Source organism: Carassius carassius, chromosome 44, assembly GCF_963082965.1.
Source record: "Carassius carassius chromosome 44, fCarCar2.1, whole genome shotgun sequence".
NCBI lineage: Eukaryota > Metazoa > Chordata > Actinopteri > Cypriniformes > Cyprinidae > Carassius > Carassius carassius.
Window position 1 is genome coordinate 9,247,815 of NC_081798.1, and position 62,167 is coordinate 9,309,981.

The 62,167-nt window shown below is 37.3% G+C and overlaps 8 protein-coding genes across 11 annotated transcripts in view; all 8 read left to right on the top strand.

Annotated features, from left to right (window-relative positions):
* The first annotated feature begins 351 nt into the window (after positions 1–351).
* Positions 352–4,695, top strand: LOC132126382 (NADH-cytochrome b5 reductase 3-like). Its single transcript, XM_059537599.1, has 9 exons — positions 352–485; positions 856–1,002; positions 1,099–1,171; positions 2,078–2,184; positions 2,266–2,395; positions 2,495–2,578; positions 2,658–2,743; positions 2,886–2,985; positions 3,948–4,695. Exons 1-9 carry the CDS (start codon positions 471–473, stop codon positions 4,118–4,120), a joined length of 915 nt encoding a protein of 304 aa, XP_059393582.1. The 5' UTR covers positions 352–470; the 3' UTR covers positions 4,121–4,695.
* Positions 4,696–5,145: 450 nt separating this feature from the next.
* On the top strand, positions 5,146–11,258 carry LOC132126069 (adiponectin receptor protein 1-like). Of its 2 annotated transcripts, XM_059537080.1 has the most exons (9): positions 5,146–5,284; positions 7,323–7,399; positions 7,502–7,708; positions 7,799–7,909; positions 7,987–8,158; positions 8,712–8,898; positions 9,007–9,194; positions 9,836–10,029; positions 10,142–11,258. In XM_059537080.1, exons 3-9 carry the CDS (start codon positions 7,556–7,558, stop codon positions 10,268–10,270), a joined length of 1,134 nt encoding a protein of 377 aa, XP_059393063.1. In that variant the 5' UTR covers positions 5,146–5,284; positions 7,323–7,399; positions 7,502–7,555; the 3' UTR covers positions 10,271–11,258. The 2 variants fall into 2 exon arrangements, with proteins under 2 accessions (XP_059393063.1, XP_059393064.1); XM_059537081.1 differs by lacking the exon at positions 7,323–7,399 and having other exon boundaries at positions 5,161–5,284.
* Positions 5,161–12,471, top strand: LOC132126071 (guanine nucleotide exchange factor MSS4-like). The gene is made up of 3 exons (XM_059537082.1): positions 5,161–5,284; positions 11,868–12,040; positions 12,214–12,471. The coding sequence occupies exons 2-3, from the start codon at positions 11,891–11,893 to the stop codon at positions 12,460–12,462; spliced, it is 399 nt and encodes a 132-aa protein (XP_059393065.1). The 5' UTR covers positions 5,161–5,284; positions 11,868–11,890; the 3' UTR covers positions 12,463–12,471.
* Positions 12,472–13,857: 1,386 nt separating this feature from the next.
* LOC132126088 (lysine-specific demethylase 5B-like) lies at positions 13,858–33,609 on the top strand. Of its 2 annotated transcripts, XM_059537123.1 has the most exons (29): positions 13,858–14,051; positions 15,077–15,275; positions 16,821–16,898; positions 17,577–17,699; positions 17,882–18,052; positions 18,852–18,980; positions 20,464–20,554; positions 21,431–21,502; positions 21,821–21,888; positions 21,983–22,141; positions 22,419–22,538; positions 22,623–22,781; positions 22,877–23,058; positions 24,004–24,166; positions 24,271–24,390; positions 26,009–26,203; positions 26,446–26,627; positions 26,739–26,863; positions 27,228–27,378; positions 27,474–27,588; positions 27,676–28,031; positions 28,944–29,082; positions 29,187–29,366; positions 29,457–29,609; positions 30,566–30,976; positions 31,056–31,146; positions 31,233–31,438; positions 32,304–32,573; positions 32,706–33,609. In XM_059537123.1, exons 2-29 carry the CDS (start codon positions 15,123–15,125, stop codon positions 32,835–32,837), a joined length of 4,494 nt encoding a protein of 1,497 aa, XP_059393106.1. In that variant the 5' UTR covers positions 13,858–14,051; positions 15,077–15,122; the 3' UTR covers positions 32,838–33,609. The 2 variants fall into 2 exon arrangements, with proteins under 2 accessions (XP_059393106.1, XP_059393107.1); XM_059537124.1 differs by lacking the exon at positions 21,431–21,502.
* Positions 33,610–33,814: 205 nt separating this feature from the next.
* Positions 33,815–45,710, top strand: ipo9 (importin 9). 2 transcript variants are annotated; one of them, XM_059537125.1, is made up of 24 exons: positions 33,815–34,082; positions 36,047–36,108; positions 36,189–36,275; positions 36,345–36,546; positions 36,650–36,738; positions 36,845–36,931; positions 37,501–37,620; positions 37,691–37,791; positions 38,237–38,295; positions 38,397–38,548; positions 38,626–38,724; positions 38,806–38,912; positions 39,564–39,703; positions 39,794–39,956; positions 40,524–40,750; positions 40,839–40,987; positions 41,061–41,189; positions 41,292–41,567; positions 42,660–42,826; positions 42,915–43,048; positions 43,132–43,251; positions 43,350–43,460; positions 44,915–44,991; positions 45,078–45,710. In XM_059537125.1, exons 1-24 carry the CDS (start codon positions 33,917–33,919, stop codon positions 45,186–45,188), a joined length of 3,135 nt encoding a protein of 1,044 aa, XP_059393108.1. In that variant the 5' UTR covers positions 33,815–33,916; the 3' UTR covers positions 45,189–45,710. The 2 variants fall into 2 exon arrangements, with proteins under 2 accessions (XP_059393108.1, XP_059393109.1); XM_059537126.1 differs by having other exon boundaries at positions 39,797–39,956.
* A 979-nt stretch (positions 45,711–46,689) lies between these two features.
* On the top strand, positions 46,690–50,802 carry LOC132126597 (protein shisa-4-like). The gene is made up of 5 exons (XM_059537958.1): positions 46,690–47,102; positions 47,808–47,985; positions 48,308–48,438; positions 49,181–49,369; positions 50,308–50,802. The coding sequence occupies exons 1-5, from the start codon at positions 47,045–47,047 to the stop codon at positions 50,346–50,348; spliced, it is 597 nt and encodes a 198-aa protein (XP_059393941.1). The 5' UTR covers positions 46,690–47,044; the 3' UTR covers positions 50,349–50,802.
* A 3,449-nt stretch (positions 50,803–54,251) lies between these two features.
* Positions 54,252–58,473, top strand: LOC132126560 (leiomodin-1-like). The gene is made up of 3 exons (XM_059537872.1): positions 54,252–54,777; positions 55,500–57,251; positions 57,420–58,473. Exons 1-3 carry the CDS (start codon positions 54,508–54,510, stop codon positions 57,444–57,446), a joined length of 2,049 nt encoding a protein of 682 aa, XP_059393855.1. The 5' UTR covers positions 54,252–54,507; the 3' UTR covers positions 57,447–58,473.
* A 3,214-nt stretch (positions 58,474–61,687) lies between these two features.
* Positions 61,688–62,167, top strand: part of LOC132126442 (mitochondrial import inner membrane translocase subunit Tim17-A-like) — a 2,267-nt gene continuing 1,787 nt past the window's right edge. The window contains exon 1 of the mRNA XM_059537689.1: positions 61,688–61,823. Coding sequence (XP_059393672.1) covers positions 61,798–61,823 — 26 coding nt within the window. The 5' untranslated portion in view covers positions 61,688–61,797. The remainder of the gene's footprint in view (positions 61,824–62,167) is intronic.

Consider the following 62,167-nt stretch of genomic DNA (forward strand, 5'->3'; position numbering starts at 1 on the left):
TAAAATGTATTGCATTTTTTTATATGAATAAATATTACAAATATATCATTTTTGTTTACATTACATTTGCAAACAAAAATAAAGCAGAGGACTTTTATTATTTGCACTTAAATATTAAACATTTATTTTTTAATTATTTAAATGTTAGGCATCAAGAATTCATTGAATTTTGTTTGCTTGCTTTTAATTTAGATATTAAATTATTTAATTTCTGGACAAATGCAAATTCAAGGACTTTTATTTTAGACGCTGACCACAGACATTAGATACTCTTGCAATGTGGATGGGATTACGCAAAACGGAATGCGTTGTTTGAATCGTTCTGTTATGCGCAGTAACTGCGCAGTGTTATTCGCCTCCAACACAGAGTCCTCAGCCTGCATGTTCATGGGTGTGTCTAATGAGTCTGACGAATATTACTCTGAAGAATCTTCCTGACGGAATCTCCTTGTAGACGCACATCAGCCGTCATGAGTAACGCGAATGTAAGTCATAAAGCTTTAAAGAAGTACGCTAAACTTTAATTAAAGCAGTTAACTATTATTTAGAGGAAATACTGCTTTGGAATGCCACCAAGTTTGTTTAACATAGAAACGACTGAACAGCTTGCGTTTAAGTTAATGGCATGACTAGTCAATAGTGTGTGCTGATAAACTGATAAGCAATGCTATTAAAATTACAGCTTTGTCTTGTAGAAAACTAGATCAGCAGACAGTTCTTGAAATGGGATACTAAAGCAGAAACGTCAGAGTTTATTTTGGGAAATACAGATGATTCATTCAAGCATTTGGGCGGAGAATGTTTTGTCACCTTTTTCTTTTCAACCGTGTTTATGTGCACTTATCTGGATTTCAGTTCACTACCGTTGCAGTCGGTGTTGGAGTGGTGCTGGTCTCAACAGCAGGTCTGCTGGGTTATTATTACTTTAACAGGAAAAGGAAACCACAGATTACTCTGATTGATCCCTCTGAAAAATACAAACTGAGACTAGTAGACAAAGAGGTATTTGCCCTGTCTATCTATTTCCACGTGCTAGATCTTATATTTGTGATACTGACAAGATGCTGACAAATGAAGACATTTTTCTCTTCCCTGCAGATCATAAGCCATGATACCCGCAGGTTTCGCTTCGCCCTGCCCAGCCTGCAGCATATTTTGGGTTTACCTGTTGGTAAGTAGTCTTTGAGGACTGGGTGGTGGGTAACGGTTTGACTGGTGCTAATACAAAGATTGCAGGGTTTGGTCTGAAGCGTGCTGAAATCCCACACCTGTCCTATCGTGTTGACTGCTTTGGATAAGTGTGCTAAATGATAAATGAGCTTAGGCTTTGAAAAGCAGCTTGTTTAAACACGCACATTTGTTTGAGACTAATTGCAGACATTTGGACACTCATCAGATTTGTAGAGAAAATGCGGATCTGTCCTGATGTGTATCAGACAACCATGAAGGTTTGCCTGTTTGTCAATAAAACAAGGGTTTAAAGGCATAGTTCACCCAAAAATGAAAATTCTGTCATTAATTGCTCACCCTTATGATGTTCCAAATCCGTTCCAAACACAAATTAAGATATTTTTGATGAAATCCGAGAGCTTTCTGACCCTGCATAGACAGCAATGCAAGGACATCATTAAAACAGTGACATCGGAGGTTCAACCTTAATTTAAGGAAGCTACGAGAATACTTTTTGTGCACAAAGAAAATTTTTGTTCTCTTTGCACACACAAAGTATTCTTGCATGCTTTTCCTCATATTTCCTGATAGCAATGCAAAATAAGTATAATAAAAATATTTGTTAATATATACAAATCTGTATTGGCACTATTTAAGAGTTATGGGTCAGTAAGTTTTTGTTGTTGTTGTTGTTTGTTTTTTTAATAAATAAAATGTTTACATTTATAATATTACAAAATATTTCTGTTTCAAATAAATGTTAAAAACATTATGTTGGTTTCCACAAAAATATTAAGCAGGTGAACTGTTAATAATATGAAATGCTTCTTGAGCAGCAAATCAGCATATTAGAATCATTTCTAAAAAATCATGTGACGCTGAACATTCCCTGTCTTTCTTTCTCAAGGCAAGCATGTTTATCTGTCTGCCAGGATTGATGGTAATTTGGTTGTGCGTCCTTACACACCGGTGTCCAGCGACGATGACAAGGGATTCGTTGACCTCGTTGTGAAGGTTCATATTCTCTATATTTCTTTTGAAATGCTCCTGGGGTTTTAAATGGTAGTATTAGAGCTGACATGTTTCTTTCTGCAGATTTATTTCAAGAATGTGCACCCAAAGTTCCCAGAAGGGGGAAAGATGTCCCAGTACTTGGAGAGTTTGAGGATCGGAGACTTGATTGACTTCAGAGGACCAGGAGGTTTGCTGGAGTACAAGGGGCAAGGTCTGACTCACTATATATACTGTGTCAGTATTTGAGCTGATTTAAGGTGGAACTATTTACACTGTGGACACACCTTACACCTACATCTCCTCCCAACAGGTCGCTTCGCTATACAGGCCGATAAGAAGGCCCCTGCTGAGACTAAGACTGCAAGAGCATTGGGTCTTATAGCTGGAGGAACAGGTAGAGCTTCTTTCTCCTTGTTCATAGTCATAATGAAGCCATATAATCACCAAAATAATTTGTCCTCCTCCCTTTGTAGGCATTACGCCAATGTTGCAGCTGATTCGTGACATCGTCAAAAACTCAAGTGACACGACGACATGCAGCCTGCTGTTTGCCAACCAGGTCTATTAGAAAAGGGCTTGTTTCAAATGTATTCATGAAATAAACATTGTTTTAGTTTGCTCATAAACAAAATGATGTTCAGACAGATTCAGGTACTTTGCAAGTATAAAATGAATCTGTTTACCTTTCGTCTGCCTTCCAGACTGAGAAGGACATTCTGTTGAAGGATGAACTGGAGGAGATTCAGGCGAGGCATCCAGATCGCTTCAAACTCTGGTACACCGTGGACAGAGCTCCTGCAGGTATATGACTTCCTACTAGATAGTAAAGCTTGGTATACATTGATATATTTGCTCATAAATACAGTAAAAACTGTAATATTGAGAAACATTATTACAATCTAAAATAAATGTTTTCTATTTTAATGTACTTTAAAATATAATTTATTCCTGAGATTTTTTTTCTCCTGTCAGGAATCCTGAGACAGCCATTTTTCAGTCTTCAGTAACCCACAATCCTTCAGAAATCATTCTAATATAATGATTCACTGCTAAAGAACCATTACCAGTGTTGAAAACAGTTGTGCTACTTAATGTTTTTGTCTTTTTTTCTGGATTTTTTTTTTTTATTAATAGAAAGCAGAGAATAGGAAAAACTAAACCAATTTAATGAGTTATATAATATATAATTAATGCAGAAGTCTTTACTATCATTTTTGATCAATTTAATGCATCTTTTCTGAATAAAACTATTCAAAAAATGTCTTAATGACCCCCAAAATTAGAATTTAATTTTTTTTTAAATACAATTAAAAAAATTTAATTTATACATATTACTTGACCTCCTATGATGAGCATGTTTTAAATTTTCGTGCATGAAGTCCAAATTTGTAACAACTGTCCTGATAAAATAAAACGTCAGCTAATTTGACCTTTTATATTACAGGACAAATTTAGTTTAGCTTTTACAATGTCATCAATGTGGACAAAAAAATAATGGTATTTATGAATTAATAGATTAGTATATTTGTGGAAAAAAAGTATTTTTTACATTAATATATTAAAGAAAATGAAAACTAATTTACACATGCATTCAGTGTTTAAGGCAAATTTGGCTTTATGGACAAACTACCTTTTTGAATCTAAACTTGGACCAACATAAAGCGAAAAGTACATTTCTAAGAACTTGGGATGTGTTTAAGATTAGATTTTTTTTTTTATCATATGGTTTTCTTTGACATTTGCACACATTGACTTCTTTGCAGATTGGGAGTACAGTCAGGGCTTCATCAGTGCTGAGATGATTCAGGAGCACCTGCCTTCACCCAGTGATGACTCTATGATCCTCATGTGCGGTCCACCTCCCATGATCCAGTTTGCTTGCAATCCCAACCTAGATAAACTGAGCTACCAGCAGAGCCAACGCTTTATCTATTAGACCGTTCCTGTTGTTCAGGCCCCAGACACAAATAACTCCAAAGATACTAAGTTGTACACAATCGTATTTAAGCAAATATGGCATTACAAATCTGATCAAATATATAGCAAATATCCTTTTTGTGGAAAGTATATATTAAATGCTTAAGTGCTAGTCTGTCCTAAAGTAATAGATTCTTCATTTTTAAAGCCTATAATACGATACAGAGACTGTCTGCTGTATCCTCAGGCTTTATATTGACAATTGTGGCTTGATTTGCATAACTCTCACAATAAGATTCTGAAAAAAATTCCCAATTTAATGCACTTTTAAAAGGCACCAGCGTGTAACAACACCTGTTTGCTGAATTTAATGCTGAATATTATAATTCATGTGCCTGTGCGACGTGATGTATGTATACGTGTTATCAGATGCATTTGCTTTCACTGGAGTATTTTTGTATGCATGTTGCACTCCACATATGTTAATCTGTTATGTTAACAATATTGAATCTTTAAAAGCAATTCAGTTGTTAATATGGAATGCACTAAATGAGAGGCAACGAAGAAGAGCTTATTAAATTGTTTTCACTGGCATCTTGTTTTTAATTCCTTTTCCTCCAGCAATACATGATGGCCATAATATGATGCTCACATTTGCATTCACTGAGATTATAAAGACTGATGAGGATTGGGGATTACAGGAGATTGTAAAGCCAGATGGTATAACATAAAATACTCCTTCCTGAAAGACTGATAGTAGGATTTTTATCTTCCTAAATCTGGCCAGCACGTGCTAGATAAATGTGACCATTACACAAACATGCTGCGATATGGTAAAGCACTTCAGTACTTTCTGAGCTGCACTCAGATGGATGGTCAACCGCCACTGGTCTTTTTCAATACAATAAATCACCTGCTGGAGATTACTGCTCTAAATTTGGAAACCTTCTTAAGAACCATCAAATAAATGGGTTCGTGCCACTAAAGCTTTACAAAATCTAGCTCCGCCTTTCTCCAGCAGGTGGCGCCACCGCGGCGTTAATTCAAAGACAACAGTGAGCCGGTTTGAACTCGCCGTCTGACATTCAGCAGTAGCTTGCAACTCTTTATTTCTCCATCCTGCTGCTCTTTGGTGGCCATCCGGAGGAGATCCTATTTCTTTAACAGCAGATCCGGACATCAGGTAACCAACTGCACGATAAAATGCATCATTTAAACTTAAAGGCAAAACGGTGTCATAATGTTGTTGTAAACGCATCCAGACAGTAACGTTAGTTTAGCGGTGAGCAGCGGTTTCTGTCTCTCAATGCTAACCTGCTCTAATTATAACCCTTTTGTATTTTTTCAAAGGGCTTTATGTCGTACTAATTTATTAATCGTCGTCAGAGATACATTTGTGTATCATATACGTTAGCTGTTGTTTTATCATCGTTGCTATGTTATGCATAATGTAAGTGTTGTTCATGACGTGTACCGGTGTTTTGGCTGCTCCTCTCCTAAAATATAAAGCCCGTTGTTAGCCGGCAGGCTAATTACTGCTAGTCACAGGTATGAAATGAATGATGCCACTTCATACAGAGATCAATGCTAGTTATAACGGTTATATTTCGAAATCTGCTGAGCTGTCTACCGAGACGGTGTATTTGGAACAAAAAGTTCGATTCGAAATAGTGGTGAGGATTTTGATTCACCCCAGTGACTCGAATCTTTCAACTCCATTCACAAAATAAGATTTAATCTCAACCGATTCGTTTTATTATGCTGTACAGGTGCATCTCAGACAGTGAATTGGTGGCTTTTTGTTAAATGTGAGCCAAAATCATCACAATTAATAGAGCCAAAGACTTAAACTACTTCAGTCTGTGGGCATTGAATTTATTTAATAAACAAGTTTCACAATTTGAGTTGAATTACTGAAATGAACTTTTTCACGACATTCTAATTTATTGAGATGCATCTGTATACATAATTTTTTTTTGTCAGCTGTTAGAAATTATTCTTGTCAAGCTGTCGAAAGAAGACAACAATTATTGAATAAACAATAAAGAGTACCCAGAATGTTCTTACTTCATTTACAAATACATGGTCACCTGTAATTCATTTTCGCACATTCATGACTGTTCTTCACAAACTAAATGTCTTATTCGTTCTTGAGCTAAATCAGAGTTTTGTTTTAATATAGTGCCATTGGTTCCCAAAATATTGTTTTGTATCAAAACAACCAGCTACGATTTTAATCATTAATATTAAAAACTTTGATTTAAAACCAAAAAAGTACTTTAAAATCATGTAAAAAGACAATAGTACAAGACATTATGCTCTGTCATCATTTACTCATGCTCATGTTGTTCCAAACCTGTATCAAATTCTTTCCTGCTGAACACAATATATTTATTGAAGAATGTTGGTAACCAAACAGTTGCTGGTAGCCATTGACTTCCAATTGGAATGACATCTAGGTGAATAAATTATGACAAAATTTTCATTGTTGAGTGAACAACCTTTAAATGAGGTTAACTAAAATCCCATGAAGTGCTGCACATTGACATAATTGAATAAAAATGATGGCTAAATATTAAAATATATAAAATATATTTTATATTTATTGTAAAATATGCATTTTTTTTTTATTTTAAGTAGTTTGAGAGCATACAGAGACTGATTCTACTACGTCATTCAGGAGATTTACTATAGTGATTTTGTACGATTTGATTGTTGCAGCTCTCTGATTCCTTGGCAGTTCTCTGCAAAATAATGGGTAGTGTTTTTTTTTACCAGGAATTCCCCTGTTAAACACTGTCCCGTTAAACAGATTATTTAAAAAAATAATAATAATTTGAAATTATGTGGGCTGATGACTTCAACAAAAGCATATCTTATAAATTAATAACCTTGTAGCTCACAGTAGGCTTGCTTTTAAAGGTTTATAAGTTATTGTTTAAAACTCAGTTCCACTATGGAGGAAATTAATGAGATTTTTACTATGGAAACCGAATGCTTACACTCCATAAACATTTCAGCGAGTGATGAAATTGAGTCAGTACATGGTAGCTAACAAGAATGATTAAAAAAAAATTAGAAAAAATAATAATGTGCCTATGATGTCAAAATAAGGTGTCATGGAAAACAGCTCTTTTGGTTTTGAAACTCAGCCAGTGTGAACTACTTTGTAGCAACGTGAGCAGAGATGATGCCTAGTTGCTGTTTTTTTTTCTTCCAAGACTGAATGCAATTTCATAGTGAGGCAAACGTCAGGAGGCAGGTTTAGACCTGCCAGTGTTCAAAGCTCCTGCCAGAGGTAAGCAGTCTGTTGTAGTTGTTATGGCTCACTGGTGTTGTCACAACTTTACTTAGGCTGTGAAGTTCTGTTTTGATTGAATGTATTATATTTGGCCCTCAGTGAACTGAAGTGGAGGCTTCAGAGTTCTTAGACGGGTCCCAGGGCAGTCTACTGATGTCAGGCCAAATCAGGTCTGCCAGTCATGCAGACTGCCAGGTCACGGAGGAATGCCACGTTCCAGCCAATGTGGAGCTATTGGAGCTGGGTCCCCTGCTGAAGGAAAACAGCCCCATAGGAGCCAAAGGAGTCCAGTCAGAGGCAAGCCACGTAATTATTAATCAGAATGCATTACAGAGTCTTTCATATTCAGTGCCAGCAGTGTTGCAGGCTCCTTTTGAGCTCTGATTGTGCCCACAGGGAGCAAACAGTCTTGTTGATGAAGAGGAGGATGAAGAAGTTGGAGAAGTTCTGACGCTACCACTGCAGGCTCACCATGCAATGGAGAAGATGGAGGAGTTTGTGCATAAGGTGTGATCGTCACACATAACTGTATTCAATTTTGAACAGAAATGAAATAAAAGTCATGCTGGATCACTGTTCTGCAGGTCTGGGAGGGCCGCTGGAGGGTCATTCCCTTTCACGTCCTGCCGGAGTGGCTAAAAGACAACGACTACCTCCTACATGGTCATCGGCCTCCCATGCCATCGTTTCGTGCCTGCTTTGGGAGCATTTTCAGGATCCACACAGAAACCGGGAATATCTGGACTCATTTGTTGGGTAAGATTAGGGTTACAGTGTCTAGCCGTCTCGGAGAATGGAGCCTGTTGTGCACCTCATGCATATATTTAGTGCATTGAGTATGCAGCAGATCTGTTACAAGAACAAACACCGCTCTAATTTGGAGAGCAAGTGGGATCAGGAAAAACCTTTTACTTATGCTGAAATGTAATAGCTATTTTATAGCAACAAATGAAACAGAAATTTGTTATTAAGATTTCAAGTTTCAAATAATTATATAAAATAATATCAATATATAATAGGGTAAGTGACAAAGCGTCCGTGATAAAGAAAAGGAAAACATTTCAAACAATCTAGTTTAAACACATATGCCAAGCAGTGTTTTCATTGTTACCTAAAGGTAAAAGTATTTAAAATGGTTTTTAAATAAATACTAAAATAAAATAAAATATGAATTTTAGATGCAAAAAAGAAGAACATTTAGAGCCATTGTTTGTATGAATTGCATTTTAAATAAATTAAATATCCAGTCAAAGATTAAAACAAGTGTTACATTGACCAATTACATGTTTGTTTGTTTTTTCCCCCACAGGATTAATCTTATTCTTGTGCCTGGGCACACTTACCATGCTAAGACCCAATATGTACTTCATGGCCCCGTTGCAGGAGAAGGTGGTGTTCGGGATGTTCTTCTTGGGTGCAGTGCTGTGCCTCAGCTTCTCTTGGCTTTTTCACACCGTCTACTGCCATTCTGAGAAAGTCTCTCGCACTTTCTCCAAGTAAGTTTATTGTCTTGTTACTAACTGTAACAAGACAATATCTATTTCAAGTGATTTTAAGTGCCTTTGATCTCTCTGTTTCTCATGTTCTTTCTCTCTCTCTTTCAGACTAGACTACTCTGGCATTGCTTTGCTGATCATGGGCTCTTTTGTACCCTGGCTTTACTACTCCTTCTACTGCTCTCCTCAGCCACGTCTCATCTACCTCACAATCGTCTGTGTGTTGGGCATTGCAGCTATTATCGTTGCCCAGTGGGACCGTTTCTCCACTCCCCGACACAGACCCACCAGAGCAGGTGGGCAGTCACTTATTTGCAATAATGGTGGCAGTTTTGGCTCAGTTTAGTCAAAACTTTATTGCTGAAAAATTGATTCTGATGTGATGCAATGAAAAATAAATTTGTCTGGTCATGAAGCCAGTCAAAATACATGCAAGTTTGTCACTTGATTTGGTTTTTGCTGCAGTGCACTGGGCAGCCCCGCCCACAGCAAAATCTCATTGGTCTACTCTAAAATCTTGCTCTTCGTAAGTTTAATTGGCTGTAGATATGGAATGGAAATTTTTTTCGTACTGTTTTTTTAATGTTTGATGTTAAACTGCTTTTTGAACAAGAAAAAAAATTAATGTTGGATTTAGGAATTGATTAGATAATTAAAAAAAACTAAAACCTTAAAAATATATATTTTCATTGGTTGAAATAAAATGAAATATAAAATGAAAATATATAAATGAAAATGTGAAAATTTTATTTCAGCTAGTTAATATTTTTATTAAAAATAAATAAATGACAAAACAAACACCAAATTACTAAAAACTTAGTAATTTTATTAGTATAAATATATAACAGCTAATTTAAAATAAACAAAAACTATAATAGTGCCTCAGTAATGCTAAATAAGAGCAATGCATTAATTAATGAAAAAATGTTTTCTTTAGGAGTTTTCATGGGTCTTGGACTGAGCGGGATCATCCCCACCATGCATTTCACCATTGAGGAGGGTTTCGTCAAGGCCACTACTGTTGGACAGATGGGCTGGTTCTATTTAATGGGTGCTATGTACATCACAGGTGCTGGGCTGTATGCTGCACGAATCCCAGAGCGCTATTTCCCAGGCAAATGCGATATTTGGGTAAGATAATGTTTTTTTGTTTTGTCATAGTGAAGAAATAAGTTCCTTAATCTTGATCTGAAATATAGTGATTTGCGCATGTTTTACTCACCTTCTTTTGCTCTCTTTTTAGTTTCACTCACACCAGATATTTCATGTGCTGGTGGTGGCAGCGGCGTTCATTCATTTCTATGGCGTGTCCAACCTGCAGGAGTTCCGCTATGGACTTGAGGGAGGCTGCACTGATGACACTCTCCTCTGAGAGCTCTACAAACATCCCTTTTCAATTAGGATTTTTAGTGCACACATTTCTACTCATTCCTTGATTTAGTTTTAATTTCCCTTTGAGTTTTTTCCCTGATTGTTTTGACTTTTATTATTTTTTTCCTGTTACATAGAGTCCATGACATTTCATTTGATGAAAGTGTTTGTGTGGTTAAAGGGTTAAAGGGCACTGTACAAGTATCCAATAGCTGGAACGTGATGACTCTTGTTATCATCAAACTTTAATTTGAGCACAATCTCATGGGATTTGGACTTGTTTCTTTTGTAGTGAAAAGCACTTTCATTGAGCTGTAGACTTTCCCCTTCAGAATATAATGCATCTAAGTTTTGCTTATTGTAAACAAACAATTCTTGACATCATTTGATGCACACCCAAAGTATTGCCCAAACTTTGATGAATGGAGCAATGTGTTTGACTGGAAACTGCACAAAGGGCAGATAAGGGTTTGAGGGGTTTTGGTAAAACCTACCAGCTTGAAAAATACTTCTAGGTCAAAATAAAAACACACACATATAGGTCAACTATCGCACCTTACAGCACAGATATCAAATATCATTGTTATTAAAGCTTCTGCATGGATATATCTGTGCAGCCTGTAAAGTATAAACTTTCCTGTAAAGTATAAGAATATTCCTGTGCCTTAGGCCACTGGAAATAGATTTAAAATAGATGGGCCAAAACTACAGTGTAGTAAATTTCATTAGTTCCACAAGCATAGCTAGTTAATTTACTTAAGCAAGCTATCCAATCATATAAACCAATAAAAAAGTTTGACCTTTATTGATGAACTTTCTCAAACTGCTGTTTGTAAAAAGTAGTGTTGGATCCTTTTTAACTAAAGCTAACTGTGTGGCTTTACCACAGAGACTAACCTATCCATATATTCATGTGTTATGTGTAGAGGTGGTAAGTCATTTACATTTAACTGAAATGTGAATGTTTAAATAAATATTTATGGATCCTACGATGGGTTTTCTTTTATTTGGTGGATTTATATTATGGAGATTAATTGTTCACGCAACAGTGGAGATTTTGATATGTTCACAATTTAATCCCTGGAAGTCTCTTTTATTATACATTTGCATAAAAACACTTTCCCCTTTGCGAATTATATCTAAATAAATAATTTAAAATATGCAATAATCCATGTGTGATATACTCTCTGGACTTCGGTGTTCCTATCATACGAACAAAACAACGACTAACATCGCTTGAAAATGGAGTCTTGTGTTATTCTGAGCGGAACGTAAAAGTCGTCTCTTGTTTTCAACCGGTCTGCTTCAGCGGTTGTGCAAATATTAGCACTAGCCAACAGTAGTCCGCTAGTATTCACCAAGTAGTGTCTATTATTGTGTTTACACCTAAGTTACCATATTTGTACTCAACATTTCTTAGACTATATTTGGGTAATACATCTGTCTTAAGATCAATTGTCCTCATGATTTGATTCATAGGCGAGTATTTTTTCTTACTAGTCACTATTTATATTAATACCATATTAGATGTATTGACTGACCGTGCTTAATCAAGTAATAATTGTTCAATTCGAATTGATTGTATGTTTTGTTTTCAGTTTGAACAAGATTGCTTACTAACATGGATGACAGCAAACAGACCTGCTCTCCCGAGGGATCTGTAGACCCCTCTCTCGTGTCAGAAGATGGTAAAAATGTGAAAGCAGTGTTGTGCCAGAGATGTGGCTCCAAAGTGCTGTGCCCAGGCATGGCACTGTTTGCAGAAAAGGAGGTGATTTTTAAAAAATATAGTTATGGTTCATGTGTTACGTCACTTAAAAATTAAATAGATTTTACACCAAGTAATTCACAGAATTATAGTATAGTCTGTATGATGATGAGAATGTTATTTTTAAGACTGTTGTTTCCTCTGTTTTCTTCACAACACCTGCTCCCATTTCCCAGCTTTTTCTGCCTGCAATGAAAAAGAAAACCTCCATTGGTCAATCAGACGTGACGTTGGATGGGGACACATTGACAGCTCACTGGCTGGTTGATGACATGTACACATTTGAGAATGTGGGCTTTACAAAAGATGTAGGCAAAGTGAAGTTCCTTATTTGTGCAGATTGTGAGATCGGACCCATTGGTTGGCATTGCCTGGATGACAAGAAGAGCTTCTATGTGGCATTGGACAGGGTGAACCACGAATAGAGCACGTACTAAAACTGTATGCTTACATATACCACTGCACCTGTCTATCATCAGTCTGCCAAAAAGAAATGGAGACAATCCTTTTAAACATTCCTTAACACTAGTTCTTTCCATCCTTCTTATCTAGATGTTTTGTGTATGAAAAGATTTCCCTGTCATGTAACAATAATTCAGCATTGATCATTTCACCATTTCAGCAGACACTTGCAATATTAACTGAAACAAGTAAAATAAAGCTGTTAAATAAAATTGATCTGAGGCTTTTGTAGAAAATTTTCCCCCTAGTACATATATGTATTTGAGTATATATACAGTCAAACCAAAATATATTCAGACATTTTCAACATTTCTCTCATCATAACAGTTTATGTGCAATAGATTAGAAAATGGCACTAAAATACAACAAGAACTCAAGAGTTAAACTGTGTCAGAACAAATTCATCTTGATAATGTCAGATAACTTTGCTAGAAAGCTATGTAGTTAATTAGGTTGAATAGCTGTCAGCTGTTAAATTTAAGTACACAATTAGCTAATACCAATTTAGGTCACCTTTTTTTCCTTTTTTTTTTTTAAACCATGGGCAGGTCAAAGAGTCTGAATATTTTTTTGGCCTTAAATTTTTTTCAATTTTTCTAATAGTCCACTGAATGAAGAATTTTTTGGTATGTCACTGTTTACTTTATTTTGCTATCCTTACTTTCATAAATGAACTATAGAGTCTTGCACCCACTAGTAAAAAATATTTTTTTTTAATTATATTTGTTGTTTTTGGTTTGACTGTATACAAATATGTACATACATACTGTACACATAATTTTCAAACTAAGTGCTGTTTTGTACTTGTCATGTATCACATTTGAACAAAATATATGTATATGTACTCATGGTTTAAATAATTACAGACACACACACATATATATATACATATATATATATATATATATATATATATATATATATGTGTGTGTGTGTGTGTATGTATATATGTATATATGTATATATATATATATATATATATATATATGTGTGTATGTATATATGTGTATATATATATATATATATATATATATATTAGTTTGCTGTTTTCATTCATCAGACTAAGTGTTATTTTGTCATATATCTTATTTGAACAAAAATAATGTATATATATTTTTTCATGTTTTAGATAAATATTACACCCATACTAGATACATCTAAACACCTTTACTAGATGTGCTGCTGTAAACAAGAATATTAATAAACATTTAGGCTTTAAAGTGATTTGGAGAAAATAAGCCGTATTGAAGTCAAATTAGCAAATAAGATTTCTTAATTTCAAATACAATATCCTCAATATCGTCGGTAACAGGTCAGGCTACTAGCGCCACACCTCAGTCGGTCTCGGTGGAGCAGAGCTGTAACTGTTTCCTTCGAGAGGCGGATCAGGGAACCGGGGATATCTGTCTGTTACAGGACGACGGCGACAGCTTCCGAGTTGACGTGTGGTACGTGCTCATAGATATTGCTCCCATGGAATACTACGGGGGATGTTAATGGCCCTTCTGCATAAAGATATGTAAAGAAAGAAGCCAAGCGCAACGCCAGTACGGTGAGAGACTTTCTGTCTTGGCACAGTGTTTCATTTTCCGCTGAAGAATCCCGCATTCCGAAATCAGGTCATGTGACGCTGCAAATGCCCACAGATTACATATTCAGATGGTTTTTGATGTGCTGTTTGCACGATGCTACCCCACTAAAAAGGTTAATCGTCAATTTAAATGTCAATCGAGTGGAGAGTGGCTTAATTCATCGTCCCTGGACAACATCTGTTACTTCCTAGTGTGAGTAACTTGAAAGAGTCCATTTAAAGAAGTAATTCCGGTTACAATGAAGCTGCGGTGTATCTATCCGCGCAAGTCACTTCTCTAATTCAGTGGCAACCTACTTCTGCCTTTTTAAAACACTTTAGATGAGACGTTTTTAACACACAAATGTACGAACGTTTTTGATGGGTTTGTCATATATAAAAACTTGGTTTTTAACCACAGATTTTATGACACTACTGTCTGTTAATTAAAATGTTTACGACTTCGCGAGGAGATGGAGCTTGGAAAAAAACAAAGGCGTTTGAAACGAAAATAAAATCTTGGGTGACTTCTATAAACAGCTCCGTGTTTCAGAGTTTAAATGTTATTATGTATATTGCATATTTTGTTTGCTATAATGCAGTTAATTGAAGAAATGTATATTTGATGCTTTATTGTATCATGTTGATCATTGCTGACCATTACAAAACAAAAGCTTTGTTAGTATTGATCGTTACATAAGTGTTGCGATGTTGAATAATGCGTTTTTTTCCACTTGCCATACCTCATGGAAAATTAAAGTGTGCGTTTTACATTTGTAAAAACTTTTAAAATTCTACAATGGTGAGAAAGTCGGATGGAGAAAGGAAATCCAGCGTCTCTACTTTTGAAAGCGGAAGACTACTAAGCACTGTAAAGTCGGCACTCCGTCTGTGTGTACGTTTCCCAAAGTGGATGAGGATGTTAATTGTCGGAGTTCAGGTGTAATCATTCTTTAATATGCCATCTTTTCGAGACTAATTAAAAAATTTACTTCAACTTCAAACAGTTTACTGCAGTTTCTACATGTCATCATTTGGATCAAGTTCCCCAGAATGACCCATTCACGACCCAACGAGTTTATTCCACCACCGGAGTGCCCTGTCTTTGAGCCCAGTTGGGAGGAATTTGCCGACCCTTTTGGGTTCATCAACAAAATACGTCCAATTGCAGAGAACACTGGCATCTGCAAGATCCGACCGCCCCCGGTAAGTTTCTTCGACATATAACAGAACTGTCAGATGCATGCTGCCTCTCGGTCGTCTTTTTTACTCGCAGATCGCAGATCCCGAAACACTTTTTCTGAAGACAGGTTTTTTCAACATGGCGGATTGCGGCTCCAGCCATTGCTAACGTTCGTAACGGCGTATGCGCGTGTGCGCGCAGCTACTAGCTATGCGTGAATGCTTGCGTGTGGTTTACACCAGTAGCGACCATAATAACATCACTTACTTTATTTCCAAGAGTTTTATCGTGCTCTTGATTTCTTTTGAGTATCACGACTGTTTTTTTTGCAGATACTTTTAATAAATGTTTGCTTGATGGAAAATGTTGAGGGGCAGAATGTGGTGATTGTTATTGTCTTCCAAAATCAATGTTAGCTAGAATGGATCCACCCAAACAAGAGCAATCATCGATAGTGAATTTCTAAGTATTATATATCTTCATTTTACATGTAACGTTAGTTTAGAACATTTTCCGAATAATCTGGACTTTTTGATGAACATTTCTTTTTATCCGTGCAACTTCCTTTTTTTACCTTTAACGTCAAAGCATTTGCGTTTACGTTTAAACTAATGTTTTATTTGGTTAACTGATGTTGAAATATGGCGTTAAAGTGTCTTTTTTTTTTTATTCAAAAGTGGATCAGATGCATTTTGTACTGTTTACTCGGTGCTACTGTTTAAACTAACAATTATCACTTTTGCTAGCAAATAACGTAAAACCTCTGAATTTGTCAAAGATTTTCTGTCCTTTATCAAATTTTTCAAGTTTTAAGTTTAATCTTGAAACAAACATGTACAAATATTGAAGTTTGAGGTGGCGCAATTGGTCTCAGCCGTTGTCCTCCATGTTGTTGTGCTAGTTGTGTATTTGCATTTAGCCATTGAAACTGAAATTTGATGTAAATAACGCAAGTGAGAAGTGAATTTTAGTTTAGGTCGCGTTTTAAACGTTTACACAGATGTTGTATTAGCTATGAATATTTTTGCGTTTGTTTTATTCACAATTGTTAACAACCTGAAAAGGCCTCAGTGGAAAGATAATGAAATGTATTGTAGTCTTCTCTACCCATCCTAGTATGCTGCACTGCGAATATGCTTTATCGCTGATGCTTTATCATTTATATATATCTTAATAAAAAAAAAACTGTTAATGTTTCCTAAATCATGCCAGTGGACATCTGGACCATTCTATAACTTTATTTTATGTATACTATGAAAGTAATACCTGCCTTATGACATAACGAAGATGATTTAGTAGGGGAAAAAATCAGGACCTCTTGAAATTAAGACAATTGTGATATTGTTTTGAGTTTGAGGATTTAACATAATTTTTTTTTATCGTCTTGTAGATTAAATGTTATCTCACTTACATGTATTCATAAGCATCATTGTTAAATAGAAAGATGGCATAATGAAATACCCACATGCAGGTAGAAGCACAAATAATTTTCTTCTGTTAGGCAGGACTTTGTCTTGTGGCAAATGGTAAGCATAAAAGCTTAACATGTTTTTTTTTCTTCATGTCAGGGTTGGCAGCCACCATTTGCCTGTGATGTGGACAGACTGCATTTTACGCCACGCATTCAGAGGCTCAACGAGTTAGAGGTGAGACCTTGTTATTTCTGTCCTTCTTGTTATATATTTTGTATTTACAGATATGTTCATGTGGCCTTATTAAGCCTAAAGCATAACCTGCCACCAGTGTGACCTCTTTTTGGTCTGCCACATTTTAAAGCACAGGGTTTAGTGTCAGTCAAAAAGGTCACTAACTAAAAGAAAAGTCCTTATTGTTGTCACCATCTCTTTTGGTTTCTCAGTTTTTTTTATATATAAAATATTAGTAATTTATTCAGTAATGGCAAAGCTGCGTTTTCAGCAGCCATTACTTTAGACTTTTGCATCACATGATTTCAGAAATCATTTTAACGTTCTGATTGTTTTTGTTCAAGAGTGATCAATGTTGAAAACCTTTGAGCTGCTTAATTTTTTTAAAAATGATGGCATTTTATTTTATTTTTTAGAAATTTTGATTAATAAAAGTAGAAGGGAATTTTTTTTTTTAATAGAAGTCTTTTGTAACAATATTTTGTATGTAATGCATTTAATTCTTTGCTGAATACGTGTATAAAATCGAACTGACCCCAAACTTTTGAACATCAGTGTGAACTTTAATATAAATTAAATTCTTTAGAATATGAAATACCATGATGTTTTCTCCTTTGCTAACCAAACGCTTTTAAAAGAATGAGGCCTTTGTTTGATTTGTGTTGTATTGTTTTATAGGCCCAGACCAGAGTGAAGCTCAACTTCCTGGACCAGATAGCAAAGTTCTGGGAACTGCAGGGTTGTACATTGAAAATTCCTCATGCTGAGCGCAAAACTCTGGACTTGTATGTGCTTTACAAGGTAGGACTGAGGCTGAGTCATCTCTTGCGGCCATGTGCAAAGTTTAAAGTGTATTTTTTTATTTCTGCAAGTGACCGGTAATTTAGGATACTAGAGTTGCAAATGCTGTCCTGTACTTTCTTAGTGGCCTTTTTGAAAATTAAATATGGTTGTAAACATGTCTTTGGTGACTCTCTGTCTAGCTGGTCAAAGAGGAGGGAGGCTTTGACGTGGTCTGTAAAGAGCGGAGATGGACCCAGATCGCACTGAAGATGGGCTTTGCTCCCGGCAAAGCAGTTGGCTCTCACCTTCGTGCTCACTATGAGAGGATTCTCTACCCATATTATTTGTTCCAGACAGGAGCTAATCTTATGGTGAGGTCACTAAAGCTCTTGAATAACTTCCCCTTTTCAACATTATAATATTCAGTTTCCATCCCTTTTCCTGGTAAATGTTCTTTGTTATGGTGCGCACATGATAGCCAGTGTCTTTTTTTTGTTGGCAAAGAACTCAACTGTATCTGAACAGAAAGGGTGCTTCAGTTTATGAAGCATTGTTAAGCGGCCTAGTTTATTTTCACCATATAAATATATATATGTTCAGTGCAGGTTAGGTGGCATGCACAGTAGTAAGCATAAATGTCTTCAGCACATACAACTATGAAGTGCAGTGAACAAGCTTGAGGTTGTGTTCCTGTGTATGTTTTTATGGGGTGTCATTTGTTTTTACTCTTAGTCTAGTGTCTGGTAGGCTGTTCGTCTGTTTTTTTAGTGTTCCTGTGGGTTCAGTGGTTAACAGCTTTCTCTGACGTGCATGTTTTTCAGTGCTGTACCCACGCCCCCCCCAATAAAGGAGTGTGAATTCATTCATTGAGCCCTGAACTCTAGGCCCATTCGCCTGCTGCTTTTACACTATGGTTAATACCCTAGGGGTGATCTGCTTTGCCTCTCACTGTTACTGGGCTTAATAATGTCCACCCTGCTGTCATGTGGCTCTCTGGTTAATTAAATAAGAGTGAAGCCACATGCGCACATTTATTATGGTGTTATGAATACAGCTATGCGTTTGTAATCTTGAAAATTTCATAGTAAGTTTTTTTTTTTTTTTTTTTTATTGTTAATGTATGGGCTTGTTACTTGCATGATGTCAACATAAAATCTCTTTCTCTAACAGAACTCTCAGAAGCCAACTCTGACTAATAACACCAAAGACAAGGAGTACAAACCCCACGACCTGCTCGAGCGTCAGTCAGTGCAACCAGCGGAAACCTGTACTATCGCCCGCAGAGCTAAACGGACCAAGGTAAAAGACAGATACAGAAATCTGATTAATATCTGGACTAGGTAGTAGTGTGTACTAGATAGTAGGGATGTAACGAGATCTCGTGGCGTGATATCTCGTGAGATTCAATGTGTCTTGCGAGATCCAATTGGTCTCGCGAGAACGTGACGATATCCTTGCAAAACAATTTGCAGTGTTTACATTAGAGCTCCAAGATGAATCGTTTAAAGATGGCGATCTTAATTCAAACACCCACGCGATCTTATTCCTGAATGACAACGATTCAGCTATGTCTATTATGACTGTTTCACATCGAGGGTCAGTGGAGCGTGAGAAGCATGTTTTGTCGCTGCCCATGTTAACGAATCATTCATGCTGCAGCTGATCCAGAAAGAGCAACACAAACAGTTTTTCAAACCACACATCATTATTTCTGTGTTATGGACATTTAGATAACAGAAGTACTGAGATATAAAAGTTTATAGTTTGGATATAAACACGTATCTTTCTACAGTAGCGATCCAAACGAAAGTATCTTAACACGTGTATGTATTGTAATAGAGACCTGCGCGGGATGGATTTTTTTCACCACTGGATCTCTCGCTATTTCGGAATGGAATTACACGTCGCTGTCCATGGTTTCATCAGCATCCTCCCATGCCGCAAAGTCTATTTTATTTTAGTCTATTATAAATAAAGGTTTATCTGTTATTAGTAATTTTATTTTGTTAGATATTTCCACTTTGCGGGAGTCCCACAATTAACTTTATTTTCCCGCACACTATAATATCTTGCCGCCCGCGTCCGCATTGACCCATCAAATATTGTCTCGCACCGCACTCGGTTGCGCTGAGTCCCGCGGGTCCCGCGGTACTCCCGCAGGCCTCTATATTGTAACGCAATATCCTCTTCCGCCACGAGGTGGCGAGTGGCGACAGATGCACGTTTTAAAGTATTTGTCATTGAATAGTTCATTCAAAAGATTCTAATTGAGAAACAGGTATTTATGAATTGAGTCACTGTCTGCTTTATTTTATTTTGTTCAAATGAAATATATATATATATATATATATAATGACTTTAAGCAATTAACATTTTGTCAGGACCACTAGTAAGTTGAGTTTTCTAATCTTTTTTTCTTTAGAATCATGATCTCCAATTTATAGGCCTATATACATAATTCTCAATTTATCCAGATTCTTGCAGCTCTAGTTTACATGTTTATTGCTGCATATAATTCATTAAAATAGAAGTTTAATTTCATAAAGTACAGGTTGATTTCAAAATGCAACCTACATTTTATGCATTTTGTGTTTTTCAGTTGAATAAAAGACCATTTTCCCTATAGAATTCGTCATTGAGGATTCCATCAAAAGAGTCAAATAATCTTGTCTCGTTCTCGTGAACCCAGTCTCTTGTCTCGTCTTGCCTCGTGGGATAAGTGTCTCGTCTCACACCTACTAGATAGTAATGTCTTGATTACTGACGTTGCCTGTTTTCATAGGGCCGCTGTTTTAAATCCGAACCGGGTGAGGTGTGCGAAAAACCCAACCTGAGGAGGAGAATGGGCTCATATGTGGCAAAACCAGAACCAGGTAAAGATCTAGATTTAAAGTTCTTCATGGTGTAGTATTAACATCCATCTACAAAAAATGTACTAAAAAATATATATTTGTATGTGTGTGTGTGTGTGTGTGTGTGTGTGTGTGTGTGTTTAGAAGACTTTTACTGTATTACAATACATTTCTATTTCAAATGAACAAAAAAAATCCTAAAAAATAATCACCATATCTGGGTTTCCATAATAAGATGAGTTTCTTGAGCACCAAATGAACATATTAGAAACGATCTTTCAGAAATCTGAAATGACATTGAAGACTAAAATTCCGGCTGTTGCTTTGGCATCACAGAAATTTAATTTTAAAATACATCAATTCAAGTTTATTTGTATAGCGCTTTTTACGATACAAATCATTGCAAAGCAAACTTACAGAAAATTAAGTTTCTACAATGTTTAGTAGCTTATCAGTGGTGACTGTCAGTTTGTGCATATGACAGAAATATTCAGAAAAAGTAATAAAAGATGTAGTCGAACAGACGATAAACGCTTAACAGCAATTATTATATGATGCAATCACACGTGTAGCAATATTTGGTAGTTCTGTATGTTTTAGGGCTAGCATCATCTGAGGTCCTCTGAGGGGTTTGCATTATTAATATTAATATAGAAAAACAATTATTTTAAATTGTAAAATTATTTCACAATGTTATTGTTTTTACTGTATTTCTGATCAAATCTATGCAGCCTTCGTGAGCAAAAGAGACTACTTTTAAAACACACACAAAATAAATTACTTAAAATTCTTCCTGAAATCTGAAAGAGACTGTTTATCTCCTTTAAAACAAGATTAGATCAAGTGGTGTTTACGAGATGTCGTATAGGTCATTGACCCATGCCTTTTTGCTTAAAGGCGAAGACCCAACTCTTCTGCAAGACCCCCCTTTCCATGAAACATATTTTATTGGAATGTCCCGATTTAAATGCAAGTAGAACACTTTTTTTTATGAAGTATGCTCACTCATGGACTGATATGTTTTTATCATATATTAATAAAAACGTATATAATTTTAACTGCTGTGTTTTTGTGTTTGCTTGGTTTTATTTTGTTTGTTACTCAGTTTTTGCCATGAAGATATCCCTAGGCATGGCAATGAAAATAAATAACTACTACTTTTCAAAAACATTAAAAAAAAAAAAAAAATGTACCAACCCCAAACTATTGGATGGTAGTGTACTTCCAAATTTCAATCTCAGTGCCGTGTGGAATTTCAAACTTATTTACTTTATACATTTCTTCCAGTAAAGGAAATTCCAATGCAGGTGAAAGAAGAACCCATTGAGCAGCAAGTTGAAGGTGAAAAATCAAAGGTGAGGGCGAAGGTCAAAGGACCATTTGGTTTTTACACAACAAAGTATGCAGTGCGTACCTTTTATGATAAAGTTTTTGCTTTTTCCCCCACAGGTGGAGCAGTACATATGCTTGGTATGTGGGGGTGGAGGTGATGAAGATAGACTCTTGCTTTGTGATGGGTGTGACGACAGTTATCACACCTTCTGTCTGATCCCACCCCTCCATGACGTCCCCAAAGGTGACTGGAGATGCCCCAAGTGCCTGGCTCAGGTGAACCACTCCCGACTGCATTTGCAAACTGATGTCTTCTTTGTCTTTGTATTTATTTAAGCAAAGGTTTACATGAGGTTACCAAACAATCATGTGACAAAGTCAAATTCTTAGAATCTTTTCTTTTTATAACTAAATTACAGCCGCTCCTGTTTGTGTTCTCTGCAACTATTACCTATTGTCTGTTAGTATGTGATGTTGCTTAGTAGGACTGGATTGTATTTGATATTTATTTGCATGTAGTTTGTAATCATTGGGCTCTCTGTTCTCCCTTTAGGAGTGTGGTAAGCCACCGGTGGCGTTTGGGTTTGAGCAGGCGTCCAGAGACTACACCCTTCGCACCTTTGGAGATATGGCTGACTCTTTCAAGTCTGACTACTTTAACATGCCTGTTCATGTATGTCTGTTAAACAACACTTTTGTGAGACAAATGCTTGCATACCATATAGAATATGAAGTGATCGGTTGTATTGTTTGGCAGATGGTTCCCACAGAGCTGGTGGAGAAGGAGTTTTGGAGGCTGGTTAGCACTATTGAGGAGGATGTCACTGTAGAATATGGGGCGGATATTGCTTCAAAGGATTTTGGAAGTGGATTCCCTGTTAAGAACGGCACATTTAAGGTCTCAGCAGAGGAGGAGGTACAGAAATGACCTGAAATGCTTTGTCCTTGCTTTCAGGATGAACGTACAAACCTAAATCCCAGGTTCATGAAATTACATTTGTTTTTGTCCAGGGTTATCTGAGCAGTGGCTGGAACCTCAACAACATGCCAGTTTTGGATGCATCTGTGCTGACTCATGTCACGGCAGACATCTGTGGGATGAAGCTCCCATGGCTTTATGTGGGCATGTGCTTCTCCTCCTTCTGCTGGCACATTGAGGACCATTGGAGCTATTCCATCAACTATCTGCACTGGTAATCCACTTGCACTTTCCAGATGAAAAGTAAACTGTTTAAAGTGTTAGTTCTCCCAAAAATAAAAATTCTGTCATTCATTACTCCCCTCTCATGTCATTCCAAACCCTTAAGAACTTCGTTCATCTTCGGAACGCAAACAAAGCTATGTTTGATAAAATCTGAAAGCTATCTGACTCTCCATAGACAGAAATGCAACTGCATTGTTCCAAGGTCCAGAAACGTAGCAAGGACATCTGTAAAACAGTCCATGTGAAATCCAGTGGTTCAACCTTAATTTTACGAAGCTACGAGAATACTTCTGCTGCACAAGGAAAACAATAACGTTATTTATTCCGAAATTCTTCTCCCAGAGTTACCGTCTTCCACTATTTTGGAGAGTATCTCCGAAGGTAATCAACATAATAAGCGTTGTTTACGTTCAGCATGTGCGTGCTGTCTACTGAATGTAAATGTGCTGATTATGTTCAGTGGATACTTTCCTATGGCAGAAGACCGTAACTCAGGGAGAAGAATTGCTGAATAAATTGTTATTGTTTTCTTTGTGCACAAAAATTATTCTAGTAGCTTTGTAAAATAAGGTTGAACCACTGATGTCACATGAACTGTTTTACCGATGTCCTTGCTACGTTTCTGGAATTTGGAAAACTGCAGTTGCAAAGCTGTCTATTGAGGGTCAGAGAGCTCTCAGATTTTATCCAAAATATCTTAATTTGTGTTCTGAAGGTGTTATGGGTTTGGAACAACATGAGGGTGAGTAATTAATGACAGAATTTTCATTTTTGGGTGAATAAACATAGTAGATTATGCAAGTGTACCTGATGTCCATGTACATGGCTTATTAAATTGGTTGTTTGTGCTTAATTTTAATAGTTTCTGAGACAAAAACAATTAATGCTCTGAGACTGATGTTTTTCCATTCTCTTTTGTTGTTTTGATTTGCAGGGGAGAGCCAAAGACGTGGTATGGTGCTCCTGGATATGCTGCTGAGCAGTTGGAGAATGTGATGAAGAGCCTGGCCCCTGAGCTCTTTGAGTCTCAGCCAGACCTGCTGCACCAGCTGGTCACCATAATGAACCCAAATGTTCTCATGGAGCATGGAGTACCAGTGAGTGGAGTTATGGACTAAACAAAGACCATTTATAACATAAAATGGAGTCATTTTATTCATGTGAGGTGCACATCATCTGTTATTTTTTTTTCTCCTTTTAGATTTACCGTACAAACCAGTGTGCTGGCGAGTTTGTCATTACCTTCCCAAGGGCCTATCACAGTGGTTTCAACCAGGGCTTCAACTTTGCTGAGGCAGTCAACTTCTGCACTGCAGACTGGGTAAAAGGCTCTTAAAGCTGACATTAGGGCAGGACGATAAAACTGTAATAATAGTCGTCGCTGATAGCCTCATGGTTAGTGTGTCGACAGAGCGAAACTGTGCTCACAGCAACCCGAGTTCGATTCCTGCCTCAAGGTCCTTTGCTGATCCTGTTCCCCTCTCTCCACCCAATACTTTCCTGTCATCTCTCCACTGTCCTCAAAATAAAAAGGCACCAAAAGCCCATAAACACAAAAATAAAATCAGTAATGATAATTATCACAATGTAATTTTCCTTGGGAAAGCGATAACATGAGTTTGATATAATGTTTATACATTAACAGCAGAACAAAACATTTGAACCATGCCACACGGTCCATTCATCCAATCGGCTCAAAGTTGAAACAGCAGTGCAGCGTGAGCTTACTAGAGCAGATGCGTTTATACTCACAGATGAGTCTCGGCCACGCAATGACTAAGCAGTGCTATGAGGTCCAGTGTGAGCTTGAATTCAGTGAAGAACACAAATAACTTCAAGCCAGATGAAACGGTGCTGTTAAACACTTACTGCACCGTGGGATTGTAGCAGAAATGTGGGATATTCATAGCAAATTGTATTATATACATACATTTTTTTTTTTTGGGTGATGAAGCTATAGTGAATAGATGTATTTAGACTAGGCTACTGTTTTTCATACAAGTACCTAGAAACCATATAGTTACTTCTTTACTGTGGTATTGAGGTTCTATATGTGTGGTTAAATGAGAACGGTATGCTACTATGGAAGACTAATGGTTAATTTTAATGAAACTCAAACAGTCAGAAATGATTAAATTTCACCATATAAAAAAATGAGGTTGTTAGTTTTTACAGATGCAACTGTTTTATGATAAGGAACGTAATTGTACATCTGCATCCAAACTCAAGCTAATACTACAGAAAATGTAACAAAAAATGTAATGTTATTAATATTGCAGACTGCACTGCAAACTGTGCTGAAGATACGTCATCAAAGTCAGGCGACGCAAATGTTTCAGTATTTGAAACAAAATCACCATTTAGAACATGCAGAAACTAATTATTCAATTAAGATATTTATTTTAAGGAAGAATGACTGGAAAAGTGTAAAGAATCCAAAAATATGAAGTGTTTGTCATGTTTTGACCGTTAATACAACTTTCACTCAGGACAAGAAATCTGCCTTTAAACTTGAAAGAAATTATTTAATTATTGATATGGACTAATATAAAAAAATTTGATCACGGTAATGTTTTTGGACCTATCGCCCAGCCCTAGTTGGCATGAAATTAAAATTCACCCTGTTGTATACTATTCATCCATGCATAGTTCATTTCTAAAAAGTTGTTGACCTTGTAATGTGTAATCAGTATCATAATGTCTTTTCTCTGGTCATTTAGTCTGCTTAAACCCTGCCCGTTGCTCAAAATCAACTGCAAGCTTGCAAAAAATTTTAACACCCACATCTTCTTTGCTAACCCGTTATACTCTGGTGTACGTCACAATACAGTAATCTGTCGCTACTTTAGTTTGATTGCGACATAAATGTAAGATAACCATAATTATTGCAATGTAAGTTATGAAGCATAATGAGCTCAAATATGGTCTTTGCGTTTCAGATGCCTCTTGGTCGCCAGTGTATCGAGCACTACCGGTCCCTCAACAGATACTGTGTTTTCTCTCACGATGAGATGACCTGTAATATTGCCACCAAGGCAGACTCTCTAGAGTTAGAACTGGCCTCTGCTGTCCAGAAGGACATGTGTGCCATGATTCTGGAAGAGAAGATGCTCCGTGAGAAAGTCTATAAACTGGTGGGTCTATAAATCTAAAATCTTAATGGCGGTTAGCGCATTTAAGCTGCTGAAACATGCACTTCATGACCAAGTTGGTTGAATAACCACAAAATATGTATCTTATCGGTCAATTTATAAACTTATAATGGTAATATTTTGGAAGTAATTAAGCCTGTAGCTCTGTTGTGTCTGTTCACTTTGTATTCAAAGTCTGTCTGTCTGTTATTAATTGATCCCATTGTGTTGGTGGTGTTCTCTAGGGTGTGTGGCACTCCCAACAGGTTGACTATGATTTGCTGCCAGATGAGGAAAGGCAGTGTGCTAAGTGCCGGACCACCTGTTACCTGTCTGCCATCACCTGTCCCTGTAGCCCCGACCAGCTGGTCTGTCTACATCACATCGAGGACCTCTGCTCTTGCCCTGCTAGAAGCTATATGCTCAAGTGTGTGTTTGCAAAAGCATAGGACACATTTCTGAATGATAGATTAAATGAAAATTTGATTTAATTTGGCAGGTTTTCTTAAATTAATATTTTTGTCTTTTACTTGCGCAGCTATAAATATACACTCGCCGAACTGAAGCCATTGTTCCAGGCTTTGACGGCTCGTGCTGAGTCCTATGAAGACTGGGCATCTAAAGTTAACAAGATTTTGGAAGCGGATCAAGATAATAAAAGTGGTGAGTTGTTATTGCAATGTGTTTGTCTTTTATCCCTTAAATCCCAAGTATTGAACCCTTAAGCCCAGTGTTGCATTTTATTACACTTTATTCATGTATGTTCAAACAAAGGCATGATTTATTTTATTCTAAAAGTGTTAAGAATTGTTTCAGCTGGCTGGTGCCATTTTGTAAGATTTTAGCCAGCTGTAGCAGGTAATATGTACATCCTCCACCCAATCTGTTATTGTGTTTAATTGTTTTATATATTCATTGAAAGTTAGGTATTTAATTGCTTTGTACAAATGTGGCTGTTCTGCAACAACGGGTCTCTTGAGTTAAAAGCACTTTTAAACTAAAATAAGGGATTCTGCTTTCTTCTTAGATATGGAGGAGCTTCGTTCATTGGTAGTAGAAGCAGAGAAGAAGTCATACCCTGAGACTGATTTGCTAAGTCACCTGCGTCAAGTCATTCAGAATGCAGATAGATGTACCTCAATGGCCCAACAACTCCTCAATGGCAAGAGACAGACAAGGTACATTTATTCTTTCCTCTGGATTTTAGAGCTATCTGAAGTTCTTGCACGTTCACTAGTTTTAAATGAATGCAAATCTGTATTTTTGTTAATAGATATCGTTCCGGTGGGGGAAAGTCTCAGAACCAGCTCACTGTGGAGGAACTGAGGTCGTTTGTCAATCAGCTGTATGACCTGCCCTGTACCATCCGACAGGCCCCTTTCTTAAAGGTACCCAACCACACAACATGCTTGGTGCAATCCTCTCAGATGTCTTGGGTGTTGATCTGACATTTTCTCTCTCTACTTCCATCTCAGGCTCTTTTGAACCGCGTCGAACAGTTCCAGCAACAGAGCTCAGATCTCCTTGCAGAGGACATGCCTGGTTCATCTGCTCTTCAAAACCTCCTAGATGAAGGTGCAGGCTTGGATGTGGAGTTGCCTCAGCTGGTGGTGTTGAGACAGAGGCTGGAGCAGGCCCGCTGGGTGGAGGCCGTTCAGGAAGCCAGCGATCAGCCAGCCGACCTCAGTCTAGACTGCATGAGGAGGCTCATAGATCAAGGAGTGGGCCTGACACCGCATGTCTGTGTGGAAAGAACCATGGCCCGCCTGCAGGAGCTGCTCACTGTCTGTGAACACTGGGAAGAAAAGGCCCATAACATGCTCACTGCTAGGTTTGTATTTAAGTTAAATGTTTTGTAATTTGAATAGTTCACTCAAAAAGGACAATTCTATCATAATTTCATGTCTTTGTAAGACAATTTTTGAAATAATGAAACCTGAGAGATGCCTGTCCCTACTTTTCAAGTCTTTAACATCTGCAAGACTGGGTGATCTTTGCTGACCAAAACAATGATGCTTCAAAGGTTCATTAAGAGAAAACAAGGCACAAATTGGTTTTAGGTGTAAAAAAGAAATCGTCTTTATTTTAAAATAAAATAAATTTGTGTTTTAGAATAACACAAGGGAGAGTAATTGGTGACAAGCTTTTGTGGTCCCATACAAACTCTTTACCACTTATCAAGATCTGAAAATGAAAGCAACTCTAGGTGTTTTAGGTTTGGCAGTGTGCTTGAGCACGTTGATTGTGCAACAAAATAATTTGCATTCTGGTAAAATTTTGCTTGCAAATTTTTATTTAACTTATTTCTTTCAATAGCTTATGGTAAATACAGTTTATGCTCTCCCAACATGTGTGTTGTTACACACACACACACACACACGGATGGTTGAGCTAGTAGGAATAAAAATGTGCCGGGTTAGCATTTTGACTTAAAGCTGTTTCCTGCCAGATTAACTGGTTCAGTCTATTGTGACATTGAACAATGTATGGACAGTGTAGGTGATGCACTGGACAATGTACTGTTCAGTTTTGGGGACAGTAAGGTTTAATGTTTTTGAAAGAAGTCTCATATTAGTATAGTGCTGATTAATATTTTTGTGGAAACTGATTATTTTTTTGACCAAACTTATTTCATATAGAAATCTTTACCGTCACTTTTTTATGAAAATACTTGACCCAACAATCTAGGTTAGTTTAGCATCTTTAAAGTAAAGCATAATTTTAACTTCTTTGCTTATTTTAGACCCCGGCATAGTATTGAGACTCTTGAGACAGCTATACAGGAAGTTGACAGCATCCCAGCATACCTGCCCGGCTGTCTTCAACTTAAGGACTGTGTAAACCAGGCCAAAGAGTGGATAATGGAAGCCGATGCTCTTCAGGTATGTTTTGCATGTTTCTGTAATTCTCTATTATTCATAACCCTTTGATTTGAACACACAGAACCTTGAGCAAGTAGGGCTCATTTAAACTTTTATTGCTACAGGCTGGAGGCCGAATTCCAGGTCTCGCTGCCCTATCTGAACTTGTGTCAAGAGCCAGAAGTATTCCGGTAATGCTGGAACCACTGTCTCGACTGGAAAGTTTAATATCAGAGGTACAGACCTGGAAGGAAAGTGCAGTTAAAACTTTCCTATTGAGGAACTCATCCCATTCTCTCCTCGAGGTACATACTTATTTACAACGGTACTTTTTTAGGATGTGAATAACTCTGAATTTTGTGAGTAAAATTTATTGTTCTGTTTGTGTGTTTAAGGTTTTGTGTCCTAGGTGTGAGAACGGACCGCAGAAGTCAAAGTCTAAAAAAACCAAGGATGTCTCGGTACCCTGCAAGAAAGTTGAAGTAAAACTAGACTCCCTTTTTGATGTGGAGAAGGCGCTTTCTACGAGCAAAGAGACCGTTTCAGCAGTAAGTCATTTTTTGGTTAGGTTTGAAACTAAATTGAAAAGCAAACAGGTTTTTGTTAGTCCTGCTGACCTTGATCTTTTGAGTTGCCAATGCAGCACTCAAAAATGTTTATGTATTTATTTTCAGGATTTCTGTCTCTAGCGTTTAAATGTAAGACCATAAATGTCTCAAAGGGGTCATGAGTATTTTCACATATGGGAGGTCAATGTACTATAAAAACATACTGCCAGAAATCAGAACCTCCTTGTCATTCCAAAAACAGCTTTTATTGAAACCAAGTTGCTAAATGAGTTTTATATTTGGTCTCGGTATGATGTTATAGTGCAATGAAATGCACTTCTGCAGAAAAGCAACATCTACTTTTACTTCATTGGCTCTTTAGCCCAGCCCACTGATTCACAAATGTAATACTAGGTGAGTAAATATGATCGAGATTAGTGTAGACAGAACACTGATTATAATGGGTTCCAATTTTTCATGTAAACATACGAAACAAACTGTTGGGTTACATTGTGGATGAACTTAAGTGGGACACTTATCAAACTTTCAGATTGAATAATCACTATCTATTGCATATACATGGTTCTGTTTCAGCATTTAAAAATATGTAAATAGTACTGTGCATTTATTGAATGATTTGAATGGTTTACTGTTAATGAATTGATAATGATTACCTTGTGTATTTATATTGTAATGTTTTAGATTGTTGTAACAGTGCCAGTTTTATCTTCCTCATCTTTTTAAATGAGCAGCTGGTAAGAAGTAAAGCGTTTCAAAATAAGGGTCTCTGTGTATTTCATAATTGGTCACACAGTAAACTTGCATATTTATTTTTGTGGTCTCCCATCCCCCGCTAACCTCTAGAATAAGCCATCCTCAATGTTGAGTCCTGACTTCTCATGTCTTTGATGGACATTTGGGTATCTGCTCAGACTTGTGTGTTCTTCTCCAAACAGATGGCCACTCTCAGCGAGGTGCATCAGAAAGAGCTGGAGAGCCTGTCTATGTTGAGGACCTCAAATGAATCAAAGTTTCAGTCTTCACCCAGCTGTTTGGCCCCCACAGTGTGCCTGTGCCACACTGTCCCAGCAGGCCCTATGCTACAGTGTGAACTCTGTCGAGACGCCTACCACAGCGGCTGTGTGCCAGGGTTCAAGGACATCCAGACAGGGCTACCATGGTTATGCCCGCTCTGCAAGCGCTCCGAAAAGCCGCCCCTGGATAAGGTGCTTCCCCTGCTTGCTTCCTTACAGCGGATTCGGGTTCGGCTTCCAGAAGGCGATGCCCTACGATATGTGATTGAGAGAACGGTGCGCTGGCAACACAAAGTGCAGCTGGTTTCTCCTACGCAGCATCCAAATGGAAAAGTGAGCTTAATATGTTTGAATATAGTTAGTTTTAGAGGAAAATCTATTAAAATGTGACACTTTTCTGTTTATGATGCAGACCAGACATATTCCTGGAACAGCATCATCTCCGACACTGGTAGGGAGCAACAGCTCTTTTTACATGCTGCAGCCATGTATTCCTCTCAATGGTGAGACTACTACACCCGTTTTAACACTTACCGAGTTTATGGGATTATATGGGTGTAAACATTTGGGATTGTGTCATGTGTTACAGAACTCAGTACTGAGTTGGAGGAGCTGTTGGTAGAAGGTCTTCTGATGCAGGTGACTTTACCTGAGCTCCAGCAGCTTTACAGCAGCCTGCTCAACAGGTTTTCACCATCCCAGCACTCCCTGCAGAGCAGCGAACATGATCACCAGTATCACATTGCTCAAGAGAGAAGTCCACCTCACAGGAGCCCCTCGCACAACAAAGGACAGGTCAGAAAACGTCCCCAACTTGTTTACTACTCCTTTTTGAATTTTTTTTTGCATTGTAAACTTCCCTGATTTAGACAAAGGATTTTCAAACTTTAACTAAACTCATTTGACAAAGAGTGTACTCAGTATTTACTTAAAAATTTAACACATTCATGTTTCCGGTTCTTTGATGTTAGTTGATGGTCACATGACATGCAAGTAAACAAATATTTAATCTTTTTAGTAAGTTTTTATGGATGTCCAATTCTGCCACAGACAAAATGTCATCATGCTTTATGATGACATAAGTTCATAATTGTAATATAAGTTATAATTGACATTTAAGGGATCCTATTATGCTCTTTTACAAAGTCTTGATTTTGTTTGGGGGGGTACTAGAATATGCTCTCTAGCGTTTCTCTCCAGCCTGGCACAAACTGCTCAGTTCTGTTTTTGATGAAGGCCCGCCTTCCGAAAAACGAAATGTGTTGCGATTTTGGTTAGCTGTTCCACGAAAACTTGATGCTACAGCAGCACTTTTTCATCGTTGTCTTGTCTGAAGCACTCAACCAAGCATTCAAACCACAACCTCGCCCCTCCCCACCCCTCAACCATTTGTATTATTATTATTATTATTATTTTCGAATTATTTTAATGATATTCTAATAAGCCGCTTTGTGACATCACAGGAAAACCCGGAAAGCAACGCTGTAGTCCAAACGAGCTGTTCATTGTAGTTCTTGAAAAGGGATTTTTTTTTTTTTTTTTTTTTTAAACAAAATATCTTCCTTTGGAGTGGACTTAGTAGGCAGCTGCTTATTCAGACGAGACTGCTCACTAGGTTTCAGAACAGAGCTTTTGACTTATTTTGAATTGTTCTATCTAGGATGGCATTCCAGAGACCAAGAAGGAACCGGAGAGGCTTGAGAAGAACAGCAAACGGCGTCTAGAGAAGGAGAACATGGAAGGGCAAAACAGAGACAAGATAAAGAAGCCCAAGAAAAAGAAGCCTAAAATGAACAAAGAAAGGAGAAGAGAGGAGAAACGAACCACCTCCCCCTCCAACTCCCTTTCTGACCTATCGTATTCCGACGACTCGGAGGAGGATTGGTCTGTGTGCTCGGCAAAGCATTGTCAACAGCCAGAAGGAAATGAGGTTAGTTTTAACATAATTGAAATGCTTGAGGTTTTGTTTTCTAATCTACTGCATCGTTCTTGCTTGTATAATTGGGTTATTGTGTGTCTCTTTGTCTAGATGAATAATTAATGGTCTTTCTCATCCTCGTAGGTAAACTGGGTTCAGTGCGATGGCAGCTGTAACCAGTGGTTCCACCAGATTTGTGTGGGAGTGTCTGCTGAGCAGGCTGAAAATGAGGACTACATCTGCGTCAACTGCTCAATAAGCGATTTGACAGAATGAGGACCAAAATCATGTTTTTCGAAGGATAGTCAAAAGGCTCCCCGTTTTGCACAAGATAAAGCACCAAGAATGCACCAGATATCATCCTCTTACTGAATCCCGATCCCTCTGTTCCCTTGGTGCTACTGCCTTCTTGATAGGACTGTTAACAAAAATCTGTATGATTCTGCTTTTTGTTTTGTATTTTTGGAGATTTCCTTCTATAACATTTTATTTCTTCTCTAGAGAACGTGATGCATAGATGTACCTCAGGGGTTTCCATCCCATGAATGCAAAACAATGGGGAACTTCAGCTTCCCTAAATGTATTTTTGTTCATATTTATTGTTTTGTTTTTTTTCTTTCCCCGGTCACCTTTAGGATTTCCAACATGAATTTATCAATCTGGGCTATTTACACCAAATACTATTAATTGGACTAAACAAAATAGGTCTAAAATTATTTTTGGAACCCGCTGTTTTGGTACATGTGTCTAATAATATAAAATATTATTTATTTATCCCAGCATTAACCCAGCTGGTCACCCTGATTTTTCAGTAGCTTGAGATCTGCTCTGATCTGTTGCTTGACGCATTAGAAGTGTTTGTACATAATCATAATGTAGGTTGTCAGACAAATGAGATGTAGCAGGCAGAAGAAAAAGATGTGTGAAATATAATTTGTGATGTATACTGTGGCTTTCTTTAATATTCAAAACAGATCTTTCCGATGTTAATTCAGTTGTGGAATAAAATGGTATGTTCTCACCTATAAATACTGATCTACTTCTGTTATCATGAGTCTTCCTGGTCTTTATTTGAGGTCAACTCAATGTGTTTATTTGCATAAAGCAAACGCATAGGTCTGAGCATAAGGTGGCGACAAAGTAAAAAAAAAAGCAGTTCAGTGTAGCTGTTCAACCTCCATTCCTGTGGATGGAGCCATTATCGTCAAGAAAGCGCCAATGATTTACGAATGGCAACATTTCATCGTTACATAGTCCCTCCCTGAACGTGCATTGGCGCGCTGTGTGTGCATCCTTCCGTCGGGTCTCCGGTCATCTCTCCGTTAGCCTCAGCAGTCAGTAAGACTGGCGAAAATATGGCGGGTATGAACGCGTCGGGTCCCGGCCCGGTTTCGACTCTCGACCAGGTGGATAAAGGACTGAAGGAGACTCTTATAGACGCGCTGAACGCCATTCTGTCGCCGGTGCAAGAAGTGCGTGCCGCGGCGGAGGAGCGCATTAAAGTATTGGAAGTGACGGAGGGTAAGAACTGACGCGAGATGCTGCCACAACATGCATGACACCATGTGAAGTGCAGATTTTTACACATGGGCCTTCCTAGACGATCGTTTTTCAATTTCGGATAAACTGGCTGGTTTTATGACGCGTGTCGACCGTGTTTAGCATTTATCTAGTTGCGGTGAATTTGTCAACACATTGGCTTGAATTGGGTGGTAAAAGCATGTGCAGCCGAATCCAACATGTCCCCGCGTTTTCATTTGATGGATTTGAAGTCATCTGAAAAGATTCTAAGTGAGAAGTTCGGTTCTGTGGATCTGTATTCAGTTTCACTTTTAAGTTCACTACCATGATGGTAATTTAGTGTTGATAAATAAGCGTCATCTATGTGAGAATATTTAAATTTTCAGCGAAGTTTGAGGGATAGTTCACTCCTCAAGAAATAAAACGTTCTGTCATTTAACGTTACTCAAGCTCATGTGGTTCCAAATCTTATTAACTTTAATTGCATTATTTGTCATTTAAAGTGACTGCGTATTCAAAACAGTACGAGGGTGAGTAAATGATGACACTTTTTGGGTGAGCTACCCATTTAAGAGTTTCCAAAAGTTCGTTTTTGTACATAATTCTTTTTTTGCTTGTTTGTATGTTTCCCAGTCTTCGTTAATTATGTCTGGTGAATAAAATAATAAAGCAACTCCTCATCCTATTTTTTGCCTTCATACTTCTATGCCAAAGCAGAGATTGTGACTTGGGGTTTGATTTCTTTGAGAGTCCATAATACTAAGTCTGAGTACCCACTATAATCAAGGTTACATCACCCAGTATTTTTTAAACTTAAGATATTTAATTAGTTTTTCTTTCCTTTTTTGGCTGTTTCGTCATCTTTTGGGAAAAAAAAGAAGAAAATCTTGTTTATGTGTCTAGATGTAAGTCAGTATCTTTGACCAAAGATAAAATGTGTAAATTTAAGAATCAGTCACTGCAAAAGCCATATGATTTAACAACATAAAAATGGAAGCGAATGATTTTTGTATACATTATTTGATATATATTTTATTATATTCTCTTCATATTGAAGTATGTTCTTCATGTTCTGAGAGTAAATGGTGCATTATTGTAGTGGAGCTATTCTTGTATTATTTTTATATTTATGCTTTATTTATAGGTCTTTGATGTAATTATGAAGTGTATTTACTATTTAAAATCACTGTTTTCTATTTTCTAATTGTTATCAATTCCTTTGATGGCAAAGCTTTAAATGGCTTTGATCCTTCAGAAGTAATTCTAACATGCTGATTTGGTGTTCCAGTTGCTTTTTTTTACAGTTTTTTGGCAACAGTTTTGCCGCTTAATATTTTTGTGGAAACCAGGATAATATATATTTTTTTTATTCAAGATTCTATGATGAATAGAAACTAAAAAAAAAAAAAAAAACATTTACTTGGAGTAGAAATCTTAACATAAATGTCTTTGTCACTTTTGATCAATTTAATGCATCCTAGCTGAATAAAAGTATTCATTTCTTTTTAAAAAATGAATGTTTTGACCAGTTGTGTATTTGTGGACCGACTGTACACTATATGTCTTTGTTTAGAAAGAAACCATGCCCACTTAAAGGTAGAAATGTCCTTGAAAATCAGTTGGTCCGTGTAACCCAGTTGGTCACTGGCTGTGGCCTCTCTTTCAGGGTGTTGGGTGTCAGCAGTAACATTGTCTTTTGGCCGCCAGCCTCTCATTGAGCTAAATCCATGGATGATGAAAGATATGTCAGTGCTGTGAATCAAGCATACATTAGAAATGATTTTTTTGAATGTACTCTTCAGACTTGGCTTTTAATGCATTTGTGGTATCAGCTTGTTATTGTAAGTTAAACTGATTGTTGGTTGTTCTTTTAAACTAATCTAAACATATTAATCTATGAGCAGTTTTGATTTGCTAGTGGTTGTTGTGGTTGACTATGCAATATTATTTCACCTGTTTTGTAGAGTTTGGAGTTCACCTCGCAGAGCTCACTGTCGACCCACATGGAGCACTTGCTATACGCCAAGTAAGAATTAATATCAAAGCATAAATTAACATAAATTACGGTAATATTTAATTAATTTGTTTGCTATATGTCTCTTGTAGTTGGCCTCTGTGATTCTGAAGCAGTATGTTGAGACACACTGGTGCGCCCAGTCAGAGAAATACAGGCCCCCAGAGACGACTGAATTGGTAAGAACCGCATAATTATGTCTGGACACTGTCCGAGATAATTTGTTACCCGTATCACTTTCTGTTCAGGCTAAAGCTGCAATCCGTGAGCTCCTGCCAAGTGGCTTGCGGGAGGCCATCAGTAAGGTGCGCTCCAGCGTGGCCTACGCCGTGTCGGCTATTGCACACTGGGACTGGCCTGAAGCTTGGCCTGGGCTCTTCAAGCTCCTCATGGACATGCTGGCCAGTGGGGATGTTAACGCTGTACACGGCGCCATGAGGGTCCTCACAGGTAATCACTCAGTCAGAGCATCTAGACCTCTCTTCCTCACAGTTACATCAAGTGACAGTGTTTTTCACCATTACTAAGCAACATATTATTGTGGGTTTCATAGAATTTACCCGAGAGGTGACGGATGTACAGATGCCAGATGTTGCACCTGTTATTTTGCCTCAAATGTACAAGATTTTTACCATGGCAGAGGTATTATACTCAGCTTAATAAAAACACAGTACAGTCCTTGCTTTTGAGACAATCATGTGTAATGTATATTATTGACAAAAACAACGTTGTGTTGTTACTGTTGCAGGTTTACAGTATTCGCACTCGATCCAGAGCAGTTGAGATCTTTACCACGTGTGCCAATCTCATCTGTGCAATTGATGAAGTAGCAAAGGTAAAGTTTCAGTAAAATACTTTCGTTTATAGGTAAACAGGTAATTCTTTGGGCCATACACACTTTTAAAATGTAACTTGTTTATAAAATGTAATAGGGTTACAAAACTATTAAGCCACGCAACTGTTTTCAGCATTAATAATAAGTAATGTTCCCTGAACACAAAATCAGCATATTGGAATGATTTCTGAAGGATCATGTGGCACCGAAGACTGATGGCCCCCTATATATATATATATGTATATATATATATAGGAGGCCATCAGCCTTATATAAATATATATATTTATTTATTTATTTTTTCATTTTAAACTTCATTAATATTTCTTTGTATTACTGTATTTTATCATCAAATAAATGCATCATTGGTTAGTAAATGGATTTCTTTTTTAAACATGCATCAACCCCAAAGGTTTTGAGCTGTATTTGTATACAATTTTAATTCCACATTGTATGAATTAACCTAAATGAATAAATGTAGTGGAAATTGCGACTTCATAATACCTAATACTTTACAATAAATATTAAATGGGCTACTGACATCTTAAAACAGTCATGTTTGATTTTAGGGTGCTGCCAATACTCTAATCTTCCCGGTGGTGCAGCAGTTCACTGAGGCCTTCATACAGGCGCTACAGATTCCAGATGGACCCACTTCAGACAGTGGCCTGAAGATGGAAGTACTAAAGGTGACTAGCTGTTGCATTGTGCTGAAAAACACTGATGTGAATGAAATTATCAATTGTTTTCCCTTCATAGGCAGTGACAGCCCTTGTGAAGAACTTCCCCAAACCCATGGTGTCCTCCATGCAACAGATTCTACCTATTGTATGGAACACCTTGACAGAAAGCGCCTCTTTATATCCATTCATTCATTGACAGCTTTTCCCACTTGTTTAAACTATCACCATTAATGGAAAAGTTCACCCAAAGATGAAAATTGACTTATGCTCAAGCCATCGAAAGATGTAGATGAGTTTGTATATTTATAATAACAGATTTTGAACATCACTTGCACACCAATGAATCCACTCCAGTGTGAATGAGAGTCCACACTTCTGATAAAAACATCCACTTTACTACAGTCCAATAATTAACATCTTAAAAGTTAAAAGCTGTGTGTTTATAATAAATACATCCATCAAGATATTTTTTGCTTGTAACTGTTCAGCTATAATATGAATCCATTGCCTTCTCCATCTTGGGTAAACTATTCCATTAATATCTCAGATCTTATTGCTGTTTTTGTCAGTGTCAGTAATATCAGTAAAACATTCAAAGTATTTTTTTTAACCAATCGTGTACTTATGTGAGAACTGAGGTCAACTACACGGAAGAAGTGGATGATCCGGTTGATTCTGATGGTATGTGCCACTAGTTTTTTTTTTTTTTGCAAGAATTGATCAAAGTTATTCAGATTGTTTTAGTAAGCATTGAGCTTTGTTAATTCATTGTTACGTCGCAGGTGAGGTTCTTGGCTTTGAGAACCTCGTCTTCAGCATCTTTGAGTTCGTCCACACCCTGCTGGAAAACAAGAAGTTCAAGAGCACAGTGAAGAAAGCTCTACCAGAGCTCATATATTACATCATCCTCTACATGCAGATCACGGAGGATCAGGTTTGTGAGTGGGGTGAGTGTGTGTCATGTGTCTTTTTTTCTAAAGCTTTATCACAGCATTCTCATCCATCTTACAGATCAAGGTATGGACAGCCAATCCGCAACAGTTTGTTGAGGATGAGGATGATGATACATTCTCTTATTCGGTCCGCATATCGGCACAGGATCTGTTGCTGGTGAGAGCACAGAGAGAGTTTGTTTGTAGATGTTGAAATATTTTCCCTCTCTTATGTTTAATGCATCCTTTTGTTCATCAGGCTGTTGCTGCCGAGTTTCAGAACGAGAGCGCTGCTGCTTTAGCGGCGGCAGCAACACGACACCTTCAGGAGGCAGAGCAAGCCAAGAACACAGGCAGTGAACACTGGTAAAGAGAGAAGACATCCTTTCTCTCAGTTAAACTTTCTTTTTCAGTGTGTTGCTTTACATCAGGGTTTTCCAAATGGGGATTGGTGAGGGAACTGCAGAGGCTTTTTGAATTGATGTAAAGCTAAATAATTGAAACAATCAAATTTGGTTGTGGAATTAATAGAAATAAAAATGAAACTGACGTATAGTTGTTTTACAAATTTGCACAATTTCCAACATTTATGTGGATAGAAGTTTCACCAGAGTTGCAGCTTGATTTTTGAATTTTTTAAAGTAAAGAAATTAATACTTAAATATAAGTAGAGTATCTTGCAGCCTATTATCGTTAAATTGATTTTATTTTTTTTTACCAGGTAATTTATATTTATATCTTCATTTTTATAGTCAATTAAAACATTATATTAATAAACCCCATATATGTGCGGTCCTATGTATAAATAAGTTTATATAATAAGTATACATTTTGTCCAATTGCATGTTGGGTGACCATTAGCCAATATCAGAGAACCATAAAATGGGCTGTTAAATTGTTAAAGTATTAACTTTATCTCTAGTGGTACTTCAAGTAAATATGTTATGTCTTAGGGGTTCGGCTGACAAAAAAGTTTTGTAACCCCTGCCTTACATTAGTATATATATGGATATGCAGGTGGAAGGTGCATGAGGCTTGCATGCTGTCCCTGGGCTCAGTCAAGACCATCATCACTGAGAATGTAAAGAACGGTCGTGTGCAATTCGATATGCATGGATTCCTTGCCAGTGTCATCCTTGCAGACCTCAATTTACCAGGTAACTTTATTCTAGATTTTAATTTTGATCCTGCATCTGTATTTGGAGTGTAGACCTGAGGATCTGATCCCCATGTTATTCAATTCCCAGCAGCCTCTCCATTCCTCTTGGGTCGGGCCTTATGGGCAGCCAGTCGCTTTACTGCAGCGATGTCCCCAGAACTCATACAGCAGTTTCTTCAGGCCACTGTGAGTGGTCTGCATGAGAGCCAGCCACCCTCGGTCCGCATCTCTGCTGTGAGAGCCATCTGGGGGTAGGACTTTCTCCAGCTATATAATGGCTAACACTTTATTTTAAGGTGTCCTTGTTACATGTTACATGTACTTACTTACTATTGTAATAACAATAATGTATGAATAATTACATGTAAATAACCATAACTATATAGTAAGTAATTGTAGTTAATTAATATTGCTCAGTACTTAAATGTATAAGTATACTAACAAAGACACCTTGAAATAAAGTTACAACAAATAAAATATAATGTAATATACTATTTGTAAAAAAAATTGTAAATACACTGAGGTGATACAGCGGCTTGGGCTACTTCTAAGCAGGAATCTTATCTTATGTGGTTTAAACTGAATAATTAACACAATTTAATTATTATTTTATATTCTGTATTCAATAACTCTGTGATTCATTGTCCTTTTTTTAAATAATAAACCAAGGATGCATTAAATTGATCTTAAATGACAGTAATGACCTTTACTAAAGTACAGTAAAGATTTCTATTTCAAATGAATATCATCTAAGAATCTTGAGAAAAGTAACATGATGTCCACATAAATAGTGATCTCTCTGTATATCTGTTTCACAGGTACTGTGATCAACTCAAGCTGTCCGAGAGCACTCACGTCCTGCAGCCCTTCCTGCCCAGTGTCTTGGAAGGGCTGGTGCAGCTCGCAGCTCAGTTCAGCTCTGAAGTTCTTACTTTAGTCATGGAGACCCTCTGTATTGTTTGCACCGTGGATCCAGCTTTCACCACGAGTGCTGAGAACAAGATCTGCCCACTCACTATTGCCGTCTTCCTTAAGTATAGTAATGGTAAGATCATTTTAAAGACAACGGCTAGTATTTTCTGTAATTTAAAAGATTACCCGGTTATCATGTTTTTTTTTTCCATTTTTGTTAGATCCTGTTGTAGCTTCTTTAGCGCAGGACGTTTTCAAGGAGCTTGCCCAGATTGAAGCCTGCCAAGGACCCATGCAAATGCGCCTCATTCCTACTCTTGTTAGCATTATGCATGCACCGCCTGATAAAATCCCATCTGGCCTTTGTGCTGTAAGTTACACTTGTCAATTTGTTCTACTACTTACTGTATTCTCTAAGTAATACATATTTTTTGTTCTTACAGACATCCATAGATATCCTAACTACAGTTGTTCGTAACACTAAACCCCCATTGTCTGACATGCTTGTGTGCCAAGCATTTCCTGCAGTGGCCCAATGCACCCTCCGCACAGATGACAACACCACGATGCAGGTGACATTCTCGCAGAAATAAATGCGAAATGTATTTTCAGAGTCCTCATGTCAGTTGATATTTGACTCTAATCATCTCTAAATGTTTTATTTTTATTTTTAGAATGGTGGCGAATGCTTGAGGGCCTATGTGTCTGTGGCGCTGGAGCAGATTGCCCAGTGGCAAGATGAGCAAGGCCACAGTGGCCTGTGGTATGTCATGCAGGTTGTCAGTCAGCTCCTGGACCCCCGCACATCTGAGTTCACCGCTGCTTTTGTAGGGCGCCTGGTGTCCACTCTCATTGCACGGGCTGGCACTCAGTTGGCTGACCAGCTGGACCAAATACTGCGTGCTATTCTCAGCAAGATGCAGCAGGCAGAGACCCTCAGTGTGATGCAGGTAGAGTTGAATTAATAACAGTTTTGGCCTAGGTACAGTACCACTGGGGCGGTACAAAACGGATACCTAGGGGTTTTAAAACTAAGAACTGGGAGCCACAAGCGGGTGCTGGGAAAATTTGAGAAAACCAAAATATTTTAGGCGATCACTGTTAATGTTTACTTTAAATGTCAATTAAATGTTAACACAGTAATTTTAACACTTACTGGTTTAGGCATTATTACTGTTTCAGGTTTTTAATTTATTTTTTTCAGTTTTCATTTATTTATTTTATCATCAAAACTAAATAACTTTTAGTCTTTTTTTGTGCGTGTTTTGATGCATTAATTTCATATGTGAAATAGGTCCTCTATCACATTTGGTAGTCATTGTTATCAAGTTTGAAAACCTCTGCATTTGTCAAAAAGTAAGCAGGGTTTCCATGGTTATGGAAAGCTGGAAATTTCAGGGAATATAAAAATTTTCCAGGATCTAAAATTAAAAAATCATGGCAAAGACTATTTGTTAGAAATATCAGCTATTCATTAAGCCTTACATGTTTAATTTAGTGAACTGATTTTGAGTCGTTTCTTTTCAGTAAATCACTCAAAGCAGTGGTCTGAATGATTCATGTCAATGTCAATGTCACCTTTATTTATATAGCGCTTTAAACAAAATACATTGCGTCAAAGCAACTGATTCATAAACAAATCAGTGTGAATAAGTTTGAACAAATTCCCATAATCCCAAAAGTGTAGACTAAATAAACACCTTTGGCAAATTATGAAATGAAACTAGAACTAGAAGTAGATAGTAACAATAATCAGTATCATTAATTAGTGATTGATTAGTAGTTAACATGTTAGAACATTCATTTTCTCGTTAGCCATGAAAACAAAATGTGGGAAATGTTAGATACCACAGTGCTGAGATATTACTGCAGATCTGTGATGTAGCACAGGTAAAGAAATAACACGTAATAAGCTAAAAAATAATAACTTCTTTTTTTTCTTGTTGAACATTAATTTTCTTGTACAACAGATAAGTCTGAATTGTGCTGTAGCTGCTGGCTAAAATAAGGTATGCAATACATTCTCGCTCTTCATTTTACAGTCCCTGATCATGGTTTTCGCCCACCTGGTCCATTCCCAGTTGGAGCCTCTGCTAGAATTCCTATGCAGTCTTCCAGGCCCCACAGGGAAACCTGCCCTAGAGTTTGTCATGGCTGAGTGGATGAGTCGCCAACATCTGTTTTACGGCCAGTATGAAGGCAAAGTCAGGTGAGGGTTTCCAATCTTGTCCTTGTTGTGTCTGGAAAAAATTGCACAGCTTCCATTTGAAATAACACTGTAATGGCTCTGTCCACAGTGCTGTTGCCTTGTGTAAACTTCTCCAGCATGGTCTGAATACAAATGACAAACGCCTCCAAGATATAGTCGTCAAAGGAGATGAAATATTTAATCCAGACGAGGGAATCTGCACACGTTCCAAATCAGCCAAGAGTGAGTTAATAATCTCTAAACTGCTAAATGATTGATTAAAAATTGTTATTGTCTCCGATATCTGACTGAACTGTTTATCTTAGACCCACAGCGGTGGACCAACATTCCTTTGCTGGTAAAGATCTTTAAACTCATCGTAAATGAACTGTCTTCCGTGGTGGAGGCTAATGCAAATAGAGCAAATCCTGCAGATTGGAGCCAAGGTTACTTGTGTGGTTTTACTCTTTACCCCTAGTATTAGTATTTATTGATGACGTTGAAGTGTGGAGCATTTTTTAAGTTTTGTACATTTGTTTTGCAGACTCTGGTGGAATGTGGGATGATCTGGATGCGGATGAAGAGGACGATGACGAGGAAGATGAAGGATTAGCAGGACAGCTATTGTCTGATCTCATTTCCTCCAACAAATATGGTGAAGACCATAATACTAAAACGGTTTAATTTGCATTTGTCCGTTCTAATGTTACATATGCATTTGGCATCTAGAGTGACTTATTGTTACAAATTTTATTAATTCACACATTCCCAGGGAATCAAACCTTTGTTCAGAGCATTGTTAAAAAGGGTCCTTGTACTTTTGCATCCATTCATTTTTTTTTTTTTTGTACCCAGAAATTAAATACAGAAAATGCGTTTTCTTGTTTTGTGTTTTAAACACTGATAAATAGAATAAGCAGTCACAGATTCATTTTAATTATTCAAAATTCCAATGATATAAAGTATTTTTTTATTTTCTTATATATAAATGCTAAATTTAATTTCTAGCTTTTTTAACATTTCTGTAAAGTACACTATAAGTGCCCTCTTGCACTGCTGTCATGGCTGCCGGTATCCTTATGAAAGCCTTTGGCTTCATTATTTTTATGATCTTGATAATTTTTTTTTCCTAAAAACATGTATGAAATACTGGTTACATATTTCTTTGCAATTAACTGTATCCAGAGCCGGTTTTGTGGGAGTGCTAGAGGGAACGAAATGAAAGCAAGAGGATACTGACGAAACATATTTTCCAAATGCTCCAGTGTGTATTTTTGTAAAATTCAGGTTTCAATTTTCAACGTGTTTTTGTTGCACTGATCAATGCAGCCAATCACTGACATTTTCTGTTGATTTCTTGAATGCAATGGATAAGTGTTTTAAGTTAGAATCCACTCCACACCACAAATTTGTTCAATGCTGCACGCTTGGGAGTCTCTTATTATAACAAACAAAGTGTAACATGAGTTAAATAAGAGATTAATTGTGTAGAGCTTCATTGATTATAATGGAACTTTGAGATTGCGCTAAACTCAAATGAGTGACAGCTTTTCAGTTATTCTAAGGGAGTGCTCTTTGCTGTTTTTCTTGGCTATAGGCTAAGCCATTCAGAATTAGAAAAATCTGAAAAGAAGTCAATATTTTACTTTTTCAGAGAGAATTTTGTGTACGGTTCTAATTTAAAATTTTGGTTTTCAGCATAGCATTTAAAAATACAACTGTTCTTTTTTTCTTTTCTTTTATTCGTCAGGATAAAAAAAGAAAAATGAATGGATGCAAATGTACACGCACCATAAAGTTCGTCAACTTATTTTTGTATTATTAACTATTGCAGTTTTTATTAACATTTAAAAAAAATTTCCAGTTTTCTTTTTAAATTACTTTTAAATGTTAGTACTTCAGATTTATTTCAAAATTTAAAACAAAAATGTTTTAATAGTTTAATGTTTTTGTGGTGGGCAGACATGCCGTTATTTAAATGTTAGAATTTATTAGTAAAGTAAAATGACAAAAACATGAGTAAAACAGTAAAGTGCACAATGCTTTCTGTATTCACCACCTTGTCTTTACTACAAATAATCTATAACAATTATTGTGATTTCCCTCTAGACGATGATTATTATGAGGATGATGATGAGGAGGATCCAGACGCTCTGAAGGACCCCATTTATCAAATTGACCTTCAGGTAAGTTATTTGGCACCGTCTCAAGTATTACTGTAACCATACTTCATATCTTCACTGCTCCTATCTCCCATGCTTTTTTTCCATAGGCGTACCTGACAGATTTCCTTACCCAGTTTGCTCAGCAGCCTTGCTATAGCATGTTTTCAAGCCACTTGAATGAAGTAGAGAGAAGAGTCTTGCAGTCCATCGGTATATGACCTGTATCCCCCACCCAACTTTGGCTCCTTGTCCTTTGTTTTCATCTCTACCACTCAGTCATCTTTTCTTCAAACTTAAACATTCGAGCGGACTCGTAATGCCTTTCAGACAATGCTCTTGATCCACAACCCAAAAGAGGACTTAAAGGTTTACGTGCCTCTCCCTGTATTTTATTAAGGGAAGGAATGGACATTGATTCCCGGGATGTTATAAGAGCAGGGCATGAGGGGCAGCAGGACTGTGTGGGTACATTTGAATCAGATGTCAAAACACTACTGTGCTTTGATAGAACTGTCTAGTTTGATGAAAAAAATTTTTTGCTAAGGGACTGGTAACAGTAAAGAAATGATTTAAAATGTCATCTATCCATCTGTACCTTCTCACTTTACTAAATCACAATGGTTACAAAATCTATCTGGGGAGGAAGGAAAAAGACTTCTGACAGATGATGAATCTACACTTTGAAAAGATGTTGGATCTGTTGGCGGCCTTATTAAAGTTATCCATGTTGTTTGTCATTACGTGGTCTCATGAGCCTGATCTTTATGGCTACACTGTTGGGTATGCATGAAGAATAATATAGTGTTACCGTAGTGATGCTAAAATTTTATTAGCAGCATTGTCTCCATTGTGGCAAGAAGAATTTCATAATAAAAGACCTGTTAAGGTCTAAATTTTAAGTGTCTACATTCAAAATTAAGTTTTTGGAGATTTAAACATCTGTTTGAAGAATTATTTTTTATGAAAATGTTAGTGACTGTACATTGCCGTTGACATTTAACATTTAATTATGCACGTGCAAATAGCTATTTTAATTTGATATATTACATAAAGGATATATAGATTATGCTACTAAGCATTGATTTGCTAAAAGATGTGGCCTCTTTTGTTTTCAAAAATACATTTAAGAACTAAATTAAGATTTAGGAAATTATGGACTTCATTATTCAGTTATTTACAGAATTTTTTGAAAATGATTTCAATTATAAAGTTTACTTATTTAAGTTGTATATATTAAAACTAATTTAATTAGAAATAAATATGGGAATATTTGATCAGTTTGAGTTAGAGGTGATGAAACAAAATATAATACAATAAATAATGATGGACAAAAGTATTGCGACACCCCCTTCTAATATACAGGTTTGACTGCTTTAGTAATTCTCCTTAATCTCAGTCTTTATCTCAGTTGAACACCTCTCTGGAGTGAGTGTGACTTAAAACGCAAAGCGTGAGCCAAAATGTATCACCAAACGCCAATGACATGTACATATGGGTAGGCTACAGTCATTTTAGACACTTCCAAACTGTTGCAACAGAGATGGAAATGCAATTTATATGTAATTTATACAATTTATGTTTAGTGATGAGTTTTTGTGTTTTGAATGCATTTCATTAACTGTAATATAACCCTCATCCTTTCAGAAAAGATACAGTGTATTATCTACATATAATGTAAATGGGTGTATTTATTATCTCCAGAAATGTGAACTATTCAGAGGGGCCGAGGCGCGCTGCTACAGGAGCCCACGGGTTCCATTTCTCTTCGTGGAATTTCGCGCGTCTGCGGTCAATCTCCTGAATAATTCCATCATTTGCCCTCTTAATTTACACGCGTTCTACGCGTTGTCCTGCGAAATGAACGTCTTTTGATTTATTTCATCAATGAGGAGGCTGGTACTGGAGATCTGGCGTGTAGCGTCACGGGCGGTGTTTCATTCCACACAGATCGCATGTTGATCACGAAGCTGCTTGATCCGGAGCTCCGCTGCGAGACGTGGCAGATTATATCATTTTAAGGCCTTTTTTGAAAGGATGCAGATGTAACCGTTTTATCTGGTGTACTGGAAGCAGGATGTCATTCTACGCCGTCGTTATACTGGTCCTTTATATTATTTTCTCTGTTTGGCAGGGTAAGACGATAATGTAGTTTCTCCATAGGCCTCATTGCTGCAAACATGTATTTAGAAACGTGTTTCTGTTTATAATGTGTTATCGTCATCAACAAAAAAGCATTGTATTACTCCGATGCCATGTAACAGTTCTTATCTAATGCAATCTATATGCATAGCTGCCATGTATTTAACATGGCTATAATCCAGAATATGTCATTTCTATAGCAACAGCCCTCAGACCCCTCAGGTTTGTAAATTCACATGAGGCTGCGGATGTTGCTCTTCTGCATTCTGTATAGGTAGGTCCTTCACCGCAGAGGAGTAACTGAAACCTAGTCCAAGAGCTGATCGAGAACTTCAAGCAGGTGGTTAACTGACCTACATTTAAGAGACTGCAACTGAAGATGAAAACAACTATGCAATTTCGGCTAAAAACCGTCTTTAGATGTTTTAAGAGGTTTTTACTAAAAATAAATTAAATAACTTCAGTCATTATTTTGGGCTAATTAAGTGAGCACCTACGGAATTAAATAATCATGAATTAATGATTAATGTTCTTATGAATTAATGTGATCATAGTGCATTAATTATCCCTCTATCTATTTAGGTTATTGTTCATGTTCAGTATTAACATAGGATTTGGCATCACCTTCAGAATCTAACATCCAATATTTGTTAGTATTTTGATATTTATAACCACCAGTTTTGTTTTATTTCTTTTAGTGAGTGCAGATGAGGACTGCTTGTGGTACGTGGACAAAAATGGCACCTGGCACAATGGCTTTGACTGCCTGCCCAAAACCTTCTGCTGTGGGAACTGTCACCGCCGTTACTGCTGCCTGGATGGCTTCAAGATGATCACCGAGGCGGGACAGAAGCGCTGCATGCTTTTCCATCTCAGGTACACTTTTCAAGATTCTAGATTATTGACCTCTTAGTGGCCTAGAGAGGCTCATTAACCTCAAATTAGACTGCTCTATAAATAAAACTAATTTGTTTTTAAAAATAGCTAAGCAAAAGTATGACTTATAAAAGAAGTGCTAATCTTATTGGTAAAGGTGCTAATTTCTAGACCCAACAGAAAGTATTTTATTTTACATTTATTCATTTAGCGGATGCTTTTGTCCAAAGTGAGTGTTCTGTGAGTTGCTCCCAGAGAAGTAAGATCATTCCGAATTGGTGTTGGATAAGATCAGTGAAGTTTTCTGTCCTGCCTTTCTCAGCCCTTCTACTATAGCTGGCATTGCTTCATCGATCCTGCTCTTTGTGGCTGCTATAGCAACTATGGTCTGTTGCTTCATGTGTTCCTGCTGTTATCTGTACCAGCGCCAACGTGGCAGAACTCCTTATGAAGGTGAATGCAATTACTTTATTCTCTTCACAGTCCACTGTGAATCGACTACAAATACATATGAATTAATTCAAAATGAACAAAGAAAAGATCTGTATTATATTAGCATGTAATTTTTTAGTTTTGCTGTTGGGTTGTTGTTGTTGCATGATATACAGCAACTATATAATGTAAGTACATCCAATCTTACCTGGATATATACACTTACACATATAGCTGGATATAATATCAAGCTAAACCGAATTGCTTGATTGTCTGTATTGTCGGTAAAGGAAACTGTTTTATATTACATCAATATACTAAAAGTTGGATATATATAAAGTAAATTATCACACAGCTCTGTTTGTAAAGTTGAATAGTCCAACTTTTTCCATATACTTACAGCGCACTCATATTATATACTATATAGCAAATCACAACTGCTTGATTGTTTTTATCATGCAACTATATTATCGCTCAGTTCTAGTCTGCTAGACGACGCATTAAGTTATTAAGAATTGTCATGTTTTTCTGAAAAGCTGCTTTCAAACTATGTGCATTGTTTAAAACATATGTAAATAAATTTAACTTGATTTCTTATTTCTCTTTCTAGTTTTACAATTGCATTGCTTTTTGTAAGCATACTTATTTAACCACTGGCTTTCTTTTGCAATACCATGGCTAATGTTCAAAATGCTCGTTTGAATGAACTTATTCTTACAAAGAATAAAAATCATCACCTACTAACCAAGTATAAATTTTTTAGTCCAGCATATTCCAATGGCCAGCTATCCTGTGGAGCACATGTACGATGCTTCTGGTAAACCCATTGGACATCCAGATTATCCTGGGTATCCAATGGTGCCACAATATCCAGGTGTCCCCCACCATTATCCTATGATGCCCCAGGGTCCTTATCATCCCAATCCTCCCGACGCAGGATACAGTCAAGCAGGTATTCGAATGGCCACTCTGAGAGATCACATACTACACTCTTAAAAACAAAGGCAGCAAAAGGAGGTTTCACAGTAATTCAATAGAAGTTTCCCAAAGAAGCTTTCAGTGAACAGATCTCAAAAAACCCTTTTTTTCTTAGTGTAGGGAACATTTTAATCATCTGAAGATCCCTTTTCCAAATTAAAGGATTAGTTAACTTCCAGAATAAAAAAATCCTGATAATTTACTCACCCCATGTCATCCAAGTTCTTCATGTCCTTCTTTATTCAGTTAAAAAGAAATTAAGGTTTATGAGGAAAACATTTCAGGATTGTTCTCCATATAGTGGACTTCACTGGGACCCAGTGGGTTGAAGGTATAAATTGCACTTCAAAAGCTTATATTATTTAGTTAATAGAAGTTAACTGATGAAGATCAATTTGACATTATTCTTGGCATCATCCTCATTTACAACATTTTTACACAGGTGCCTAAAACTTTTAACAGTACTGTAACTTTGCCGGTAGGTTTCTTAAAACAGTTTGAAGATGTTGCCACAGTTATTCTGGATTAAGTCTGTCTAAGTTTGTTCTATTAAGACCCTTATTCTATATGGATTATTTCTTATGGCTATATGGAGAAAAATCTTAGAACGTTTTCCTCAAAAATCTTAATTTCTTTTCACCTGAAGAAAGAAAGATATGAACATCTCGGATGACATGGGGTGAGTAAATCATCAGGAAATTTTTATTCCAGAAAAGAACTAATCCTTTTAAGAACCTTTTGTGCAATGGAACGGTTTCACTGTTTTTGTAAGTTCTTCATGAAACCATCAATACAAATAAGAACCTGTATTTTTAAGAGTGTGTAGTGGAAATAAAAACACTACTCTTGCATATAACAGCAAAGACAATCAAAACAATTGTCTCTAAGTTATTATTTTATTTTTGTTTTCAGCTCCTCCACCATATTCCCCTCCACAGTACCCAGGGCACTGAAAGAGCTGAAGTCCCTCAGCCAGGAGAAGATAACCTATAGAATGGGTGATGATGAAGAGGGCCCATGCTTGTATGGAATCCTTTGTATGAGAAACCATTTAAAATTAATTTCTGTTATTTATTTCTTGATTAATTTGTGGAGTGAAGCATGAACTGACCTCAGAATCACCTCACGCGTTGGAAGTGTTTTCTTGTTTGATGTACAGCTTTCATCTGTCACTAATCATTGAGACTCCTCCCACTTTAATCCAGCAACTCACAGACTCAAAAGACTGCTTTAAATGTGCCACTATGTTTTGTCAAACTCTCCGAAATGGACTGTTAAAGATGATCTTCCTGCAGAAGAGACTGACTGCCAGTTCTGACTCATCCAGGATCTCGTTTTCTGTTCAACCAAATAAGAAGAAACTTGTGTCATTTACACTTTATTCTGCAATAGAAATGCTTAGCTGTCTCTCCTGGTTTGTTTGTTGATAATGTATTTATTTGACCACTAATTCAATGTCACTTGCATCATTAACATCAATTCATGCTGTACACTTTTCATGTCTTATAGACAGCTAACATGTGGACATGAAACGTGGATGTTATAGACAGTTAACACGATGTAAATAAGAGAGAACTTACATTAGGAAGAATTTCATGTTTTATAGCATCCAACCAAACTTCATTCTGTGCATTTAAAGGTCGTCAACTCTCGTTAGATCTGGCTTGAGTTTGAGCTGTAATGTTAAAGCCCCTTAGATTTGCATGTCTTTAATTGTATCTCATGCTATAGACCAGTTGTCAAGGGAATCACAAAAATGTGTGCATTTGGTTAGCTGTCCGTTTGTGCACTTTTTTTGTTTCAAAAAGCTTTCAAAGTCATTTATGTTGTTTTGTTATCTACAGTGAGACAAGTTGAAACAAAGTCCCTTTAGTTTTCCATCCAAGTCTGAATAGTTAGATGTAAACTCAGAATTAAGGGAGAAAAGTATAATTGCAATGTCACAATAATGCGGTCATTTACCATTGTTTAGCAAAATTTTACAGGCTATATTTTTAGTATGAATCCACGCGTTCAGGAATTTCTCATTCTGGTGTAAGATTTTCTAATGCCGATTTCACATTGGTTTCATTGGTCATGCAAATCGACAAAATTTCATTGTCGATCAATGGAAAGAAGTGACTTCTGTTTGAGCTGTGCTTCAACACTATTGACAACAGACTATGGACCATTTTTGCCAGAATTTTACTAATGTGCCTGCACATTAAAGTGGGACTTCCATTGCCGCCATATTGAATGTTCCAATTTTTCCCATTCATAAGCATCAGTGGACCATCCTAAATTAATTTTGAAGTCCATCATAAATGGCACTTTTCAATGATTAAATAGAATGTAAATTAAAAGAATTAGATTCTCACTCAAATGTGTATCAGCTTAAAATAATTCACCAGATACATTTAAGGTACAATTTTTTATTTAAAATGATTTCTGCTACCTCCTCATCTCACTATTTGTGATGCTTTTTGTCAATAGTTTAAATTACTTGTTAGTTACTTAAATTAATGTATAGTTAACAGTGTTGTTTTTGCTATATACATCATATGCTACTGTATTTGTCACTTTGGAATGTGAAGTACAAATAAGAAAATGTTCTATAAAGAGGAATTTTTACAATGTGGAATATTAACAGGTATTTATAACTTGGTGGGAAAAGGTGATTAATAGGCTACTAGTGTTTGAACTTCCACTAAACATCCTATAAGAGAGATCTAATTGAAGGAGTATTGCATAATTCTCTTTTTACAATAAAACAGAATTGATTTACCATACTGTCTCCATTAATGCTGAACCTGAAATCAAACATTGGCCTACTGTCATTATTTAATGCCGCATTATTTTTGCCAGCGTGAATTTGTAATATGTCACAAATATTTTGATATACCACAAAAAGACTAGTGTTTTCTGAACCTTTAATGATAGATAGCTATTAAAAAATAAGCAGAATAATTATTATAATTTTTTTTAAATCTGAAGTGAATTATCCAATGATTTGTGCTAAAACAGGAATCCTGTAATTTACTAGAATGAAATATTATCTCTCCAAATTTATGAATAAAGTACAACCCGAATTCCGGAAAAGTTGGGACGTTTTTTAAATTTTAATAAAATGAAAACTAAAGGAATTTCAAATCACATGAGCCAATATTTTATTCACAATAGAACATAGATAACGTAGCAAATGTTTAAACTGAGAAATTTTACACTTTTATCCACTTAATTAGCTCATTTAAAATTTAATGCCTGCTACAGGTCTCAAAAAAGTTGGCACGGGGGCAACAAATGGCTAAAAAAGCAAGCAGTTTTGAAAAGATTCAGCTGGGAGAACATCTAGTGATTAATTAAGTTAATTGATATCAGGTCTGTAACATGATTAGCTATAAAAGCTTTGTCTTAGAGAAGCAGAGTCTCTCAGAAGTAAAGATGGGCAGAGGCTCTCCTATCTGTGAAAGACTGCGTAAAAAAATTGTGGAAAACTTTAAAAACAATGTTCCTCAACGTCAAATTGCAAAGGCTTTGCAAATCTCATCATTTACAGTGCATAACATCATCAAAAGATTCAGAGAAACTGGAGAAATCTCTGTGCGTAAGGGACAAGGCCGGAGACCTTTATTGGATGCCCGTGGTCTTCGGGCTCTCAGACGACACTGCATCACTCATCGGCATGATTGTATCAATGACATTACTAAATGGGCCCAGGAATACTTTCAGAAACCACTGTCGATAAACACAATCCGCCGTGCCATCAGCAGATGCCAACTAAAGCTCTATCATGCAAAAAGGAAGCCATATGTGAACATGGTCCAGAAGCACCGTCGTGTCCTGTGGGCCAAGGCTCATTTAAAATGGACTATTTCAAAGTGGAATAGTGTTTTATGGTCAGACGAGTCCAAATTTGACATTCTTGTTGGAAATCACGGACGCCGTGTCCTCCGGGCTAAAGAGGAGGGAGACCTTCCAGCATGTTATCAGCGTTCAGTTCAAAAGCCAGCATCTCTGATGGTATGGGGGTGCATAAGTGCATACGGTATGGGCAGCTTGCATGTTTTGGAAGGCTCTGTGAATGCTGAAAGGTATATAAAGGTTTTAGAGCAACATATGCTTCCCTCCAAACAACGTCTATTTCAGGGAAGGCCTTGTTTATTTCAGCAGGACAAAACCACATACTGCAGGTATAACAACAGCATGGCTTCGTCGTAGAAGAGTCCGGGTGCTAACCTGGCCTGCCTGCAGTCCAGATATTTCACCTATAGAGAACATTTGGCGCATCATTAAACGAAAAATACGTCAAAGACGACCACGAACTCTTCAGCAGCTGGAAATCTATATAAGGCAAGAATGGGACCAAATTCCAACAGCAAAACTCCAGCAACTCATAGCCTCAATGCCCAGACGTCTTCAAACTGTTTTGAAAAGAAAAGGAGATGCTACACCATGGTAAACATGCCCCGTCCCAACTATTTTGAGACCTGTAGCAGAAATCAAAATTGAAATGAGCTCATTTTGTGCATAAAATTGTAAACTTTCTCAGTTTAAACATTTGCTATGTTATCTATGTTCTATTGTGAATAAAATATTGGCTCATGTGATTTGAAAGTCTTTTAGTTTTCATTTTATTCAAATTTAAAAAACGTCCCAACTTTTCCGGAATTCGGGTTGTACTAGGCTATTCTACTGATCCACATTCAGTAAGCACATTAGCCTATATCCAACCTATTTCTCTATAACATAATATAACAGGAGAATCCTCCAAGAATCCTGATTTCCTTAGTGATCAGGAAGTAACAGTTTGTTCCTGGGATGCTTTTGAGTTTTAGTCAACCATAGCCTTCCCAGTTGCCTTTAAAGGACTATGTAACCCTATCTAAATATGGGCATGAGCTCGCGGTGGATTTCAAGGAATGTTCGCACCACAAACTTGAGCTGATCCTCCATCGAGTCTGGCGCTGCTCCTCGTGTTCCCAGAAAGGCTTCAGTTTGACTATTTTCATCCTCCTTCATTTTAAACTTTAACTGTTTGTGAATAGATTTTTTTTTCAAACGGGAAATAAGTGAAAACACCAGAATATCTTCAACAAAACTTTGCATCAGTCTGTGTCACTACTGAACGCAACTATGTCCCGGAGGAAAGTGAGGGGACTCACGAAAACCGGGCGACAGGTGAGCGAGGATCCGGACCTCGACAGTTTGCTGTCAAACCTGTCGCCCGAGGAAATGGAGGAGCTGCAGAAGGAGGTTTCTGTCGTTCCCGATCCAGATCCGAGTGAAATCATCGTTGTGGACCAAACAGATTTAAAAGCAACCGCGCCAGTTAAAAAGGAATCACAGCTGAGCAGCCAGACCGATGACTTCAGATCCCGCTTCCAGAGAAACCTTTCAACTGAGGTAAAATATTCACTACACAATATTCATTTTTATAGTTCATCTATAAAAATGTTTAAACCAACATGCTTAATAAAGCAGGAGTTTGAAAGACATGGCAAAATAAATAAATACAATAAAATAACCTGGCTTCCAATTTTTATGGTGTTGACATGTTTTCAATATATAGATGTAGCCTGTTTGCGTCATTTTATGACCCTTGTATGTCTTCAGCAAAGTAAGCTTTCACAAATTACTAACTGTATGGGTAGTCCTATGTAAATGTTTACTTTTTGAGGCATAATACAACCAGGAGAAATAACCATAGACTATATCTAATGGAGACATATCTATCTTTGGATGTTAAAAGTCTCTTGAAATGTTGGCCTGGTTGAAGTTCCTTAGTTGATTGCTCCTTTGCTCACTGCCTTTTAAGGATAAGTCTGCCCAGGCTGGATCTTTCCAGTGCAAAACAGTGTGGCTCACAAATCAAACGCTCAGCCACTGTGCAAGTTAACATTGTCACTGTTAAACAACCTGTGCATAGTGTAAACATCCAGTGTTCATGCACAACAGATTGTGTTTAACCATCTGTCGAAGCTCTGGCTTCATTTGAACATGTTGATATGTAGTCTTAAGCCGCTGGCATTTTCTTCATTTGGCTCCTCTAAAACAAAAATGTATATGTAATATTTGTTGCATATTTCACCTTGTTTGTCCATATTTCATTCATGTTTGATCCACAGGGAGAGCCGAAGAAGGAGAGCCGGAAGCAAGAGTACCTGCGTAAGATGGGCCTAAGCCAAGAGATGAATACCTCCGCATCTGGTAGCAAAGATGGGGGACTTCAAAGGACCCCTTCCACCTCTTCCTTCTCTAAACGTGATGGTAGAATGGAGGACAGGACCTGCAGAGTCACAGAGGGCAGCAAAGATGACACATTTGGCCCATCTGACCTATCTAGGAAGGACGAGGAGAGTGAGAAGAAAGTAGAGGTGAAGGATCAAAATGATAGGAGTAAATTCAAAGATAGACGAGAGATGAGAGAAAGTAGTAGCAGCAAAACCAGGGAATTAATATCCAAGCTTCAGGAGAAGAAGGAGGATAGTAAAGAGAAAAATAAAAAGGAAGACTGTTGGAAAAAGGAATCTGGGGAAAGTAGAGCAAAGGAGATGATTTCTAGGATGAAGGAGAAACAGGAGAAGGAAATGGAGAGAAAGGAAGAGTTTAGGAAGAGAGAGGAAAACAAAACTAGAGGCTATTCATCCAGATTAGAGGAAAAACAAAATCAGGTTCTAGAAGATAAACTGAAAGAAGCCAAGAAGGACAATGAAGAAAACAAAATAAGAAGGTTAAGTGAAAAGGTGAAAGAGAGCCCCTTGTTGGAAGTAAAGGGACTTCCTGAAAATACAGAGAAAGAACCCCAAAAAGCTGTGAGGAAGACACAAGAATTTGCTGAAAAATCAATAATCGATAAGGAAACAGAGGATGTTCAGAAACAAAATGAAATTGTAAAGGAAGTTCATGAGCCCATTAAGGAAGAGAAAATTGGAAACGGTGTCTCAGACACTATTTCAAAAAGTAAGACAACAGATGAGGAAGAGGAGGATGAGTCGGCCAGCATGTTTGATGAAGATCTGGAGAGAGTTTGTCATAATGATCCAAGCATGACTGACCTTAACGTTAACAATTCTGAGGTCATTAAAACCAAAACGCTTATTCAGTTCTCAGAGGCCCTAAAAAACAACACACACATCAAAGTATTTTCTTTGGCTAACTGCCGAGCTGATGACCATGTGGCTTATGCTATTGCAGAGACCTTGTGCAATAACAAAAGCATCACTAGCATCAATTTGGATTCCAATCTTCTTACTAGCAAAGGCGTTATGGCCTTGATCCGTGCCCTGCAACACAACTCCACCCTCACTGAGTTACGCTTCCACAACCAGCGACACATCATCGGAGGCAAGTCTGAGATGGAGATGACCAAAATCTTGAAAGAAAACACAACTCTTCTGAAATTGGGCTACCACTTTGAGTTAGCTGGCCCTCGTATGACCATGACCAATATTCTGAGTCGCAATATGGACCGTCAGCGGCAAAAGCGGCTGCAGGAACAGAAGCAGGCTCAAGCCCAAGGCACTGGAGACAAGAAAGACTCATTAGAAGTTCCAAAACCTGGCTTTGGTAAAAGCTCCCCGAGAGCTTCGCCCAGGCCATCTCCCATTCCTTCACCCATACCATCACCCGCCCCGTCACCCAAGTTGACTCATAAGAAAAGGGTCAGTGGGTTTGGTGGTGGACAACCACCTCCACCACCACCTGGAGGACCACCACCGCCTCCACCTCCAATGCTAGATGGAGATTTCCTGAAGAACTCCCTGACGCCCGTGTCACAAAGGAAGCTAGACAATAGGAGTGGTGGAAGAGGAGCTCAAAACTCAAGAGACCAACTTCTGGCTTCCATTAGAGGCACCAATATCAGACAGCTCAAAAAGGTAGGAAATAATTTAAATATATATAAATCTACAATATTGCAAGTTACATTTTTGAAATTGTCCTTAAATATTCCCATGGACTTATTGGGAATTTGGGTCTCATATTCAGAACTTTTTCCCTGAGAAAATATTGGACATTTTAACTCACCATTAATCATTTTTTCGCAGGTTGCATTACCAAAGCTCTTGCAATAATCCAGCAATACAGAGATATAGTTGTGGGTGAAAAAAAAGACAGGAATGAAAGGACAGACATCTCACAGACCTTGAGAAGATCATTACTCAGAATCTTCCATACAGAGTCTTACTGCTGCCCTATAGTATAGAAGACATGCAAGGACTGGTATATAATCAAATGCACAGCCTCTACCCAGGAGTCTTTGTACAAAATACACTGGACGATAGAAAGAAATGAAAGTGTTGGGCAGTCATGGGTGCTCAGAGTCTTCAGTGGCCTGTGGAACTGCAGAGTTTATTCCTTGCTTGTAATTTGCACTAAATTAATAATTTCATACGATAGATTTACTAGTGTGTGTTTGGAACAGTATGAGTGGATGCTGAGCAGATGTTTGTTTCTGCAGTAGAATTGGATTTTCTTACAGGTGACTGAATTGAGCTATGTTAGAAATAATAATTGCCTGTATTTTATTCTAGTTATTTTGGGTTTGGGAATCTCTATAGTAAAAGCTCTTGCTGATCAGGGAATAAAGGTGGGATTCTAAAAAAATCACAAATCAATGTATAGTTTCCATGGTACTACAGATTTTTTAATACCTTGTTTTAAATGATTGAGTGTGAAAGAGAACAGGATTGCAGCATTCAAGAGAAAGGGATGGATAATCAGATCTATGTGAATATGACTGCCTAAACAAACAATATTTAATTTGATCTGAGTTTTCCTTTAACTTTGTATGTAATCCATTGATTATATAAATGTTGATCACGTGTAATTTTTTTACCATCCATTTGTAATTTATAAAAAAAAAAAAACTTAAAAATGTAGCAAGTTTTTACTTTGGGAATGGAAGCAATCTCTGCACAAAAAAAAGGTTAATGTACCTTACATGCTTTGAAGGCAATATATTTTCATGCTTGTATGAAAGTCTCTTCAAGAGTACATCTGAAGGCTAAATGTATGCTTAATGAAAATAAGCAGTATGAAACATAAATTCACAAATCTTTTTTTCAGGTTTCAATGTGGGAAATCAAGCTGAGTAATTCAGTGTGTTTATTTCATACCTGAAACTAGTTTTATAGTGTTTAGGCCTACATCAAGACAAACTCCTTAAAGGGGCACTCCACCCAAAATATTCCATAGTCATCCAGAGTCATATAACCTTCAACAATACTAAGTAACTGAATAAATCTTTTTTGTTTCCTGGTCATTTTATGGGATATAAAAATGCAGTAAACGTTTTAGAGTCTAGATCAGAACCATAGATAGAATTAACGATTCTAGTGTTAGTGAATAGCTCTACATATGATCAGACAGATCCTAGTAAAGGGCTGAAGCACTCTTCCAGAGCTACAATGAGCTCCTTTGGCATAGAGAAGCCAGTGATCTAATGCATTGCTGCAAATGCCACGTAATCCTGCTTAATTTATTTGTTCACTAGAATAAAGAGCTATACATGTAGGCTATGTAGGATAGAGGAACACATTTTATTGTCAAGGCCACGTGTGAGGTAACACTGCAAATTACATCCAACTCAGTCAAAGGTTAAACATTTTTAAAAATCCTATTACATTTTTATTACATCTTACATTTATAGCAGATACTTATTGCAATGTATAGATTACTTCATAGCTCATAACTGCTGGATTGCAAAGGTCTGTTAATCATTTTCAGATCCTTTTAGAAGTGAACTTCTCCTTCAGAGTTTGAAAGTTGATAGGAATTGAAGCATGCTAGTTTATATTTTGATTACCCCAAACTAACCCTCAGCACTGCTGAAATGCCTATACTTGGTAATTTCTCAATGCAGGCTCAGTCTGCATCTCATTCCTTTCCCCTTCCTAATAATGGAAACATCCAACAGCCTGTCGGACACAAAGCAATGACTTAAAGGTGACATGAGGAATAGAGAGAGATTCTTGAGTTATGTTTTAATGCAGAGCCATCTACTAATTCATAATGTTGCTCCATCTGGCCCCATCAAAAAAGCTACACTATAAAGGACAAGCTCAATTTATGGACAACTTCCATTTTAAAATAAAACATGGTAATTGCGGGATTCTAAAGTTGTTATACAGGTGCTGGTCATATAATTATAATATCATCAAAAAGTTGATTTATTTCACTAATTCCATTCAAAAATTTAAACTTGTATATTATATTAATTCATTATACACAGACTGATATATTTCAAATGTTTATTTCTTTTAATTTTGATGATTATAACTGACAACTAATTCAGTATCTCAGAAAATTATAATATTGTGAAAAGGTTCAATATTGAAGACACCTGGTGCCAGACTCTAATCAGCTAATTAACTCAAAACACCTGCAAAGCCTTTAAAAGGTCTCTCTGTCTAGTTCTGTAGGCTACAAAATCATGGGGAAGACTGCTGACCGGACAGTTGTCCAAAAGACGACCATTGACACCTTGCACAAGGAGGGCAAGACACAAAAGGTCATTGTGTTTCTTCTGCACAATCTGACTTTGCTGCAGCCTGGAATTGAACTGCTGGTTTGTCTGGTCAGAGGAGAACTGGCCCCCTAACTGAGCCTGGTTTCTTCCAAGGTTTTTTTCTCCATTCTGTCACAGCTGGAGTTTCGGTTCCTTGCCGCTGTCGCCTCTGGCTTGCTTATTTGGGGTCACTTCATCTACAGCGATATCGTTGACTTGATTGCAAATAAATGCACAGACACTATTTAAACTGAACAGAGATGACATCACTGAATTCAATGATGGACTGCCTTTAACTGTCATTTTGCATTATTGACACACTGTTTTCCTAATGAATGTTGTTCAGTTGCTTTGACGCAATGTATTTTGTTTAAAGTGCTATATAAATAAAGGTGACTTGACTTGACTTGACTTGACTTGATTGCAAAAGAGGCTGGCTGTTCACAGAGCTCTGTGTCCATGCATTAATAGAGAGGCGAAGGGAAGGAAAAGATGTGGTAGAAAAAAGTGTACAAGCAATAGGGATAACTGCACCCTGAAGAGGATTGTGAAACAAAACCCATGCAGCTGGAGTCAGTGCTTCAAGAACCATACGCACAGACGTATGCAAGACATGGGTTTCAACTGTCGTATTCCTTGTGTCAAGCCACTCTTGAACAACAGACAGTGTCAGAAGCGTCTCGCTTCAAAAAGGACTGGACTGCTGCTGAGTTGTCCACAGTTAAGTTCTCTGAAGAAAGTAAATTTTGCATTTCCTTTGGATATCAGGCTGGAGGAAGAGAGGAGAGGCACACAATCCGTGTTGCTTGTGGTCCAGTATAAAGTTTCCACAGTCAGTGATGGTTTGCGGTGCCATGTCATCTGCTGGTGTTGGTCCACTGTGTTTTCTGAGGTCCAAGGTCAACACAGCCGTATACCAGGAAGTTTTAGAGCACTTCATGCTTCCTGCTGCTGACCAACTTTATGGAGATGCAGATTTCATTTTCCATTAGGACTTGGCCCCTGCACACAGTGCCAAAGCTACCAGTACCTGGTTTAAGGACCATGGTATCCCTGTTCTTAATTGGCCAGCAAACTCGCCTGACCTTAACCATAGAAAATCTATGGGGTATTGGGAAGCGGAAGATGCGATATGCCAGACCCAAGAATGCAGAAGAGCTGAAGGCCACTATCAGAGCAACCTGGGCTCTCTTAACACCTGAGCAGTGCCACAGACTGATCGACTCCATGCTACATGTACTCCACGCCACATTGCTGCAGTAATTCAGGCAAAAGGAGCCCCAACTAATTATTGAGTGCTGTACATGCTCATACTTTTAATTTTTATACTTTTTATTTGGCCAAGATTTTTTTTTAAATCCTTTTTTTGTATTGGTCTTAAATTATATTCTAATTTTCTGAGATACTGAATTTGGGACTTTCCTTAGTTGTCAGTTATAATCATCAAAATTAAACGAAATAAACATTTGAAATATATCAGTCTGTGTTTAATGAATAAATATAATATACAAGTTTCATTTTTTAAATGGAATTAGTGAAATCAACTTTTTGATGATATTCTAATTATATGACCAGCACCTGGATATAAATTCAAGACAAAATGAGCAATAGCCAAATTTAAAAGCACAATTAGCCTAGGCCTACAGCATAGACCTACTACATTTGTTTAATCCCTGGTGAAAACAAATTGTGGGCCATCATTAGCCTCTGGACCAGATAGAGTTTTCGCATTTTGGGGAGCTCTGCCTAATTAACTCACTGTCAATGGTTGCAGTTGGTAAAAATACTGCCGCTAGAGGGGCATCTATACACCGATCACAAAGAAAAAGACAGCAAAAGAACACGCGAATAACCTGACGTCACCCGCAGCAACAGCACGTGTTTGATTACGTCAGTCTGAACCGGAAAAGAACAAAATGGAGGAGTACGCGAGGGAGCCATGGTGAGCTGACAGCTTATTGTTTTATATATTTATATTTTTGTTTCTATAGCTGTAAAAATAGTTTAGTTATTGTTTATGCGGTTTTAGTTATTGTCAGGCCATTTGGTGGTCGAATGTTCGTGATATGGTCGGTTTGAGGAACGCGATGTCCTTCACTGAAGGCTTCATGTTGTCAAGTCAAGCACATGACCTTGTTCTGCCGGCATCAGCGATCAGTTGATTTAGTTTTTACATTTTGTTTACTAGCAATATCTATTGTTTAAATGTTTAAACTATTAAAAACGTAATTTATAAAATATCTATTAACACATGATCAGTGGGATCTGAAGATCAACCGGCTAGGA

What these genes read in the sequence shown, in the direction of transcription:
- LOC132126382 (XM_059537599.1), top strand. An exon ending in TCTTATAGCTGGAGGAACAG is followed by an intron (nt 2,579 to 2,657) that starts GTAGAGCTTCTT and finishes CTCCCTTTGTAG; the next exon opens with GCATTACGCCAATGTTGCAG. An exon ending in GCCTGCTGTTTGCCAACCAG is followed by an intron (nt 2,744 to 2,885) that starts GTCTATTAGAAA and finishes TCTGCCTTCCAG; the next exon opens with ACTGAGAAGGACATTCTGTT.
- LOC132126069 (XM_059537080.1), top strand. Translation starts at nt 7,556, where the DNA reads ATGTCAGGCCAAATCAGGTCTGCCAGTCATGCAGACTGCCAGGTCACG. An exon ending in TGGAGGAGTTTGTGCATAAG is followed by an intron (nt 7,910 to 7,986) that starts GTGTGATCGTCA and finishes ACTGTTCTGCAG; the next exon opens with GTCTGGGAGGGCCGCTGGAG. An exon ending in GTCTCTCGCACTTTCTCCAA is followed by an intron (nt 8,899 to 9,006) that starts GTAAGTTTATTG and finishes TCTCTCTTTCAG; the next exon opens with ACTAGACTACTCTGGCATTG.
- LOC132126071 (XM_059537082.1), top strand. Translation starts at nt 11,891, where the DNA reads ATGGATGACAGCAAACAGACCTGCTCTCCCGAGGGATCTGTAGACCCC. An exon ending in CACTGTTTGCAGAAAAGGAG is followed by an intron (nt 12,041 to 12,213) that starts GTGATTTTTAAA and finishes CCCATTTCCCAG; the next exon opens with CTTTTTCTGCCTGCAATGAA.
- LOC132126088 (XM_059537123.1), top strand. Translation starts at nt 15,123, where the DNA reads ATGACCCATTCACGACCCAACGAGTTTATTCCACCACCGGAGTGCCCT. An exon ending in GCAGAGCTAAACGGACCAAG is followed by an intron (nt 18,981 to 20,463) that starts GTAAAAGACAGA and finishes CTGTTTTCATAG; the next exon opens with GGCCGCTGTTTTAAATCCGA. An exon ending in CATAACATGCTCACTGCTAG is followed by an intron (nt 28,032 to 28,943) that starts GTTTGTATTTAA and finishes TGCTTATTTTAG; the next exon opens with ACCCCGGCATAGTATTGAGA.
- ipo9 (XM_059537125.1), top strand. Translation starts at nt 33,917, where the DNA reads ATGGCGGGTATGAACGCGTCGGGTCCCGGCCCGGTTTCGACTCTCGAC. An exon ending in GAGCACTTGCTATACGCCAA is followed by an intron (nt 36,109 to 36,188) that starts GTAAGAATTAAT and finishes TGTCTCTTGTAG; the next exon opens with TTGGCCTCTGTGATTCTGAA. An exon ending in TCCCATCTGGCCTTTGTGCT is followed by an intron (nt 40,988 to 41,060) that starts GTAAGTTACACT and finishes TTGTTCTTACAG; the next exon opens with ACATCCATAGATATCCTAAC.
- LOC132126597 (XM_059537958.1), top strand. Translation starts at nt 47,045, where the DNA reads ATGTCATTCTACGCCGTCGTTATACTGGTCCTTTATATTATTTTCTCT. An exon ending in TATTTTCTCTGTTTGGCAGG is followed by an intron (nt 47,103 to 47,807) that starts GTAAGACGATAA and finishes TATTTCTTTTAG; the next exon opens with TGAGTGCAGATGAGGACTGC. An exon ending in TGCATGCTTTTCCATCTCAG is followed by an intron (nt 47,986 to 48,307) that starts GTACACTTTTCA and finishes TGCCTTTCTCAG; the next exon opens with CCCTTCTACTATAGCTGGCA.
- LOC132126560 (XM_059537872.1), top strand. Translation starts at nt 54,508, where the DNA reads ATGTCCCGGAGGAAAGTGAGGGGACTCACGAAAACCGGGCGACAGGTG. An exon ending in AGAGAAACCTTTCAACTGAG is followed by an intron (nt 54,778 to 55,499) that starts GTAAAATATTCA and finishes TTTGATCCACAG; the next exon opens with GGAGAGCCGAAGAAGGAGAG. An exon ending in ATATCAGACAGCTCAAAAAG is followed by an intron (nt 57,252 to 57,419) that starts GTAGGAAATAAT and finishes ATTTTTTCGCAG; the next exon opens with GTTGCATTACCAAAGCTCTT.